This window comes from Drosophila tropicalis, unplaced genomic scaffold, assembly GCF_018151085.1.
Source record: "Drosophila tropicalis isolate 14030-0801.00 unplaced genomic scaffold, ASM1815108v1 contig_1033, whole genome shotgun sequence".
Taxonomy (NCBI): Eukaryota; Metazoa; Arthropoda; class Insecta; order Diptera; family Drosophilidae; genus Drosophila; species Drosophila tropicalis.
The window spans coordinates 246,584-318,672 of record NW_027172394.1 but is presented as its reverse complement, the minus strand read 5'-3'; the positions used below and the strand labels follow the sequence as shown (position 1 = coordinate 318,672).

Genomic DNA, 72,089 nt, shown 5'->3' with positions numbered 1-72,089 from the left:
ACCTGGACAGAAGACTAACTTGGCGCAAGCACATCGAAGCAAAAAAGCCACAGCTTAAACTGAATGCCAGTAGCTTACATTGGATCATCAATGCTCGGTCCCCTCTAGGTCTGGAGGTCCTCCTATACAACTTCAGACTGAAACCCATCTGGACTTACGGTGCTGTACTATAGGGAAATGCAAGTATCAGCAATGTCGACATTATACAAAGGGCGCAGTCGAAGATTTTAAGATAAATCACGGGAGCTCGGTGGTACATACGGAACGACAACATTCAAAATGACCTAAATATACCTAACCTAAAATCTGAAATAGGTAGTCAACAAACCAAACCAGCTGCGGCAACACTACATTGGTTGCCCTGTACTGCCCACCACGCTTCTCAATCTCTGAAAAGGAATTTACCGATTTCTTTAACACACTCGGAGATCGCTTCATTGCAGCAGGGGACTATAACGCCAAACATACGCACTGGGGATCTCGCCTGGTAAATCCTGAAGGCAAGCAGTTGTACAACACAATAGACAACCCTCTCAATAAGATGGATTGCGTCTCACCGAGTAGGCCTACTTATTGGCCCACAGATCCAAAGAAAGTGCCTGACTTGATTGATTTCGCAGTAACCAAGAGGAATCCACGTAATCGGATCACTGCGGATACACTGCTAGATTTAACTTCCGATCACTCTCCAGTACTATTCACACTATTAACAAGACCTCAAGTACTTGATCGCCCATATAGGCTTACAAACAACAAAACAAATTGGCTTAAATTTAAAATGTACATGAGTGCCCACATTGACTGTTCGCCGAAACTGGATGCTGCAGAGGACATTGATATGTGCGTCTCTGCACTTGAGTCTATGATGGCAGCTGCAGCAAGAGTATCTACTCCACCTGCCTCTTCTTACACTAAACCTGTTGACAGGCCTACGAACCGGCGGATAGAACAATTAGTAACGGAAAAACGACGTCTAAGAAGAGAATGGCAGATTACTCGCTCACCAGCAGCAAAACTTCGCCTAAGGCATGCTAATCGCAACCGATCCAAGGCGTTAAGACAAGAGGAAAGCTGGGCTCAAAGAAAATACATAGAAAAACTCAGCCCAACCAGCACTAAAAATCCTCTGTGGAAAGCCCACCCAACTTTAAGCGCTCCTGCAGAGACAATTTCACCGATAAGGAGTCCAACCGGTGGATGGGCCCGCAGTGACGAAGAGAGGGCATCCGTATTTGCCACACATCTTAAAATGGATTTCCAGCCAAATCCAACATCAAACTCATCTGTACTTCCCCCTTCGAGCACACTAACGGATAGTGAGTACTCGGAGCTCCAATCGGACGAGATCACTGCAGTTATTAAAATCCACATAAAGCCAAAAAAAGCCCATGGCCATGACCTAATCACACCGAAAATTATCCTGGAACTCCCTATCATTGTCATACAATACATCTGCAAACTGTTCAACACTATAATAAGAATTGGCTACTTCCCAAAAACATGGAAAAGGGGCACTATCATCATGATTCCTAAAGTGGGAAAGGACAAAACCCAGCCATCATCCTATAGGCCAATTAGTTTGCTGCCATGTCTTTCGAAGCTTTTTGAAAAGGTCCTGCAGATCCGACTAAACTCATTTCTGGCATCGGAGAACACAATCCCTTCACACCAGTTCGGCTTCCGCGAAAAAACATGGTACAATTGAACAAGTCAATCGCATAACATCCGAAATACGAACAGCATTCGAACTAAAAGAATACTGTGCGGCTGTCTTTCTCGACGTTGCCCAGGCTTTCGATAGAGTTTGGCTGGAGGGTCTGATGTTCAAAATCCGGCAAAAACTGCCACAGTACACCCACAAACTCATGGAATCTTACCTTTACAATAGGCAATTCGCTGTAAGATGTAATGGCTCCGTCTCGGCTGATTTTGAAATCAAAGCTGGTGTACCGCAAGGCAGTGTACTCGGCCCATTGCTCTACCTACTGTACACTGCAGACTTACCAACGAGTTTAGGACTTACAACGTCCACTTTTGCCGATGACACGGCAATCCTCAGCAGATCAAAATGCCCAATACAAACCTCTGCAAAATTAGAGGAACACCTCAAGGTGGTAGAGGAATGGCTAGCAACTTGGCGTATCCGGGTCAACGAGCAGAAATGCAAACATGTTACATTTACGCTTAACAGAAGAAACTGTCCAGCTCTAATGCTAAACAACGTACCAGTTCCTCAAGCCGTGGATGTCACTTACCTTGGCATCCACCTAGACAGAAGACTAACATGGCGCAAGCACATCGAAGCAAAAAAGTCACAGCTTAAACTGAAAGCAACTAGCCTACATTGGATCATCAATGCTCGGTCCCCTCTACGTCTGGAATATAAAGTCCTCCGTACTGAAACCCTTCTGGACTTACGGAGCCGTACTATGGGGGAAGGCAAGTACCAGCAATATTATACAAAGAGCGCAGTCGAAAATTTTAAGATCAATCACGGGGGCCCCGTGGTACATACTGAACGACAACATTCAAAATGATTTAAATATACCTAGCGTAAAATCTGAAATAGGTAGTCAACAACTAAAGTATTCTGCGAAACTGGATGCACACCCAAATGTTCTTGCCAATTCCCTTATGCGAACTAATAATAGAACACCTGCAATATCCCCAGGATTTATCTTAAGTACTAGATTAAGAAAAACATCTCAAACTTGTTGTTAGGCTCTAATTTAAGAGTAGATTCAACAAGTATACATTAAACGTTAAAAAAAACCAGAGGGCCGGGGTTAACTTCGACCGTTCAAAGTTTGTATACCCTTGCAACTTTTTTGGTAACTCTTTCCTTACCTATTAGCCATCAATGTGGAAGAACGTTTTATTTAAAAAGGCTTATGTTTGCGAAAGAATGGCCTACAATCATAGGAAATAACGACGATATTGATCAAAGTCACTGTTTTCCATTGATCGTTCCTATGGGAGCTATATGATATAGTCACCCGATCTTAATGAAATTCGACACAGTCATTAACAGATATATTAAATTAAGAAATGTTTAATTTGAAAACAATCACGCTAAAAGTAACGAAGTAATTTACAAAAGTCACTGTTTTCGACCGAACTATCGAACTATATGGGAGCTATATGGGCGTGTCAAAATTTTAAATAGCCAGTTTCTTTGCGTCTATCAAACTAGTCTGCATACCAAATTTGATGTCTCTAGCTATTATACTTTTTAAGAAAAACAGTTTTATGTGATTCCTGGGGGCGTAAGGGGGGCGTGGGCCGAAATTCCAATTAACTCTATATATGTACATAATACACGAGTATACATACCAAATTTGGTGGCTCTAGCTCTTATAGTCTCCGAGATCTGCGTGTTCATACGGACGGACGGACAGACGGACATGGCTAGATCGACTCGGCTGTTCATCCTGATCTAGAATATTATATATATTCTTTATAGGGTCGCAGAAGCTTCTATCTGCCTGTTACATACATTTTGGCGACTTTAATATACCATTTCACCCTATGGGTGTATGGTATAAAAATAGAAAGAAACAAAAAGATCCTCCAAGCTTTTGGTTTAGAGCTCTATTGTAGAATTAAACCAACTTCGTTACGAATTCCGATTTCCAATTCGTCCATGGGACCAATTCTTGCCCTAAAGAGTAAGACCTTTTTTTCTGCTAGATGCACCATTCTAGGACCTTTCGTTACGGGCCCCACGTTGGGCACCAAATATGTAATAGACCCTTTACCCCCTTTAGGACGACAACATCTCAAATTAAAATTGCGACATCCCGCCTTATATATGTATTAGCTAAAGAGAACTACACATATATATCAATAAAATAAAGTAGCAGTTTAACACTCCTGGTTTGCACCCTGTAACTGTCGACATCGGTCAGCAAAACACAAAGGTTAGTGACACTGCGATCCTTTTGCTCAATAAGATGGAGGCAGAACGGATAAACCTACTCCCTCTGTTCCACCAAGACTATACCACGATTTCCAACTAGAGTTAACCGAACCACTTGAATTATATTAAGAACGCGTGTGATAGACTTTAGGGAAGGTGTTTAGTATGCATAAGATCTTTCGTTGTGTTGTTGTGGCTGTTGAAAATAGGAAGGTTTATATATTCCAAATGGAGCTAAAGCATCGAGTTACATTGAACCATTTAGCCAAAAAACAACAAAAAACCAGAAGGCCTGGGCTAACTTCGACCGTGTCAAAGTTTGTATACCCTTGCAACTTTTTTTGGCAACTCTTTCCTTAACTATTAGCCATCAAAGTGGAAGAACGTTTTATCTAAAAAGGCTTATGTTTGCGAAAGAATCGCCTAAAATCATAGGAAATAACGAAGATATTGATCATAGTCACTGTTTTTCACCGATCGTTCCTATGGGACCTATATGATATAGTCACCCGATCTTTATCAAATTTGGCACAATCATTAACAGATATATTAAACTAACAACTGTTTAATTTGAAAGCAATCGCGTTAAAAGTAACGAAGTTATTTACAAAAGTCACTGTTTTCGACCGATCGTTCCTATGGGAGCTATATGATATAGATAGTCACCCGATCTTGATCAAATTTGGCACAGTCATTAACAGATATATTAAATTAAGAAATGTTTAATTTGAAAGCAATCGCGTTAAAAGTAACGAAGTAATTTACAAAAGTCACTGTTTTCGACAGATCGTTCCTATGGGAGCTATATGATATAGTCATCCGATCCTGATCAAATTCGGCACAGTCGTTTATAAGCGTAATAAACTCTCTAATATTAAGTTTCACGATAATAACACAGAAAATAACGAAGTTATTGAGAAAAGTCACTGTTCGTGACTTTGTGGTTTTGTATGGGAGCTATATGATATAGTGGTCCGATCCGACTGAATCCAAGATATACAACCCCTGCAGTATGTAGACCGACATCAAATTTAGTATGTAGACTAGCTTAATAGACGCGCAGATATTGGCTATTTAAACATTTTGCCACGCCCACTCCCGCCCCCGTAAATTAAACAAAACTGATTTTATCAAAAACTAACAAAACTAAAGTCACCAAATTTGGTATGTATACTGGCATAGTATGCGCAGAGAATTTAGATATTTCCACATTTTGCCACGCCCACTTCCGCCTCCATAATTTAGAAAAAAACGATTTCCTCCTTTAGTTTTTTGACTATCGCATTCAAATTCGGCAGACTAATTATTCTTATCTATTTCTATCAAACTACCAAATTTTATTGAAATCGGACTAGAAACATGCAAAATATGAGTATGAACGTATTTTACTAAGCGGTCCACATGGCCAGAATTGGCCGTTGGCTAGTGGCGGCGCTAGAGTGCTCATGTGTTCGTAGAGTGAGCGAGATAGCACATAGTATAAGACATGTAAAAACAATTTAATAGACAAACATTTGGTTTTCGAAATTTGAAATATTTGTTTTACCTGGTGTATGGTATACCCAAGTCGACGAGTCGACTTACTTGCTTCATTTTATTCTATCTTTGTCATAACAATCCGAATGTGATTACACGATAGAGAAGCTGAGCACAAGCACAAAGCAGAGAGAAAAACAAAGCCACTATCACTGATGGAATGATGGGGGCGATAAGGGGAGCAACTGCAGAAGCAATGAGTGAAAAAATAAAAAACCAGAGGGGCCGGGGCTAACTTCGACCGCGTCGAAGTTTGTATACCCTTGCAACTTTTTTGGTAACTCTTTTCTTACCTATTAGCCATCAAACGTTCTTCCGTTTTATATAAAAAGGCTTATGTGGTAGTTTTTGAGACCTTTGTGTTGTTATATAAAAATTTTTGATCAGGCTTTAGGTCATTTTTTTCCAAATAAAAATTAAACATTGTTTTTGAGTTTATTTTTATTTATTTTCCGATATATTTCGGTTGCGGAGCGGCAACCGTCTTCAGGGCAACTACAATAAAATACAAGAAACATTTAACAATTATGTGACATTCAACAAAATTTTTTTTTTTTTTTTGTAACATACATTACTTAACACGTCAGCACCGTTTGACGTGAAGTTACGAACTAATTCTTGTCAAGTAAATGTCTGTATATGTGAGCGCAGTTGTCAGTATCAGTCTTAAAGTTAAGTCGTGTGGCGTTCGGTGTATTGATGATATGTAGCATCTCCATGGTGAATCTTTTGTTATAGTGCCGCTCTTCATCTAATATTGTCGTCTCTTTGAAATTCGGTGCATGGCCACTAGTTGCACAGTGTGTCATTAGTGCTGTTTTTGGTGTGTCTGTGTAATGCCTCATTTTATAGTCCGATTTGTGTTGGGAAATCCTAGTTTTTAATTTTGATTTTGTCGTCCCTATGTATATCTTATTGCACGGTATGTTTCCTTGTCCATTGCATGGGATTTTGTATGTCACATTGCTTCTATTAGTCATCTCTATTTTAGATTTTGTTTTGTTGAATACATGTTTGAGGGTATTGTCCGGTTTATGTGCTATTTATACCATACACCCATAGGGTGAAATGGTATATTAAAGTCGCCAAAATGTATGTAACAGGCAGAAGGAAGCTTCTCCGACCCTATAAAGTATCTATATTCTTGATCAGGATCAACAGCCGAGTCGGTCTGGCCATGTCCGTCCGTCCGTCCGTCCGTCCGTCCCCTACGCCCATGAACACACAAATCTCGGAGACTATAAGAGCTAGAGCCACCAAATTTGGTATGTATACTCGTGTAGTATGCACATGTAAAAGATTAATTGGAATTTTGGCCACGCCCCCTTATGCCCCCAGGAATCACATAAAACTGTTTTCCTTAAAAAGTATGACAGCTAGAGACATCAAATTTGGTTTGAATGCCCGTTTAGTTTGTGCGCAGAAATTAACTGTTCAAACTTTTGCCATGCCCCCTTACGCCCCCAGGAATCACACAAAACTGTTTTCTCAAAAAGTATAATAGCTAGCGACATCAAATTTAGTATGTAGACTAGCTTAATAGACGCGCAGCTATTGGCTATTTAAACATTTTCCAACGCCCACTTCCGCCCCCGCAAATTAAACAAAACTGATTTTATCAAAAACTAACAAAGCTAAAGTCACCAAATTTAGTATGTATACTGGCATAGTATGCGCGGAGAATTTATATATTTTCACATTTTGCCACGCCCACTTCCACCTCCATAATTTAGAAAAAACCGATTTCCTCCTGTAGTTTTTTTGACTATCGCATTTAAATTTGGCAGACTAATTTATCTTATCTATTTCTACCAAACTACCAAATTTTATTGAAATCGGACTAGAAACATGTAAAATATGCGTATGAACGTATTTTACTACGCGGTCCACAAGGCCAGAATTGGACGTTGGCTAGTGGCGGCGCTAGAGTGCTCGTGTGTTTGTAGAGTGAGCGAGATAGCACATAGTATAAGACATGTAAAAACAATTTAATAGACATATGTACATTTGGTTTTCGAAATTTAAAAAATTTGTTTCACCTGGTGTATGGTATACCCGAGTCGACGAGTCGACTTACTTGCTTCATTTTATTCTATCTTTGTCATAACAATCCGAATGTGATAGTCTTTCCGATAATTTGGGTACATAAGTGACCGATATATATGTTTTTTCATTCTTAGTTTTGTCAATGGTGGATTTATGTTTTTTAAATAATGTCCTGATTACGTTATCCGGAAAATCGTTGTCCTTTAAAATATTTATTATTTCCATCTTCGTTTCTTCATGGTATATTTTATCCGAAATGTTCAGCATCCATTGGATACAGCTCGTTGCTGTATTTATTATCATCGTCTTGGGGTGTTTTGAATTGAAATTGATGATTCGTCCTGATGCTGTTGGCTTCCTGTACCATTTTAGTTTTAATTCGTTTCCTCGTCTGATGACCAAAGAGTCCAAATACGCCAGTTTTCCATTGTCTTCCAGCTCCATAGTGAATTTTATATTCCTGTCAAATGAATTTAGGGTGTCCAGTGTTTTATCGATGTCATCTTGGTGTATAATTGAAAAAATATCGTCTACATATTTCGTCAATAATCTTGGTGGTCTGGTTAGTTTATCCATTGTAGTGTCCAGAAGATTTTCCATAACGATGTCCGCAATCACAGGTGAGGCCGGAGATCCCATCGGCATTCCTTTTAATTGTATAAATGTTTGGTCCTTGTAGGTAAAATATCTATTCTGTTGGATGCAGAATTTTACTATTTCCATAAATAAAGCTTTTGGTATCTTTGTGTATTCCTGTATTTTAGTCCATTTGTTCCTGATTGTGTCTAATGCTAAATCCGTTGGTATGCTTGGAAATAATGATACCACATCAAACGAAATTAATTGTTCATCGTTACAAATGTATGTGTTATTTATGCGTTGTTTGAATTCAGTTGCGTTTTTTATGTTATATTTCGAGTCCAATGTTATATTCCTTAAAATTTGTATAATGTATTTACAAAGTCCATAGGATGGTGAGCCAATTGATGAACAAATTGGTCTCAATGGTGTTCCTTCTTTGTGTATTTTTGGTAGTCTATATATTCTTGGATAGATCGCCGTAGTTGTCGTCATTCTGTTCTTTTCAATCTTTGAGATAACCCCCATCTTATGTAGTTTGTCCACCAGATTGTTGTTCTTTGTCTGTAATCGTGTTGTTGGGTCTTTCCTGAGGATTCTATAGGTGTTTAGATCCGACAAAATGTCCATCATTCTATGGTCATAATAATTTAACTGCCGCCGTGTACAGACGTGTTTTTTAATGCACTCCGCAAAAATTGAGTGTAAAAAAGACCGCGTTTGCAAAAATTTGTGTAGGGCTCTCAGTCGCCCCAGAGACGCCTATTTACAATCATATTGCTATTAGATTGCTCTAATAGCAATAAATACTAAGTTGCAACAACAAAGTGCGTATTTTTTACAAAAGCCATGTCCACCAATTCGGGCCCAAGCTCTCTCGATCCCCAACAGCAACAGCTCCAAGAACTAATTGTACAACAACAACGTGAGCGTCGACTCTCGGTCCAACGCAACAACGCGTACTTTTCGGTGGTGTCGCTGACCCCACCTAACGCTAACGTAAGCAATAACACCGAAAGTGCCAGCCACTCAGCAATCAAAAGCAACTTACCGTGGAGAGAGCAGTGTGCTTCTCCATCAATAACGATAACTGGGTCACCGATTGCATCGACCAGCACCGTCAGCTCGTTGACAGCAACTACTGCAACGTCTGCCGAAGTATTGACCTGCCTCAAGCCGTCAACGACAAGTCGCCCTGAGTCAGCCACAATAGTAAACCCAACGACTTCTGTCCAAACTGGAATGGATAGATATATTAAAATAACTAAGCGGAAGCTAAGCCCGCAAAAGAAAAAAGTGGCAACACGCCGAAAATAACCAAACCAAATGAACGAGTAGCTCCCCTTAACGGGAATCGTTTTAAAATTCTTGCCGATCAGCAATATGATCAAGCCGGCGCTGCAGATAAAGTTAAATCGGCTAGACCACCCCCCTTATACATCCGTGGAGCCAACTGCAGCGCCCTGATTTCGAAGCTAGTAGAAACAGTAGGGGCAAATAACTTTGTTGTAACCCCTCTCAATAGGGGTAACATTAAAGAAATTAAATGTCAAACCCAAACTGAGGACAATTTCCGCATCATCGAAAAGTACCTCCGTAATGCTAACAACTTCTATACCTACCAACTAAAAAGCAGTAAAGGGCTCCAGGTTGTGTTGAAGGGGATTGAGCCATCGGTCCCTACTTAAGAAATAGCAGACGCGTTGGTCGAAAAAGGGTTTGCGGTCAAATCCGTTGTCAACATCATCAACAGGAACAAAGTCGCACAGCCGCTCTTTAAAATCGAGCTCCAACCAGATGCAAAGCGGTCGAAGCCAAATGAAGTGCACCCAATCTACAACCTACAGCTCCTATTGCACAGAAGAATCACCGTAGAGGAGCCCCATAAGAGACACCAACCACCGCAGTGTAAAAACTGCCAGGAATACAACCACACCTCTAACAACTGCAATCTCAGGTCAGTGTGTGTTGGCTGTGGCGAACATCATAAAGATGGCATTTGCACCAAGGACAGATTATGCAGCAACTGTGGAGGGAACCACACGGCCAACTACAGAGGATGTCCTGTCTTCAAGGATCTTAAATCTCACCTAAACGGGCGCAAACCCCCAGCTGGACCAAAAATCACCGTCAACGCCTCTAAAACTACACCGGAGGTATTCTTCGCCAAGGCTGCTAGATCATCTAACATGCCTGCTACATACAGTCCTAGTGTATCCTTCGCTAGTGTGCTCCGAACTGGACAGACGGAGCCCGTAAAAGACCCCGTCACTCCACCATCTACAGAATCCGCAACCTAGCGCACCAGAGCTTGGACAGCAAACTCCAAGTGGCTTAGAAGCCCTATTGATCTCACTCAATCAAAACATGACCACTTTTATGACGTTCATGCAAAGCTGTATGCAAGAACTGATGCGGAATCAAAACCTTCTTATCCAGAAGCTTATCGAGAATAAATAATGGCTTCCCTACGTTTATGTCTTTGGAATGCAAACGGCATCTCCAAGCACAAAAATGAACTGCAACTATTCCTAGACTCAAGTGAAATCGACGTTTTGCTGATTTCGGAAACACATTTAACATCAAAAAATAATTTTCAAATACCAAAATATACCTTCTATGCAACGAACCATCCAGACGGAAAAGCTCATGGCGGGACTGGTATCCTAATCAAAAACCGTATAAAACACTCGTTCCTCAACAGATTTGAAACACAGCACCTACAAGCAACTGCTATAACCGTCCAAACCAGCTGCGGCAACACTACATTGGTTGCCCTGTACTGCCCACCACGCTTCTCAATCTCTGAAAAGGAATTTACCGATTTCTTTAACACACTCGGAGAAAGCTTTATTGCAGCAGGGGACTATAACGCCAAACATACGCACTGAGGGATCTCGCCTGGCAAATCCTAAAGGCAAGCAGTTGTACAACACAATAGTCAACCCTCTCAATAAGATGGATTGCGTCTCACCGAGTAGGCCTACTTATTGGCCCACAGATCCACAGAAAGTGCCTGACTTGATTGATTTCGCAGTAACCACCGTGGAATCCTCACGTAATCGGATCACTGCGGATACACTGCTAGATTTAACTTCCGATCACTCTCCAGTACTATTCACACTATTAACAAGACCTCAAGTACTTGATCGCCCATATAGGCTTACAAACAACAAAACAAATTGGCTTAAATTTAAAATGTACATGAGTGCCCACATTGACTGTTCGCCGAAACTGGATGCTGCAGAGGACATTGATATGTGCGTCTCTGCACTTGAGTCTATAATGGCAGCTGCAGCAAGAGTATCTACTCCACCTGCCTCTTCTTACACTAAACCTGTTGACAGGCCTACGAACTGGCGGATAGAACAATTAGTAACGGAAAAACGACGTCTAAGAAGAGAATGACAGATTACTCGATCACCAGCAGCAAAACTTCGCCTAAGGCATGCTAATTGCAACCTCTCCAAGGCGTTAAGACAAGAGGAAAGCTGGGCTCAAAGAAAATACATAGAAAAACTCAGCCCAACCAGCACTAAACATCCTCTGTGGAAAGCCCACCCAACTTTAAGCGCTCCTGCAGAGACAATTTCACCGATAAGGAGTCCAACTGGTGGATGAACCCGCAGTGACGAAGAGAAGGCATCCGTATTTGCCACACATCTTAAAATGGATTTCCAGCCAAATCCAACATCAAACTCATCTGTACTTCCCCCTTCGAGCACACTAACGGATAGTGAGTACTCGGAACTCAAATCGGACGAGATCACTGCAGTTATTAAAAACCACATAAAGCCAAAAAAAGCCCCTGGCCATGACCTAATCACACCGAAAATGATCCTGGAACTCCCTATCATTGTCATACAATACATCTGCAAACTGTTCAACGCTATAATAAGAATTGGCTACTTCCCAAAAACATGGAAAAGGTCCACTATCATCATGATTCCTAAAGTGGGAAAGGACAAAACCCAGCCATCATCCTATAGGCCAATTAGTTTGCTGCCATGTCTTTCGAAGCTTTTTGAAAAGGTCCTGCAGATCCGACTAAATTCATTTCTGGCATCGGAGAACACAATCCCTTCACACCAGTTCGGCTTCCGCGAAAAAACATGGTACAATTGAACAAGTCAATCGCATAACATCCGAAATACGAACAGCATTCGAACTAAAAGAATACTGTGCGGCTGTCTTTCTCGACGTTGCCCAGGCTTTCGATAGAGTTTGGCTGGAGGGTCTGATGTTCAAAATCCGGCAAAAACTGCCACAGTACACCCACAAACTCATGAAATCTTACCTTTACAATAGGCAATTCGCTGTAAGATGTAATGGCTCCGTCTCGGCTGATTTTGAAATCAAAGCTGGTGTACCGCAAGGCAGTGTACTCGGCCCATTGCTCTACCTACTGTACACTGCAGACTTACCAACGAGTTTAGGACTTACAACGTCCACTTTTGCCGATGGCACGGCAATCCTCAGCAGATCAAAATGCCCAAAACAAACCTCTGCAAAATTAGAGGAACACCTCAAGGTGGTAGAGGAATGGCTAGCAACTTGGCGTATCCGGGTCAACGAGCAGAAATGCAAACATGTTACATTTACGCTTAACAGAAGAAACTGTCCAGCTCTAATGCTAAACAACGTACCAGTTCCTCAAGCCGTGGATGTCACTTACCTTGGCATCCACCTAGACAGAAGACTAACTTGGCGCAAGCACATCGAAGCAAAAAAGTCACAGCTTAAACTGAAAGCAACTAGCCTACATTGGATCATCAATGCTCGGTCCCCTCTACGTCTGGAATATAAAGTCCTCCGTACTGAAACCCTTCTGGACTTACGGAGCCGTACTATGGGGGAAGGCAAGTACCAGCAATGTCGATATTATACAAAGAGCGCAGTCGAAAATTTTAAGATCAATCACGGGGGCCCCGTGGTATATACGGAACGACAACATTCAAAATGATCTAAATATACCTAGCGTAAAATCTGAAATAGGTAGTCAACAACTAAAGTATTCTGCGAAACTGGATGCACACCCAAATGTTCTTGCCAATTCCCTTACGCGAACTAATAATAGAACTCGTCTTAAAAGAAATGACAGACCAACCCAAATACAAGTGATTCGGGCCGCCTGCAATTTCCCCAGGATTTATCTTAAGTACTAGATTAAGAAAAATATCTCAAACTTGTTGTTAGGCTCTAATTTAAGAGTAGATTCAACAAATATATATGAAACGTTAACAAAAATAAAAAATTCTATGGTCATAATCAATCTTTTTCATTGCCACCGTTTTATTTCCTTTGTCAGATGTTAATATCAAAATATCGTCATGTTGTTTAAGAAATTTGTATGTCCGTTGAGTTATATTTAATATTGCACGATCTGTTGCATTTATGTATTTCATCGCTCTGTGCTCTTTAACCATTAAAGAGAATGCAGTACGCGCTGCCTCTTGTTTCTCTTTTTCCTTAATTGTCTGAACTATTTCTTCTCCATCGGCAATGTATTTAATGAGAGGGAGCTTCGCGTGTTCTATGGGAAGAGCAAACTTTGGACCCTTTGAAAGTAATGATTTTATATCCGGCGGGAATTCCAATTCTGTCTCATTTACAAACCAATCGTCAGTTCTGTTGTTGTTCAAGAGAGCAAAGTTCCGTTTGTTGTTTAGTTTCTCATGTTTCATTTCATGATGTTCTCGCAATGTTTTTGTTAGTCTTTTTACTGCGTTTTGTTCTCTCTCTGTTTTCCAAGAGTTTTTGTTGTCTCAGCTAATTTGTTGTTGATTCTTATGAGAGTGTTATGTTTATGTTTTATAAGAAGGTTTAATATTTTTGTGTGAAAGAAATATGTATATCTGTCCAATGTTTTGTTAATGGCTGGAAATGTGTTATTGTCAAACTTAAAAATATTATCACATCGTGTGGTATTTTTGATAAAATTGGGAATTAATTTAGATTTTCTACATTTTAACAGAAATTTTAAACTACTTTTCAGTCTTACTAATTTCTTGGAGGTAGTCTGATGTCTATTAACTGTTGTTTTTGTGTTGCTGTAGTTAAGTTTTATTTCCGCAAATCCAATGGTTTGGGTTGCGATCGGCGGGCCATCCGTTGTTGTCATTGTGGTAGTTTTTGCGACCTTTGTGTTGTTATATAAAAATTTTTGATCAGGCTTTAGGCCATTTTTTCCAAATAAAAAGTAAACATTGTTTTTGAGTTTATTTTTATTTATTTTCCGATATATTTCGGTTGCGCAGCGGCAACCGTCTTCAGGGCAACTACAATAAAATACAAGAAACATTTAACAATTATGTGACATTCAACAAAATTTTTTTTTTTTTTTTTGTAACATACATTATTTAACACGTCAGCACCGTTTGACGTGGAGTTAAGAACTAATTCTTGTCAAGTAAATGTCTGTATATGTGAGCGCAGTTGTCAGTATCAGTCTTAAAGTTAAGTCGTGTGGCGTTCGGTGTATTGATGATATGTAGCATCTCCATGGTGAACCTTTTGTTATAGTGCCGCTCTTCATCTAATATTGTCGTCTCTTCGAAATTCGGTGCATGGCCACTAGTTGCACAGTGTGTCATTAGTGCTGTTTTTGGTGTGTCTGTGTAATGCCTCATTTTATAGTCCGATTTGTGTTGAGAAATCCTAGTTTTTAATTTTGATTTTGTCGTCCCTATGTATATCTTATTGCACGGTATGTTTCCTTGTCCATTGCATGGGATTTTGTATATCACATTGCTTCTATTAGTCATCTCTATTTTGGATTTTGATTTGTTGAATACATGTTTGAGGGTATTGTCCGGTTTATGTGCTATTTTTATTCTATCTTTGTCATAACAATCCGAATGTGATTACACGATAGAGAAGCTGAGCACAAGCACAAAGCAGAGAGAAAAACAAAGCCACTATCACTGATGGAATGATGGGGGCGATAAGGGGAGCAACTGCAGAAGCAATGTGTGAAAAAAATAAAAAACCAGAGGGCCGGGGCTAACTTCGACCGCGTCGAAGTTTGTATACCCTTGCAACTTTTTTGGTAACTCTTTTCTTACCTATTAGCCATCAAACGTTCTTCCGTTTTATATAAAAAAGGCTTATGTGGTAGTTTTTGAGACCTTTGTGTTTTATAAAAATTTTTGATCAGGCTTTAGGTCATTTTTTCCAAATAAAAATTAAACATTGTTTTTGAGTTTATTTTTATTTATTTTCCGATATATTTCGGTTGCGGAGCGGCAACCGTCTTCAGGGCAACTACAATAAAATACAAGAAACATTTAACAATTATGTGACATTCAACAAAATTTTTTTTTTTTTTTTGTAACATACATTATTTAACACGTCAGCACCGTTTGACGTGGAGTTACGAACTAATTCTTGTCAAGTAAATGTCTGTATATGTGAGCGCAGTTGTCAGTATCAGTCTTAAAGTTAAGTCGTGTGGCGTTCGGTGTATTGATGATATGTAGCATCTCCATGGTGAACCTTTTGTTATAGTGCCGCTCTTCATCTAATATTGTCGTCTCTTCGAAATTCGGTGCATGGCCACTAGTTGCACAGTGTGTCATTAGTGCTGTTTTTGGTGTGTCTGTGTAATGCCTCATTTTATAGTCCGATTTGTGTTGGGAAATCCTAGTTTTTAATTTTGATTTTGTCGTCCCTATGTATATCTTATTGCACGGTATGTTTCCTTGTCCATTGCATGGGATTTTGTATATCACATTGCTTCTATTAGTCATCTCTATTTTGGATTTTGATTTGTTGAATACATGTTTGAGGGTATTGTCCGGTTTATGTGCTATTTTTATTCTATCTTTGTCATAACAATCCGAATGTGATTACACGATAGAGAAGCTGAGCACAAGCACAAAGCAGAGAGAAAAACAAAGCCACTATCACTGATGGAATGATGGGGGCGATAAGGGGAGCAACTGCAGAAGCAATGAGTGAAAAAAATAAAAAACCAGAGGGCCGGGGCTAACTTCGACCGCGTCGAAGTTTGTATACCCTTGCAACTTTTTTGGTAACTCTTTTCTTACCTATTAGCCATCAAACGTTCTTCCGTTTTATATAAAAAGGCTTATGTGGTAGTTTTTGAGACCTTTGTGTTGTTATATAAAAATTTTTGATCAGGCTTTAGGTCATTTTTTCCAAATAAAAATTAAACATTGTTTTTGAGTTTATTTTTATTTATTTTCCGATATATTTCGGTTGCGGAGCGGCAACCGTCTTCAGGGCAACTACAATAAAATACAAGAAACATTTAACAATTATGTGACATTCAACAAAATTTTTTTTTTTTTTTGTAACATACATTATTTAACACGTCAGCACCGTTTGACGTGGAGTTACGAACTAATTCTTGTCAAGTAAATGTCTGTATATGTGAGCGCAGTTGTCAGTATCAGTCTTAAAGTTAAGTCGTGTGGCGTTCGGTGTATTGATGATATGTAGCATCTCCATGGTGAACCTTTTGTTATAGTGCCGCTCTTCATCTAATATTGTCGTCTCTTCGAAATTCGGTGCATGGCCACTAGTTGCACAGTGTGTCATTAGTGCTGTTTTTGGTGTGTCTGTGTAATGCCTCATTTTATAGTCCGATTTGTGTTGGGAAATCCTAGTTTTTAATTTTGATTTTGTCGTCCCTATGTATATCTTATTGCACGGTATGTTTCCTTGTCCATTGCATGGGATTTTGTATATCACATTGCTTCTATTAGTCATCTCTATTTTGGATTTTGTTTTGTTGAATACATGTTTGAGGGTATTGTCCGGTTTATGTGCTATTTTTATTCTATCTTTGTCATAACAATCCGAATGTGATAGTCTTTCCGATAATTTGCGTACATAAGTGACCGATATATATGTTTTTTCATTCTTAGTTTTGTCAATGGTGGATTTATGTTTTTTAAATAATGTCCTGATTACGTTATCCGGAAAATCGTTGTCCTTTAAAATATTTATTATTTCCATCTTCGTTTCTTCATGGTATATTTTATCCGAAATGTTCAGCATCCATTGGATACAGCTCCTTGCTGTATTTATTATCATCGTCTTGGGGTGTTTTGAGTTGAAATTGATGATTCGTCCTGATGCTGTTGGCTTCCTGTACCATTTTAGTTTTAATTCGTTTCCTCGTCTGATGACCAAAGAGTCCAAATACGCCAGTTTTCCATTGTCTTCCAGCTCCATAGTGAATTTTATATTCCTGTCAAATGAATTTAGGGTGTCCAGTGTTTTATCGATGTCATCTTGGTGTATAATTGAAAAAATATCGTCTACATATTTCGTCAATAATCTTGGTGGTCTGGTTAGTTTATCCATTGTAGTGTCCAGAAGATTTTCCATAACGATGTCCGCAATCACAGGTGAGGCCGGAGATCCCATCGGCATTCCTTTTAATTGTATAAATGTTTGGTCCTTGTAGGTAAAATATCTATTCTATTGGATGCAGAATTTTACTATTTCCATAAATAAAGCTTTTGGTATCTGGTATTGGACTAAAATACAGGAATACACAATTTTAGTCCATTTGTTCCTGATTGTGTCTAATGCTAAATCCGTTGGTATGCTTGGAAATAATGATACCACGTCAAACGAAATTAATTGTTCATCGTTACAAATGTATGTGTTATTTATGCGTTGTTTGAATTCAGTTGCGTTTTTTATATGTTATATTTCGAGTCCAATGTTATATTCCTTAAAATTTTTATAATGTATTTACAAAGTCCATAGGATGGTGAGCCAATTGATGAACAAATTGGTCTCAATGGTGTTCCTTCTTTGTGTATTTTTGGTAGTCCATATATTCTTGGATAGATCGCCGTAGTTGTCGTCATTCTGTTCTTTTCAATCTTTGAGATAACCCCCATCTTATGTAGTTTGTCCACCAGATTGTTGTTCTTTGTCTGTAATCGTGTTGTTGGGTCTTTCCTGAGGATTCTATAGGTGCTTAGATCCGACAAAATGTCCATCATTCTATGGTCATAATAATTTAACTGCCGCCGTGTACAGACGTGTTTTTTAATGCACTCCGCAAAAATTGAGTGTAAAAAAGACCGCGTTTGCAAAAATTTGTGTAGGGCTCTCAGTCGCCCCAGAGACGCCTATTTACAATCATATTGCTATTAGATTGCTCTAATAGCAATAAATACTAAGTTGCAACAACAAAGTGCGTATTTTTTACAAAAGCCATGTCCACCAATTCGGGCCCAAGCTCTCTCGATCCCCAACAGCAACAGCTACAAGAACTAATTGTACAACAACAACGTGAGCGTCGACTCTCGGTCCAACGCAACAACGCGTACTTTTCGGTGGTGTCGCTGACCCCACCTAATGCTAACGTAAGCAATAACACCGAAAGTGCCAGCCACTCAGCAATCAAAAGCAACTTACCGTGGAGAGAGCAGTGTGCTTCTAACAACTGGGTCACCGATTGCACCGACCAGCACCGTCAGCTCGTTGACAGCAACTACTGCAACGTCTGCCGAAGTATTGACCTGCCTCAAGCCGTCAACGACAAGTCGCCCTGAGTCAGCCACAATAGTAAACCCAACGACTTCTGTCCAAACTGGAATGGATAGATATATTAAAATAACTAAGCTTAAGCTAAGCCCGCAAAAGAAAAAAAGTGGCAACACGTCGAAAATAACCAAACCAAATGAACGAGTAGCACCCCTTAACGGGAATCGTTTTAAAATTCTTGCCGATGAGCAAGATGATCAAGCCGGCGCTGTAGATAAAGTTAAATCGGCTAGACCACCCCCCTTATACATCCGTGGAGCCAACTGCAGCGCCCTGATTTCGAAGCTAGTAGAAACAGTAGGGGCAAATAACTTTGTTGTAACCCCTCTCAATAGGGGTAACATTAAAGAAATTAAATGTCAAACCCAAACTGAGGACAATTTCCGCATCATCGAAAAGTACCTCCGTAATGCTAACAACTTTTATACCTACCAACTAAAAAGCAGTAAAGGGCTCCAGGTTGTGTTGAAGGGGATTGAGCCTTCGGTCCCTACTCAAGAAATAGCAGACGCGTTGGTCGAAAAAGGGTTTGCGGTCAAATCCGTTGTCAACATCATCAACAGGAACAAAGTCGCACAGCCGCTCTTTAAAATCGAGCTCCAACCAGATGCAAAGCGGTCGAAGCCAAATGAAGTGCACCCAATCTACAACCACACCTCTAACACCCGTCACTCCACCATCTACAGAATCCGCAACCTAGCGCACCAGAGCTTGGACAGCAAACTCCAAGTGGCTTAGAAGCCCTATTGATCTCACTCAATCAAAACATGACCACTTTTATGACGGTCATGCAAAGCTGTATGCAGGAACTGATGCGGAATCAAAACCTGCTTATCCAGAAGCTTATCGAGAATAAATAATGGCTTCCCTACGTCTATGTCTTTGGAATGCAAACGGCATCTCCAAGCACAAAAATGAACTGCAACTATTCCTAGACTCAAGTGAAATCGACGTTTTGCTGATTTCGGAAACACATTTAACATCAAAAAATAATTTTCAAATACCAAAATATACCTTCTATGCAACAAACCATCCAGACGGAAAAGCTCATGGCGGGACTGGTATCCTAATCAAAAACCCTATAAAACACTCGTTCCTCAACAGATTTGAAACACAGCACCTACAAGCAACTGCTATAACCGTCCAAACCAGCTGCGGCAACACTACATTGGTTGCCCTGTACTGCCCACCACGCTTCTCAATCTCTGAAAAGGAATTCACCGATTTCTTTAACACTCGGAGATCGCTTCATTGCAGCAGGGGACTATAACGCCAAACATACGCACTGGAGATCTCGCCTGGTAAATCCTAAAGGCAAACAGTTGTACAACACAATAGTCAACCCTCTCAATAAGATGGATTGCGTCTCACCGAGTAGGCCTACTTATTGGACCACAGATCCACAGAAAGTGCCTGACTTGATTGATTTCGCAGTAACCAAGAGGATTCCACGTAATCGGATCACTGTGGATACACTGCTAGATTTAACTTCCGATCACTCTCCAGTACTATTCACACTATTAACAAGACCTCAAGTACTTGATCGCCCATATAGGCTTACAAACAACAAAACAAATTGGCTGAAATTTAAAATGTACATGAGTGCCGACATTGACTGTTCGCCGAAACTGGATGCTGCAGAGGACATTGATATGTGCGTCTCTGCACTTGAGTCTATGATGGCAGCTGCAGCAAGAGTATCTACTCCACCTGCCTCTTCTTACACTAAACCTGTTGACAGGCCTACGAACCGGCGGATAGAACAATTAGTAACGGAAAAACGACGTCTAAGAAGAGAATGGCAGATTACTCGCTCACCAGCAGCAAAACTTCGCCTAAGGCATGCTAATCGCAACCTCTCCAAGGCGTTAAGACAAGAGGAAAGCTGGGCTCAAAGAAAATACATAGAAAAGCTCAGCCCAACCAGCACTAAACATCCTCTGTGGAAAGCCCACCCAACTTTAAGCGCTCCTGCAGAGACAGTTTCACCGATAAGGAGTCCAACTGGTGGATGGGCCCGCAGTGACGAAGAGAGGGCATCCGTATTTGCCACACATCTTAAAATGGATTTCCAGCCAAATCCAACATCAAACTCATCTGTACTTCCCCCTTCGAGCACACTAACGGATAGTGAGTACTCGGAACTCCAATCGGACGAGATCACTGCAGTTATTAAAAACCACATAAAGCCAAAAAAAGCCCCTGGCCATGACCTAATCACACCGAAAATGATCCTGGAACTCCCTATCATTGCCATACAATACATCTGCAAACTGTTCAACGCTATAATAAGAATTGGCTACTTCCCAAAAACATGGAAAAGGTCCACTATCATCATGATTCCTAAAGTGGGAAAGGACAAAACCCAGCCATCATCCTATAGGCCAATTAGTTTGCTGCCATGTCTTTCGAAGCTTTTTGAAAAGGTCCTGCAGATCCGACTAAACTCATTTCTGGCATCGGAGAACACAATCCCTTCACACCAGTTCGGCTTCCGCGAAAAACATGGTACAATTGAACAAGTCAATCGCATAACATCCGAAATACGAACAGCATTCGAACTAAAAGAATACTGTGCGGCTGTCTTTCTCGACGTTGCCCAGGCTTTCGATAGAGTTTGGCTGGAGGGTCTGATGTTCAAAATCCGGCAAAAACTGCCACAGTACACCCACAAACTCATGGAATCTTACCTTTACAATAGGCAATTCGCTGTAAGATGTAATGGCTCCGTCTCGGCTGATTTTGAAATCAAAGCTGGTGTACCGCAAGGCAGTGTACTCGGCCCATTGCTCTACCTACTGTACACTGCAGACTTACCAACGAGTTTAGGACTTACAACGTCCACTTTTGCCGATGACATGGCAATCCTCAGCAGATCAAAATGCCCAATACAAACCTCTGCAAAATTAGAGGAACACCTCAAGGTGGTAGAGGAATGGCTAGCAACTTGGCGTATCCGGGTCAACGAGCAGAAATGCAAACATGTTACATTTACGCTTAACAGAAGAAACTGTCCAGCTCTAATGCTAAGCAACGTACCAGTTCCTCAAGCCGTGGATGTCACTTACCTTGGCATCCACCTAGACAGAAGACTAACTTGGCGCAAGCACATCGAAGCAAAAAAGTCACAGCTTAAACTGAAAGCAACTAGCCTACATTGGATCATCAATGCTCGGTCCCCTCTACGTCTGGAATATAAAGTCCTCCGTACTGAAACCCTTCTGGACTTACGGAGCCGTACTATGGGGGAAGGCAAGTACCAGCAATGTCGATATTATACAAAGAGCGCAGTCGAATATTTTAAGATCAATCACGGGGGCCCCGTGGTATATACGGAACGACAACATTCAAAATGATCTAAATATACCTAGCGTAAAATCTGAAATAGGTAGTCAACAACTAAAGTATTCTGCGAAACTGGATGCACACCCAAATGTTCTTGCCAATTCCCTTACGCGAACTAATAATAGAACTCGTCTTAAAAGAAATGACAGACCAACCCAAATACAAGTGATTCGGGCCGCCTGCAATATCCTCAGGATTTATCTTAAGTACTAGATTAAGAAAAATATCTCAAACTTGTTGTTAGGCTCTAATTTAAGAGTAGATTCAACAAATATATATTAAACTTTAAAAAAAAAAAAATTCTATGGTCATAATCAATCTTTTTCATTGCCACCGTTTTATTTCCTTTGTCAGATGTTAATATCAAAATATCGTCATGTTGTTTAAGAAATTTGTATGTCCGTTGAGTTATATTTAATATTGCACGATCTGTTGCATTTATGTATTTCATCGCTCTGTGCTCTTTAACCATTAAAGAGAATGCAGTACGCGCTGCCTCTTGTTTCTCTTTTTCCTTAATTGTCTGAACTATTTCTTCTCCATCGGCAATGTATTTAATGAGAGGGAGCTTCGCGTGTTCTATTGGAAGAGCAAACTTTGGACCCTTTGAAAGTAATGATTTTATATCCGGCGGGAATTCCAATTCTGTCTCATTTACAAACCAATCGTCAGTTCTGTTGTTGTTCAAGAGAGCAAAGTTCCGTTTGTTGTTTAGTTTCTCATGTTTCATTTCATGATGTTCTCGCAATGTTTTTGTTAGTCTTTTTACTGCGTTTTGTTCTCTCTCCAAAAATGCGCTCATGCTCTGTTCGTCCAGCTGTTTTCCAAGAGTTTTTGTTGTCTCAGCTAATTTGTTGTTGATTCTTATGAGAGTGTTATGTTTATGTTTTATAAGAAGGTTTAATATTTTTGTGTGAAAGAAATATGTATATCTGTCCAATGTTTTGTTAATGTCTGGAAATATGTTATTGTCAAACTTAAAAATATTATCACATCGTGTGGTATTTTTGATAAAATTGGGAATTAATTTAGATTTTATACATTTTAACAGAAATTTTAAACTACTTTTCAGTCTTACTAATTTCTTGGAGGTAGTCTGATGTCTATTAACTGTTGTTTTTGTGTTGCTGTAGTTAAGTTTTATTTCCGCAAATCCAATGGTTTGGGTTGCGATCGGCGGGCCATCCGTTGTTGTCATTGTGGTAGTTTTTGCGACCTTTGTTGTTGTTATTTAAAAATTTTTGATTAGGCTTTAGGTCATTTTTTCCAAATAAAAATTAAACATTGTTTTTGAGTTTATTTTTATTTATTTTCCGATATATTTCGGTTGCGGAGCGGCAACCGTCTTCAGGGCAACTACAATAAAATACAAGAAACATTTAGCAATTATGTGACATTCAACAAAATTTTTTTTTTTTTTTGTAACATACATTATTTAACACGTCAGCACCGTTTGGAAGGAAGTTCAATTGCAGCTCGTATGGCAACAATATTGCCAGGCATTTGCAATATTAATCAATGATTCCACTCCTCCTGTGAGTTCACTCCACCTAACTTCAACATTGCTTTCATCGTCATCCCGTACGTATAGTCAAAAGGTGCATTAGATGCCTTTTCCACTGACTTTAGCCAGCAATTGAGCAGATACTCCATATACAAACGCACATTGACCATAAATTCAATCGAACGTGTTTGTGTGTGTGTTCATGAGTCTGATTGTGTTTTTGATTGACCAGAAATTGTTCATTCTATGCAGAGGCCCTTGAGGTACATATACGGACACAGCAAAGCCGACACGAGGTGTGACTTCTCTCCAAATGCTCTTAAACAGAAAATTTCCACGATTTCCAGCAATGTACTTTTCGTTTGCCTTGCCAATTTCCTTTTTTTGTTGTGCATTTTAAGCATGTTATTAAGTTACAAGCAATTAAAATTACTCGCGTAATCAGAGCGAAAAAGATAAATTCGCGTTATAATACAGATACCTTTGTATGTATGTATTTATGCTATTTTTTTCGTTTTGTCTTCGTCCATTCCCCCTGGTCTCGCCGTCGTCCCTAGTCCTTGGCACGCATGCGGAGAAGAAGAAATGGGATTTAACATCGTTCTCCGGCGTATTCGCGCGTAATCAGGCTGCCGCACTGGGGGCTAATTAATTTCGCCACTTTACTCCGTTACGAGAGTCTCCAGAGATGCGGCAACGGCGAGAGAAAGAAGGTTTTAGCTCTGGGTTTCGTTTCTCCTGCCGCCACCAACTTTGCTTTGTATTGCTGTATGTGCTGCTTTGATTTTATTTTTTCTCTTATTTTTTTCCTCATTCTTTTTGTAGACTGCAGGCACCACCCTAAAGCCCTATACCTCTTTTGTATACCCTATTACACTCGCTTTGTGTTTTCTAATTTGTTTTTGATACCCTTAAAAATAAGTGTACATAGGGTTCTTGCGGGCACCTGTTGTTCGGTATTAAATATTTATAGACGGCTGTCTAACTAATACTCTACTCTACTGTTCCCAGAAATGCTGCGAGCGTTATAAATACTTTGAGAATGTACTTTGGACGCCCGGAACACATAATAAAACTGTTGATGGAGAATGTGCGAAATTTGCCTACTCCAAAGGGCAAGCTAGAACCGCTGAACGAGTTTGCATTTGCGGTGAAAAATATGTGCGCTACCATTAGGGCAAGCAAGCTAGATGCGCACCTGAACAACCCTACGTTATTACAAAGCTTATCGAGAAGACGGGACCTGATATGATGCTTAACTGGGCCGTACATTCAAAATCCATATCCTACCCGAACATACAGCACCTAGCGGATTGGTTTTTTGAGATGGCGGAAGCGGCGAGTCGCGTATCTACGCCCAACATATTACTAGAAAGCGACAAGAAGAGAATCAACAGAGGAGTGATGCATACACATACCGCAGCGCCTACAGATAACCATAAAAACACAGTCTGCATATCGCATATGCAAAGGACACCACAAACTCGTGTCTTGCGAAAAGTTGTTGCGGATGTCAGTCGAAGGCAGGTGGAACGCGATAAATAACCATCACCATGCTCATTGCCTCAAAAACCACAAAGGAATCGCGTAGCTTGCGACATAAATGGCTGCAAAGCAAAACACAATCGTGAATTTGGGGTTTGTATGGGAGCTATATGATATAGTGGTCCGATCCGGCTGAATCCGAGATATACAACCCCTGCAGTATATACAAGCCTACGTGCAAAATTTCACCTCTGTAGCTCTTACGGTCTAGGAGGAGTTTGCGTTGATCCAGACGGACGGACGGACGGACATGGCTATTTGAACTCGTCTCGTCGTGCTGATCAAGAATATATATACTTTGTATGGTCGGAGATGCTTCGTTTCATGCGTTGCACACTTCTGACCAAAATTAATATACCCTTTTTGCCAGGGTATAAAAAAAATTATGAAACAGTGTTGCCGTGGTGCAACAAAAAAGTAGTGTCAAAACCAAAGTGCTGCTAAGTCATACTTTGCGTACAGATAAAACAAGAAAAGGTGTCAAAATTAGTAATAAGTATATAGATGCATACAAATCCGATTATATACGTTGCAAGTGTTGCATTTTGGATCTTGTTACTAATGATTACTTTACTATTTAATATTCATGATTTTCTAACTTTACTGTAATTAAACTTTTCACATTAGTAAAAAAAAAAAAAAAAAATGTACATTTATGTGGAGTGATTACGCTAATATCCTCACAAATTCCTTTCTATAGAAATATTTGCTCCATTGATAATGTATTAAATGCTAATGCTCACCCGAATAAATTCAGTTCATCAGATAAATTTTTTAAAAATATAAAGAAAATTGGTTTTAGATACACTTACAGCTTGTTAATTTTTCCCACGCAGAAAGATCTTTCGTTGTATTCCAAATGGAGCTAAAGCATCGAGTTACATTGTGAATTTACGTGCATACTCAAATTCTGAAAAATGAAAATTATTAACTAACGAAAATATACACTGTCATTGAATTCCATTTCCCTCAACATTGAACCATTTAGCCAAAAAACAACAAAAAACCAGAAGGCCGGGGCTAACTTTGACGCGGTCGAAGTTTGTATACCCTTGCAACTTTTTTGGCAACTCTTTCCTTAACTATTAGCCATCAAGAACGTTTATCTAAAAAGGCTTATGCTTGCGAAAAAAAGGCCTACAGTCATAGGAAATCACGAAGATATTGATCATAGTCACTGTTTTTCACCTTTTTTCTGCTAGCCGCACCATTCTAGGACCTTTCGTTACGGGCCCCACGTTGGGCACCAAATATGTAATAGACCCTGACACATTCGGTCTTTTCTGACGAAAGCTCAATGTGGTCTGACGTTATTCGACCCCCTTTACCCCCTTTAGGACGACAACATCTGAAATTAAAATTGCGACATCCCGCCTTATATATGTATTAGCTAGAGAGAACTACACATATATATCAATAAAATAAAGTAGCAGTTTAACAGCAAAACACAAAGTTTAGTGACACTGCGATCCTTTTGCTCAATAAGATGGAGGCAGAACGGATAAACCTACTCCCGCTGTTCCACCAGGACTATACCTCGATTTCCAACTAGAGTTAACCGAACCACTTGAATTATATTGAGAACGCTTGTGATAGACTTTAGAGAAGGTGTTTAGTATGCGTATGACTGTGAAAAGAAAATTGGTTTTAGATACACTTACAGCTTGTTAATTTTTCCCACGCAGAAAGATCTTTCGTTTTATTCCAAATGGAGCTAAAGCATCGAGTTACATTGTGAATTTACGTGCATACTCAAATTCTGAAAAATGCAAATTATTAACTAACGAAAATATACACTGCCATTGAATTCCATTTCCTTTAACATTGAACCATTTAGCCAACAAACAACAAAAAAAAAGGAAATTCAATGTAAACTTAACTTAAAATTGATTCTAAGCTACTGTGGAGCCTTATGTTGACTCATTTCATTTAATCCTGATTATTTCGTCCGTTCCGAAGACAAATAAAAAATCTCTGTAGGCAAATTCCAAGCCTTAGTTATACTTGAAAATAATTCCAAAATGCTACATCACGTTCTTGAGTGAGGTTAGGTTACGCTTGTAGAAAGGTTAGATTTTACTACATCCTTTTACTGGTCATCCTTCATGCTTTAGGTTAGGTTAAAATTGGGAAAAAGGTTAGGTTTCGTACATCCTTCTAATTTTATAATCCTCCACGTGTTCGGTTTGTAGATCTAGGTTAAATGGGAGGCAGGATGAGCGAATAGTGCGATGTTTACAATTATAAATGTCTCAACCTTTACTTTGCTTCGCTAACGCTATATCGATAATAACATTGTATAAGAAACAAAACCATTTTTGGAATTTATCTTTTACTACCCTTACTGCCATCCGAGGCAAAAGTTAAATATATTTAACTCTCGGATTTTCGCAATCGATCATCGGTTCAAGCCTTTGACTGCCGCAAACAGTTCACTCACAAAAATTTTGAGACTGCTGGGGGCAAGTCTGCCGAAGACAGGTGTCTCAAAGAAAATGTCAAGTAAGGCGAATCTCTTTGAAAAATTGCCAATACTTGATCGGATCTGTTTCCGATGCTGTTGAAGAGAAAATGCATAAGTTAAATATACAATAATTCGAGAATTATTGCAATGAAATTAACTTACATAAATCTCTTGAACACATACACACGCTTATAATTTGTTTTTCGCACACGCATAAGGGTTTTGATTTTTGGTTTAAAACTTTGGACAAATACGACCGATCAGTTGGAATTCACTTGGAGGAATAAATTTCTTTTGCCTTATTTTTCTTATTGTTTTATCCAAACTCCATTTATAGAAAAATAATGTAAAGCAATGTAAAATAAACCGATCAGCTGTGTGGCGTTGCCACTTACCCAAATTTCGATTCTAACCGCTTAAGTAAATATCGATAACAACACCAAAAATACTAAATAGTCGAAATCAGTTGAATTTTAAGATAACTGAAATTCTTGTACATTACACCACTGTTTAATTCGAAGTTTATTCAACGTCACGAATTCAACAGAAATGTGAAAGTCTGTGATATTACAATATCTATTGACGAATATCCTTTGCATAGAAAGTTCCTACTAATTTCCCTTGTAAATCTTCTAGAATATAGTATGAATTCCATTGTTTTCCACGAACACGAGCTTTAAGAAACGCCGGACAAAGTTTCGCATTAATTTCTTTACTAAAATTTCTCTGAACAAAATTTTTCTAAAAACTTCCTGACCAACTTTAAAACAGATAGGTCTTGTTCTCAAATTATATTGCTGGGCTTGTTGTTCATATGCACTTTTCAAGTTCTCTCGTAACTTGGATCGTAATAATTTAAGCTGATCATCTCGATCGAGCTGTACTACTGGTTCATCTAACATTGTTAAATTCCTTAGCAGTTTATATTGACTAAGCGGAAGCTAAGCCCGCAATAGAAAAAAAAGTGTCAATACGCCGAAAATAACCAAACCAAATGAACGAGTAGCACTCCTAAGCGGGAATCGTTTTAAACCTCTTGCCGATCAGCAAGACGATCAAGCTGGCGATGTAGATAAAGTTAAATCGGCTAGACAGGAAAAAAGTCGCACAGCCGCTCTTTAAAATCTAGCTCCAACCAGATGCAAAGCGCTCGAAGACAAATGAAGTGACCTAAACAACAACCTTCAGATACAATTGCATCCAATTGAGATACCAACCACCGCAGTGTAAAAACGTCCAGGAATACAACCACACCTCTAACAATTGCAATCTAAGGTCAGTGTGTGTTAGCTGCGGCGAACATCATAAAGATGAGATTTGCACCAAGGACAGAAACAATGTCGCACTAAGGGAACAACACGGCCAACTACAGAGGATGTCCTGTCTTCAAGGATCTTAAACCTAAACGGGCGCAAACCCCCAGTTGGACCAAAAATCACCGTCAACGCCTCTAAAACTACACCGGAGGTATTCTTCGCCAAGGCTGTTAGATCATCTAACATGCCTGCTACATACAGTCCTAGGGTATCCTTCGCTAGTGTGCTCCGAACTGGACAGACGGAGCCCGTCACTCCACCATCTACAGAATCCGCAACCTAACGCACCACAACTTGGCCAGCAAACTCCAAGTGGCTTAGAGGCCCTTTTGATCTCACTGAATCAAAACATGGCCTCTTTTATGACGTTCATGCAAAACTGTATGCAGGAATTGATGCGGAATCAAAACCTGCTTATCCAGAAGCTTATCGAGAATAAATAATGGCTTCCCTACGTCTATGTATTTGGAATGCTAACGGCATCTCCAAGCACAAAAACGATCTGCATTTAACATCAAGAAATAATTTTCAAATACCAAAATATACCTTCTACGCAACAAACCATCCAGACGGAAAAGCTCATGACGGGACTGGTATCCTAATCAAAAACCGTATAAAACACCGTATTGGTGTTCTCGCTTGGTGAATCCTAAAGGCAAGCAGTTGTACAACACAGTAGTCAATAAGATGGATTGCGTCTCACCGGTTAGGCCTACTTATTGGCCTACAGATCCACGGAAAGTGCCTGACTTGATTGATTTCGCAATAACCAAGAGCATTCCGCGTAATCGGATCACTGCGGATACACTGCTAGATTTAACCTCCGATCACTCTCCAGTGCTATTCACACTATTAACAAGACCTCAAGTTCTTGATTGCCCATATAGGCTTACAAACAACAAAACAAATTGTCTTAAATTTAAAATGTACATGAGTGCCCACATTGACTGTTCGCCGAAACTGGATGCTGCAGAGGACATTGACATGTGCGTCTCTGCACTTGAGTCGAAGATGGAAGCTGCAGCAAGAGTGTCTACTCCACATGCCCCTACTTACACTAGACCCGTTGACAGGCCTACGAACCGGCGGATAGAACAATTAGTAACGGAAACACGACGTCTAAGAAGAGAATGGCAGTTTTCTCGATCACCAGCAGCAAAATTTCGCCTAAGGCAATCGCAACCTCTCCAAGGAGTTAAGACAAGACAAACTCATTTGTACTGACTTTGAAATCAAAGCTGGTGTACCGCAAGGCAGTGTACTCGACCCATTGCTCTACCTGCTGTACACTGCAGACTTACCAACGAGTTTAGGACTTACAACGTCCACTTTTGCCGATGACACGACAATCCTCAGCAGATAAAAATTCCCAATACAAGCCTGTGCAAAATTAGAGGAACACCTCAGGCTGGTAGAGGAATGGCTAGCAACCTGGCGTAGCCGGGTCAACGAGCAGAAATGCAAACATGTCACATTTACGCTTAAATGAAGAAACTGTCCAGCACTAATGCTAAACAACTTACCAATTACTCCTTTAGTTTTTGACACTCTTCATCCTTAAAACAGTCTGAAGATAAATCAATTTCTGGCCCAAATGAGCCTAATTGCGCGATCGACAATGCAACTGTATCGCCCATCTCGCTAGACGCCCTTTAGGATTGGACTGCTGCATCAACCAAGATAGATCTGTAACAACCTCAAAATCTTGAAGTTCTAGATAACAACGATAGCGTTCTACACCCCAAACTACGGCTAAGCATTCACGTTACGTAACACTGTAATTTCTTTGTGCCGCGTTTAGCTTTTTGGACATATTGGCTATGGGTTTTTCTTCACCTTCCAAATCCAATTGCACTAAAACTGCACCAACACCAACATCGCTTGCATCACATTAAAGCAGGGCCCGGCACAAAGAGAGCGCTAGAAAAATGTAGTTGTATGTGTGCACTTGCTTGTCTGCGTGTGTGGCTTTACACTGCGCAAAATGAAAGTTGACAAAATTTTGCCTCAAATCAAGAAAACGAGTACAGCAGCTAAACTGATGCAAGAGAAAGATAGAAAAACAAAGTAGCGATCAATTTTTTCATGTGTCATCTCTCAACAAAGCGACATAGATCTGCTTGCTTCGAAATGCTGAGGAAAACTAAATCCACCCTCATGCTCTTGATTTTTTTGTGTGAGGACTTCGGCAGCCGTTCGGTTACACGCATACGACGAGCCGAACGTGTTCGTCCCCCGGGGGGATATGAGTGCCTGGCTCTGCATTAAAGAAAAAACTTTTTACTAAAGCAAAACCGGAGCAGTCGTCAGTTGGCTTTCAGATCATCAAAAGCTTTCTGCGCACTATCTGTCCAATACAAATTCGTTTTCTTTCCTTTCAAATCTGTAATCGGCGCTGCAATTTCTGAAAAGTTTGCAATGAATCGTCGATACCATCCTGCTAATCCTAAAAATCAACGCGTTTGTTTTCGTCGATACCATCCTGCTAATCCTAAAAATCAACGCGTTTGTTTTAGGGACTTTGGTGTAGGCCATTGCAAAATCGACTCAATCTTGCTTGGATCAGTTGAAATTCCGCCTCTGCCAATTATGTACCCTAAATGTTTAACTTCGGTCACACAAAACTGACTCTTCTTGAGATTTAACATTAATAAACTTCGTCCATTAATCTGCACATAGTTTGCGACCATTGCACAATACGAATGGCATTACTCGAAATTGGTACAAAGGCCTTCCTGGAATAGTAAATGCTGTAATTCCACGAGATTTTTCTGATAATTCCACTTGCCAATACGCATCTTTAAGATCGATTTTAGTAATGATTTCGGCACGAGGAAGCCGTGCGAAAATTCCATCAATACTTGGCAACGGATATGCATCCTTTGTCGCACACGCATTTATTTTTCTAGCATCTGGACATAATCTCACTTTCTCAGGTTTAACTACTAATCTCATCGAAGAACTCCACGGACTATTTGACAACTCTATAACTCCTAATTCTATCATTCGATTAACTTCGCTATACTTTAATTTTTCCACTGCTGGGGATACAGGGTAAAACCTTTGCTTAATTGGTTTTGCCGATCCTACATCTATATGATGTTTAATCAACGTTGTTCGACCAAGCCCTTTCCTTTCAAATGACGGAAATAATGAAATAATGGCTTGAAGTTATCTCTTTTGGCCGTCAGATAAAAGGTATGATTGTTCCTCCTTACTATCTAGAATTCTGAATTCGCTTTCGTAATCTAAAGCTGATAACAACCCTGGCACTAATTGAAACGCTTTCCAAAAAATCTATTCCCAATATCATCCTTTTCTGAATGGATGGTATGATGAATAACTTTATCGGTCCAGTTCCGGTTTCATAGGTAATATCCAGCGTAATGAAACCGATGACTGGTTGATCTTGTCCATCCGCTGTTTTAACTTTGGGAAGAAATACGGATACTTTGACCAATCTTCTGACGCCAAAGTCGACCCCACGCAACTTATGTTCACGCCGGTATCTAAAAGACCTTGTTCACGAAAATTTAAAAATGATACTTCCGCATACAATCTTCCATCCGACTTTTCATGAATCATTTTGTCTAACTACTTTCCAAAAAGTTCGCAATCGCATAGTAGATCTCTTTGGTCGTGACCGGGTTGAAATAGGGTTGCGTCCAAAAAATTCTACTACGCAATTAGAGAACTTTTGCGGCCATCCGAGTTTTCACAGATGGACCCTTCACTAAGTTTTCCGCTTTTTTGGCGATACAAATTTTACATTGGGGCTTATATACGTTTTACGAGCCACACCCGTAATAAAATATAGTGCGAGGATCTAAGCAGTTGTCTCAGCCATGACCCTCTGCATCACAATTCCAACACCGAAATACTTTAACTGGGGCTTGCACTGCTTCAACATTGTACACATTTAAAGCCATCTTTTCGGAGAGTTCGAACTTTTCTGGCTCTTCTACTTCTGCAATGTTGCGTTTAGCATACTGAAATTTGGCTGAAATTTTATTTGCTCTCCTAGAGACTACATCCCCTAATAAATTTTCTCGCATTTGCGCTAGTTTTCAAAGATGAAGAAAAGAGAGCTTTAGCTTTGCCTAAAGCCTCTGCAATTCCCAGTTCTCCGATCCTTCGGTCTATTATGGACTCTATTTGACTGCTAATTCTATCATAATCAATTTCTAGCGTCTAAGCTTCTATGAGGTATATTCAACCCATTTCCTTGAGGGTCTTCCTCTTTGTTTTCTTTCCGTTGAGGGCGGGCCTCCTGCAGACATCTCTATATTTGCAGTTACTTGATTAGCTTGTTCACCCCCACTAAAATTTCTTCGAGAGCGGCATTTGGGCCTTTCGGCACCGCTCCTGTTGTGATTGCACCTAAGTTCGGACGTTCGGATTCTATTTCTGCAAATGGCACGTTTTGCACTTCCAAATCTGCTCTACGTATCGACGCATTACAAACTTGACATACATTAAACTGATCAATCCATTCTGATATAAAATTTTATTGAAATAGATGATGGCATGAAGTTTTCACCACCAACCCATACTGCTTTTTGACAAATTGAGCATAACGCATCTGAGATCTCATGAGCTATGTTTTCTTCACTCCTAGTGAGAACCATTTTGACAAATTTCTAGTTCAATTTTAATATTTATGTAATAATATTTCGTGATAATTGATATTTTATCTTAAATCATATCGTTCCCTTAATGTGAATTTGAAGTCACTATCTAATTTTAATACTAGTGAGTCCCAAAATAAATTTAGGAAAATAAAAAAAAAAGATTAACGAATACACTAGGTTGCTCCTGGCATATAATTTTAGATGCATCACTCTCTTAACTGGTCAGGATTTAGCTTAGACAAAAAACCTGAATTTCCCAGCATAATTTATGACTGCAATATTTAAGTTATAAATTCCATTTGCACCTGGTGCTTTCGAAAGAGAGAAAAGATTGGTTTAGTTATTCCTTTTTATAAAATGCCAATATTAATTCACCCCTGAATTGATTGGACTTTATAGCTGCTTCGCAATAATAAAGAATTCCGAAAATCCACTCCGTTGATCGAATCTTTTAGCAAATACATAAAAGGAAAAGAAAATGAAGCAAGTAAGTCGACTCGTCGACTTGGGTATACCAATCACCAGGTGAAACAAAGCTTTCAAATTTCGCAAACCAAATGTATGTCTATTAAATTGTTTTTACATGTTTTATAGTATGTGCTATCTCGCTCACTCTACGAACACACGAGCACTATAGCGCCGCCACTAGCCAACGGCCAATTCTGGCCCTGTGGACCGCTCAGTAAAATACGTTCATACGCATATTTTACATGTTTCTAGTCCGATTTCAAAAAAATTTGGTAGTTTGATAGAAATAGATAAGAATAATTAGTCTGCCGAATTTGAATGCGATAGTCAAAAAAATACAGGAGAAAATCGGTTTTTTCTTAATTATGGAGGCGAAAGTGGGCGTGGCAAAATATGAAAATATATATACTCTGCGCGCATACTAAGCCAGTATACATAATAAATTTGGTGACTAGCTTTGTTTGTTTTTGATAAAATCAGTTTTGTTTAATTTGCGGGGGCGGAAGTGGGCGTGTCAAAATTTTAAATAGCCAGTTTCTGCGCGTCTATCAAACTAGTCTGCATACCAAATTTGATGTCTCTAGCTATTATACTTTTTAAGAAAAACAGTTTTATGTGATTCCTGGGGGGCGTAAGGGGGCGTGGGCCGAAATTCCAATTAAATCTCTATATGTACAAAAACAATATACATACCAAATTTGGTGGCTCTAGCTCTTATAGTCTCCGAGATCTGCGTGTTCATACGGACGGATGGACAGACGGACATGGCTATATCGACTCGGCTGTTCATCCTGATCTAGAATATTATATATATTCTTTATAGGGTCGCAGAAGCTTCTATCTGCCTGTTACATACATTTTGGCGACTTTAATATACCATTTCACCCTATGGGTGTATGGTATAAAAATAGAAAGAAACAAAAAGATCCTCCAAGCTTTTGGTTTAGAGCTCTATTGTAGAATTAAACCAACTTCGTTACGAATTCCGATTTCCAATTCGTCCATGGGACCAATTCTTGCCCTAAAGAGTAAGACCTTTTTTCTGCTAGATGCACCATTCTAGGACCTTTCGTTACGGGCCCCACGTTGGGCACCAAATATGACATTCGGTCTTTTCTAACCAAAGCTTAATGTTAATAGACCCCTTTACCCCCTTTAGGACGACAACATCTCAAATTAAAATTGCGACATCCCGCCTTATATATGTATTAGCTAAAGAGAACTACACATATATATCAATAAAATAAAGTAGCAGTTTAACACTCCTGGTTTGCACCCTGTAACTGTCGACATCGGTCAGCAAAACACAAAGGTTAGTGACACTGCGATCCTTTTGCTCAATAAGATGGAGGCAGAACGGATAAACCTACTCCCTCTGTTCCACCAAGACTATACCACGATTTCCAACTAGAGTTAACCGAACCACTTGAATTATATTAAGAACGCGTGTGATAGACTTTAGGGAAGGTGTTTAGTATGCATAAGATCTTTCGTTGTGTTGTTGTGGCTGTTGAAAATAGGAAGGTTTATATATTCCAAATGGAGCTAAAGCATCGAGTTACATTGAACCATTTAGCCAAAAAACAACAAAAAACCAGAAGGCCTGGGCTAACTTCGACCGTGTCAAAGTTTGTATACCCTTGCAACTTTTTTGGCAACTCTTTCCTTAACTATTAGCCATCAAAGTGGAAGAACGTTTTATCTAAAAAGGCTTATGTTTGCGAAAGAATCGCCTAAAATCATAGGAAATAACGAAGATATTGATCATAGTCACTGTTTTTCACCGATCGTTCCTATGGGACCTATATGATATAGTCACCCGATCTTTATCAAATTTGGCACAATCATTAACAGATATATTAAACTAACAACTGTTTAATTTGAAAGCAATCGCGTTAAAAGTAACGAAGTTATTTACAAAAGTCACTGTTTTCGACCGATCGTTCCTATGGGAGCTATATGATATAGATAGTCACCCGATCTTGATCAAATTTGGCACAGTCATTAACAGATATATTAAATTAAGAAATGTTTAATTTGAAAGCAATCGCGTTAAAAGTAACGAAGTAATTTACAAAAGTCACTGTTTTCGACAGATCGTTCCTATGGGAGCTATATGATATAGTCACCCAATCTTGATCAAATTTGGCACAGTAGTTTATAGGCGTAATAAACTCTCTAATATTATAGTTTCACTATAATAGCAGAGAAAATAACGAAGTTATTGGGAAAAGTCACGTTCGTGACTTTGGCGTTTGTATGGGACCTATATGATATAGTGGTCCGATCCGGCTGAATCCGAGATATACAACCCCTGCAGTATATACACGCCTACGTGCAGCTCTGTAGCTACTACGGTGTAGGAGGAGTTTGCATTGATCGAGACGGACGGACGGACATGGCTATTTGAACTCGTCTCGTCGTGCTGATCAAGAATATATATACTTTGTATGGTCGGAGATGCTTCGTTCTATGCGTTGCACACTTCTGACCAAAATTAATATACCCTTTTTGCAAGGGTATAACAAGCCGATCAGCTGTGTGGCATTGCCACTTTGTTCACTCTTTTTCAGCTGGTTACATAAATTTTGATTCTCACCACTTTAGTAAACATCGATAACAACACCAAAAATACTAAAAAGTCGAAATCAGTTGAATTTTAAAATAACTGAAATTCCTGTATATTACAGGTTGATAAAATAAACCCGAGGCTCGTTGGTAAGACACCAATTGTTGATAGATGTATTCTTTGTTCCAACGAAGAAAATATCAGCGATTGGGCTGGGGTACAAAAAACAATTGTCCCAAAGAAAACGAAAATCCAGGCTGCGTGAGCCAAAGTTGCTTGGACGACGCCACGCGCCCAAAAAATAAATTTTAACTGAAATATAACGGGGCTTAAAATTCTAATATTTTCGCTAAATTTAATGTTATTTCACCTTGTTCCTTCGAATATTCACTAATATATTTATTCACTTTAGCCAAATATGTATATTACTGCCCTGTGCAGTCACTGTACTTTTTTAATGATGATGTAATATGCAGGTGTTTCAAATATATATATAGATATATATCCGCCACTCCATCCACTCACACCACTCAATTTCCCACGCCAATCACCCACATAACTTGACCCCCCTTTAGTCTAGAAAACAGCGGATGTTTACTGCAACCGAGACTAAACAAAAATCCTATAAACAAATGTCCCCAAAAAATCTTCCAAGCGTGAGAACGCTTAGTAAGCAAAAATCAATAAGCCAATCAAAATCCAGATCCCTTGTCACCGGTCAAAGCTCCCCATACTAATATCAAAAGCTTTTTAACCGAACTTTAATTATATCTGTATGAATAATCATAAGTTAGTTCTTAAGACGCTTTGTTTCAATAAAAATCGTTTTTGAGTCTTACCAACCATATTTTTTATACCCTTGCAAAAAGGGTATATTAATTTTGGTCAGAAGTGTGCAACGCATAGAACGAAGCATCTCCGACCATACAAAGTATATATATTCTTGATCAGCACGACGAGACGAGTTCAACTAGCCATGTCCGTCCGTCCGTCCGTCTGGATCAACGCAAACTCCTCCTAGACCGTAAGAGCTACAGAGCTGAAATTTTGCACGTAGGCTTGTATATACTGCAGGCGTTGTATATCTCGGATTCAGCCGGATCGGACCACTATATCATATAGCTCCCATACAAACCCCAAAGTCACGAACAGTGACTTTTCTCAATAACTTCGTTATTTTCTATGCTATTAGCGTGAAACTTAATATTAGAGAGTTTACTACGCCTATAAGCGACTATGCCAAATTTGATCAAGATCCGGTGACTATATTATATAGCTCCCATACAAACGGCCAAGTCACAAACAGTGACTTTCTCAATAACTTCGTTATTTTCTGAGCTATTGTCATGAAACTTAATATTAGAGAGTTTACTACGCCTATAAGCGACTATGCCAAATTTGATCAAGATCGGTTACTATATCATATAGCTCCCATAGGAACGATTGGTGGAAAACAGTGACTTTTGTAAATAACTTCGTTACTTTTAACGCGATTGCTTTTAAATTAAACATTTCTTAATTTAATATATATGTTAATGACTGTGCCGAATTTGATAAAGATCGGGTGACTATATCATAGAGCTCCCATAGGAACGATCGGTGGAAAACAGTGACTTTGATCAATATCTTCGTTATTTCCTATGATTGTAGGCCTTTCTTTCTCAAGCTTAAGCCTTTTTAGATAAAACGTTCTTCCACATTGATGGCTAATAGGTAAGGATAGAGTTACCAAAAAAGTTGCAAGGGTATACAAACTTTGACGCGGTCGAAGTTAGCCCCGGCCCTCTGGTTTTATTTATTTATTTATATATTTTATTTACGTCAACTAACACAGCAGTCGACGAAAAAGCTTAAGCAAAAGACAGGTAGTAATTAAATGAAGAAGGTAGCTTAGCTTTATACACAACTATACATCCCCGACCCGGTGGAGGTGTTTTATTTGCACAAGGTGCCAGCTATGCCCCGATTCACAGCCAATGTGGCCAGGGATGAGTTGCAGCCAATCCAAATCCAGAATATTTTCATAGGTTTCGCTGTTGATGACTAAAAAGTATAGCGCGAAGAGAAGTGACAGAAAGATGAGGAGAGATAAGGTGAGGAAGTGAAGGAAGATTAATAAGAAGTCTGTCAGAATAAGAAGGTAGGCGAAGACACGGGTCCCAATTTAGACCGCGTAGCGCAAACTTAAGGAATTGCTTCTGTACCGATTCAATACTACGCTGGTGAACATCATATTGCGGGTTCCACACTGGCGAGCAATATTCTAGAGTAGGGCGAACTAACGAAGTGTATAAAACCTTTGTTACATAGGGATCATCAAATTCACCTTTTGGGTTCTGCAAATAAGATACGACTTTAACCAACCCAATAATTTTGTTGAAAACCCCATGATGTTAAGTTTCGCGAGAAGCATAGAATGATCAAGCGTATCATAAGCCTTACTGAAGTCAGTATAAATAACATCAGTTTGACACTTTTTACGGAAGCCATGGTGTACAAGGGTAGTCAATTCTAAAAGGTTGGTAAGCGACGAACGACCTTTCATGAAACCATGCTGACAAGGAGAAATAGTGGATCTGGATAGATGTTGAAGGGAAGACGAAATAATTTTCTCAAACAGTTTAGGTATTGCCGAAAGTTTGGCAATGCCACGGTAGTTACAAACATCCGATTTGCTACCCTTTTTAAAAAGCGGAATAATAAAAGACTCCTTCCAAATATCAGGAAATCTACAAGTCTCACTCGATATAAAGAATAACCGAGCTTAAGGCTTAGATAGGGAAATCGAACACATTTTAAGGATGCAACTAGGTATATTATCAGGCCCGGGAACGAAGGAAGACTAGATGACAAGCTAGAGAGAATACAGTCTTCAGTAGTACTGGGAAAAAACATACAATTTAAATGTGGGATTGAAAAGGGATAGGGTGTGGGATCCGAAACAGTAGTAGAATATGTCGACTGAAAAAATTTAGCAAACAGATCTGCAATATCTGAATCATTATTAGCAGACTGGTCGTTAAGTCTGAAGGTGGAAGGTAGTGCATTAGAGCGTCTTTTGGAATTGACAAAGTTGTAAAATCTTTTGGGGTTCTTATAAAATTCAGCCTTACAGCGAACGAGATAATTGTTGTAGCATTGAGTATTTAAAAGACAATTGAGATTTGGCTATACAATAATTTGCATAGTCAAGTCGCGAACCAGTTTTTTTAAATCTTTTAAAATATCTCGATTTAATGTTACGAAGATTAGAGAGCCTACGTGTGAAATAGACTGGCGAGCTGGAGACGGTAGAGACATTCACATAAGGAATGCATTTATCAATTAGAGAATTAAGAGCAGAATAGAAAAACTTCACTGCACAATCTATATCGCAGCACTCAAATAGAAACGACGAACGAGAAAATAAGACTGTTAAGAAGATTGAAATTTGTTTTACGAAAACATCTACGACGAGAATTTGAGATGTTTTTAAATAAATTAGTAACGGAATTGTAAGAAATAGTAACTTCAATGGTAGGATGATAAGGATCTTCAGGTTTCACTAGTGGCTGTGTTTGCGATACAGCACTAACAGTGGGATCAGAGACAAAAACAAGATCAAGGATTCTTTTAGAACAGTTAAGGAAAGAATTCAACTGATATAGTGGACATTCAAGTAGGCTATCAAGAAAAACATGTTGAGATGAAGGAATAAAGAAAGATAGATTATCATCAACAAGCCAAGAAATATTAGGCAAGTTAAAATCACCTAAAACTATAAGAACATCACGATCTTTAAGACGACCAAAAATAGTTCGTAAAGCATCAGCATGGTGCACGTAGATCATGATATCAGAAGCTGGAGGTATATATGAACAAGAGATATATAGGCTAAAGTTAAAACATGTAACTTCGACGCAAATAAACTCAACACCTAAGGGGAGATCAATCGGCAGCACACTTGAAGACAGATTCGAGTTTACAGCAATGAGTACTCCACCGACACGACGACCAACACGATCAAGCCTATAAGAAATAAAGTTATTAGAAAGAATTTCATTATCTAAAACAGAGGAGTTAAGCCAAGTTTCAGAGAAAGCTAATATGTCAGCCGAAAAGGTTTGGCTATCACAGAACAGGTTCGACCGCTTGGTAAGAAGTCCTCTTACATTTTGATAATGAATGCATATACTAGACGTTATTAGTTTTTTGAAGCAGAAGATAAAGTAGGAAGGTGGACAGGCAACGGACGAGAGCCCTTATTGGGCGCAAACTCGTGTACAACTAGGCCCTCTGGCCAAAAATTAGGGTCAACCATAGCTGAGAAGTACTCATTTGGTACTGTAATTTTAAAAGAGGAGATTTCGCGAGGACTAGAAAATTTAAACTTTTGGAGCAAGCCTAGAGATAAATAATTGTTTACGATGAGGCACTACAGTTAGTTCCGCACTTGATTGAGAGCCGGCATGATCCTGTGATTGATCAGAGTTCCCGTGAGGAATAAAATCGGAGAGGAAGTAATAGAGAGAGCTGGCGACTGCTTACGAGGCAACTCAAGGGTACATTTCTTGTGCAATTTCTCAGAAGGTGGAACAAATTTGAATTGCGACAGCTGTTTGGCCAGTTTGTTTAAAGAAAGAAACCTTAAACGAAGATCCCTATACATACGGCTAAAATCAAGCTGCTGGCTGGCACAAGATGGGCAAGTCTAGCGCATTAAGCCAAGCTCAGGCTTAGACACAGACAAACCAGAAAATTTGTCGTAGTTGCGGCCATTGAGACCAGCACATTTTAAGTGAATAAGATTATCGCAGAGCCAACAAGATATTGCTCTATACTGATCATCAAAACGATCAGAATGTTTGCAATTAGGTAGACAACAAGCCATTGAAAAGCCGAAAGAAAGGCAAAAAAAATTATATATATATAAGAATATATAGAAAAATTAAATTCACAGCACAAAGATAATTATTGATAAATAATCAATAATTACAAATAAAACAAAGAGACAGCTAGAGTGCACAGCACAACAGAGAGTGCAAGAACAGGAGAGAAGCTGAGCACAAGCACAAAGCAGAGAGAACAACAAAGCCACTAGCACTGATGGTATGATGGGGGCGATGAGGGGAGCAACTGCAGAAGCAATGACGAAAGAAAAAAAAAAAAAAAAAAATATGTAAATGCACCAAACACTTCAAGCGAACAACACCAGCGAAAGTGTAAACAAACTAAGCACAATTAAAAATTGAGAAAAAACAATAAATATTAATAAAAACTCAGGAGCTATGCAAAAACACGACCGTCACGTCAGAGAGCAGAAAGCTTATTGAATAATAAAAGAATTGGATTTATAACTGGCGCAGTCGGTAAGATAAAACGAAATTATTTAGTGCGTGCAAAACTTTGTGTATAAGCGACCGTTACGGATATCGAATCTAAGGTTGCGTAATAAGCAAAACTTTTTTTTGTATCATTATATAAATAATTGTGCGTAACTTGTGTCAAGCCACCGCTACAGATATCAAATCTAAGGTTGGTCCGTGATCAAGCCTTTTTGTGCTAAAAACAAGTAAAGGAGCTGTAAGCAACTAAAGCCCTGCTTAGACAGTTGCCCAATTTCGATGGTAACGCTTTGACCATGAGCACGTTCATACGGAGAGTTGACTACATTCTACAACTGTACCCGACGAGGGACATCCGTCAACATAGCTTGATGTATGGTACTATAGAGATGCAGGTCACTGGAGATGAACAACGGATATCACAACTAGCGCACGCCAACAATTGGAGCGAGTTGCGGGCCGCCCTCATCAGCGAATATAAGGTGCAAACGCCCAATGAAGAGTTACTACGACGGCTATACCATACTTCCTTTTGAGGAAACCTTCGTAAGTTTATTGAAGATTTAGAACATAAGTCTTTTATTATAATTAATTAGTTAGAATTAGAAGGCGATGCCGCCAATACCATTTTATACACAAATGCCATGAACAACACAGTCAAAGAAGTCATTATTAAAAGATTACCAGACAAGCTTTATATGACATTAGCGAAGTTTGATATTTTAACAGTGTCTAATTTGAAACAAGTAGCCCAGAGAGAGGGTCAATATGAAAACAGCTCCACCCCGAAACCCAAAACTAACAATCAAAGTAATTCAGGAAATTCGAATTACAAATCAAACCAAAACAATTCAGGGCAGAACTATTATAAGCAAAACCACCAATACAATAATTCAAATCATACCAATTCAGAAGAATTTCAACAAAATCTTAATCAGGGAAGACGAGAAAATTCCCTTAATTATCAGATTCAGAATCAACCTAAGAATTAAAACCCTGTGGTAAATCAACCCAAAGCAAAGAGAGAGTACCAGTGGTCAGAGTAAAATGGAATGGTCCGAAAATTTTCATCAATCAGCCTCGGATCAGATAGCTCAGACAGAACAGTTGGATCAAATATATCAACCGAATACCTTCAATAAAATCCCTATGTCCAACTAAAAATCAATAACATTCCCTTAAAGTGCGTTATAGATACAGGCTCTTCAATAAATATTATCAACGAAAATTATTTCAACTTTCCAGAAACATCAGAAAATTTAAATGTTCAAACAATAAAAGGAATAATTGAAAGCATGTCAGGCCGTTATTAATTACGTTATCAAATCACAAATTCTATTTCAAATACACCAATAAAGAAGAAAAAGAAGAATCAATACCTTATCCTTCCCCAGAGTTCGAATATAAAGCATTCGCACATGAAATAAATTACGGTATCGAGGAAAGAAACGAATTTAGACTTGATCCTTTAAATTCAGAAGAAATAGAAAGGTTAAAGAAAATATTGCATGAATTTAGCGATACCCAGTATAGGAAAGGTGAAAATTTGACCTTTACCAGTACAATAAAACACAACATCAGAACTGAATACGAAGACCCAATTTACAAACACCCATACAAATACCCACAAATCTTTGACGAAGAAGTCAACAAACAAATTAATGAAATGATAGAACAGGGAATCATTCGGAAATCGAAATCGCCCTATTGTTCACCAATTTGGATCGTACCTAAAAAAGAGGTCGCATCCAAGGAACAAAAGTTCCGCATAGTCTAAATCGTAGTCTAAATGAGATTACTGTCGATGACAAGTTCCCAATACCAGTAATGGATGAAATATTAGACAAACTTGGAAAATGTCAATATTTTACAACCATTGACCTCGACAAGCGATTCCATCAAATCCAAATGGACCCTAAATCAATCGAAAAAAACCGCATTTTCAACTAAACATGGTCATTACGAGTACACACGAATGCCATTTGGGCTAAAAAATGCACCAGCAACATTCCAAAGATGTATAAACAATTTATTAGAAGATTTAATCTATAAAGATTGTTTAGTATTCTTAGACAATATTATTGTTTATTCCACCTAATGATAGAAGAACATTTGGCATCACTAAAAAAGGTCTTTGCTAAATTGCGTAATGCTAATCTAAAATCTACAATTAGATAAATGCGAGTTCTTGAAAAAGGAAACAGAATTTTTAGGTCACGTCATAACTACAGAAGGAATCAAACCAAACCCAGACAAAGTCAAAGCTATTCTAAAATTTCCAATCCCGAAAACCCCGAAAGAAATAAAATCATTCTTAGGCTTATGCGGATTCTTCCGTAAATTCATTCCAAATTTTGCACACATTGCAAAGCCTTTAACCCTTGGATTAACGAAAGGAGCTAAGATTAACATAAACGACCCACATCCTATTTCATCCTTTGAAAAATTAAAATGCCTCCTTATGAACGATCCCATACTTGAATATCCCGATTTAAAAAAACCATTTTTTCTAGCCGCTGATGCTAGCAATATAGCTTTAGGTGCTTTCCTCTCACAAGACCATAGACCTATTTCTTATGGTAGTAGAACACTGAATCAACATGAACTTAATTATTCAGCCATAGAAAAGGAACTACTATCTTTCGTATGGGCAAACAAATATTTTAGGTATTTTCGGTAGACATTTTGAAATCCTAAGTGATCATCAACCCCTTGTCTGGTTGGACAATATGAAAGAACCTAAGATGAAATTACAGAGATGGAAAATAAAATTGAACGAATTTGATTATATAAAATAAAATACTTACCAGGAAAAGAGAATTTTGTGTCAGACGCCCTTTCCAGAATAAAAATAGATGAAAATCTTTTAGGTGAAGAAATAAGTAGTTCTAGAGCTACAGTATATAGTGCTCAAGAAGATAACGAAAACCTAATAGCCATTTCAGAAAAACCCCTAAATTTCTACAATCGTCAAATATAATTAAATAAATGCAACGAAAATAAAGTCAACGTTACTCACTATTTTCACAAAACGAAGATAGAAATATCATATGTAGAAATGACCAATCAGTTTGCTAAAGAAATTATTAAGGAATATTTATGCTCAAAAAATAACGCACTTTATATTCAAAACGACACAGATTTTCAAATACTTCAAGAAGCTTATCTTGAAATAATTAGACCAGACAGCCAAACAAAAACATTGAGAACCACTTACAAATTAAAAGACATTCCCAATTATGCAGAATTCAAAGAAATTATTCTTAAAAACCATAAATCATTACTTAGCAGTAAAGACGACTAATTTCCAACTAAATCTAATTAAAATAATGAAATAAATAGTTTTACGTTAAAATAAACTAAAATACTACAAATAAATATATTAAATAAAACAAATTCCTACAAATATGCGGGCTCAAAATAGGCATGACTCAACCTACAAAGAAGGCATTGCTCAACTTATAAAGAATAAAAAAGTAGTGAGTGAGAAAGAGACAAACATACACAAAACGACGAAACAGTGGAATTAAACGACGAGAAAAAAAACAGCGCGAAAACCAATAAGAATTAGCATTAAACGACGAAAATGTGGCGGCTTACGACGAAAAAGCGGCAAATAAACGGTCAAAAATTTTCAACGAACGACGAGAAAGTGTTTGAATACGACGATCGGCGGCCAACGACGGAAAAGCGGCAAAGAAACGACGAAAAAGGCGGCAAAGAAACGACGAAAAAGTTTTCAACGAACGACGAGAAAGTGTTTGAATACGACGATAACTGTGGTGACGTGGCAAACGACGTATATATACATATACATACATATACATATACATATATGTGGGGTTTTATTTACGATATAATTATAGTCTAGGGGGTTTACATGATAATACGACTTCATAGAGATTACACTATGCTAAATGACAATCGACGTTTGGCTCGGCTCGACTTTGGCGTCCGTCTATGACGCTTCGACTTTTCACGCCCGACTTTGGCGATCGACTTTTAGTGTCCGACTTTGACACACGACTTATAGCACCCGTCTATGGTACTCGACTTTTAGTGTCCGGCCTTGACACTCGACTTATAGTACCCGTCTATGGTACTCGACTTGACCTTGCATCCGACTATGACGCAAGACCTCAAAACACGTCCGTCTTATTCAACGCGCAAAAACCAACTCTCTCGTCGTCATCTCTCATTCGTTCGTCATCCCTCTTGATCGTCTCTTCTTACACGCTCACGTTCTCTCTTTGATCGTCGTCTCGTCTCTCGTCTTCGTGTACAGTGGGATTGATGCACATCGCAAATCCACATCCCACATTCGGCCATTCTGATTACGCATTCGACCCGAATGCTGGGTCATCTTCCTCGTCGTCTCGGTTTAGGCTCCAGGGCTTCATGTACTCTGCACATGTTGACGTCACTTTAGGCCCTTCGCACTTGCCAACTTTTTCGACATCGTATGCGTTATTGTGCTTCACCTTCTTAATCTGATAGGGTCCAAAATATTTCGGTTTTAATTTGAGACTACTCCCGAATTGCGTCCTCTTAATTGCAACCAGGTCGCCAACATCATAAGATCGAGCTTGCTTACGACGTAGGTTGTAGTACTTCTTATTTTCGTCTTGGATCTTGGAGATGTGTGCCTTCGCCTTGGCACGGAGCTCGCTTCTTTCGTCTGTAAATATTGCCTTCATTTCTTGGTTGATAAGATCTCTCAGTTTATGGTCATCGTTGGTCCTCATCTTTACGCCAGTTAGTAACTCAAATGGAGAAGTGTCAATACTTCTGGTGTACGTCGAATTGATAGCCTGCTGAACTTTGCTAACATGTCGATACCACTTCGTCGGATCATCAACGCTTAACTTCGACAGAACAGGAATGATAATCGCATTTAAACGTTCGACTTGGCCATTTACTCTCGGAAGTGCTGTAGTCGTCTTAACGTGTTTGATACCTTCGTTGTCGCAGTACTTCAGAAAATCTTGGGATGTAAAGGCGGAACCCCGATCCGAGATAATAAACGTAGGGTTGCCAAAAATCGTGCTTTGCATCGTCAGCTTCGTAATAACTTCATTGCTAGTCGTCGATTTGGTTGGGTATAACCAGCAGAACTTCGTAAGTGCATCTATGACCGCCAGGATATGCTTATAGTCCTTGTGAGTAGACTCGAGAGGACCCAGAAAATCAATATGGTAAGTTAAAAGTGGAATATCATCTTTCTGAAGCGGATGCAACAAGCCTTCTTGCTTGCCAACTTTACGGCTACTGATGATACAAGGAATACAGCATTCGATATATTTTTGGATTTTTTCCTCGAGATGCGATATGAAGTATTCTCTGCAAATCAAGTCTTTCGTCTTTTTTGCCCCGAAATGTCCTTTGTTATGGGCTTGACCAATAATCTGCTTCTGCATCGCGTTTGGGGCAACAATTAGCTCCACGTCATTGACCAATTTGTACAGGATATCGGCTTTCAGATAATAATCATCATAAGTTTTCGAATTGTCTTTCAGAACTTCTATAATGGCTCTTATTTTCTCATCTTGTGATTGCGCCTTCTTCATGCCAACGCTGATTCCATAGTCGTTAATTTGCAAAATTGGATTTCTGCTAAGCGCGTCGACATGTCTCATACGGTTACCTGAACGGTGTAAAACGTCAAAATCGTATTCTTGAAGAAAAAGTACCCAACGAGCTACCCTGGTACAAAGGCTCTTCTTCTCCAGCGTCTTTGTAAATGCGTCGCAATCCGTGATTAGCTTAAAATGCATGCCCAACAGATAAACTCTAAACTTTTCTAACGCTGTTATGACTGCGAGAATCTCTAATTCATAGCTGCTATACTTTCGCTGTGCGTCTGTGGTTTTTCGACTCATGTAGTATACGGGATGGAGTTCACCGTCGTCTGGACATCTTTGTAGTAAAACTGCTCCAAAACCTTCGATAGATGCATCAGTATGGACTTCCGATTCGTACGACTGGTTGTAGATGCTTAAGACTGGATTCTCAGTTAGTAACTTCTTAAGGATCTGTACTGCATTTTCTTCTTCAGGACCACAGACAAATTTTGATGTATTCTTGGTCAATTCGGTCAGAGGTTTCGCTATACATGCATAGTTTGGAATAAACTTTCTAAAATATCCCGTCAAACCTAAGAAACTTTGAACTTGCTTTACGGTTTGAGGCATTTTAAACTTCGCAACAGCCTCAATTTTATCTGGAGATGGATATATCTTCTTATTCTCGACAATGTGCCCCAAAAATTGTATTCTTTTCTTTAAAAAATGGCACTTCTTCAGGTTTAGCTCTAAACCATACTCTTCGCAGGTTACGATTACCTCTTTTAGATTCTTAACAGCTTCAACTTCATCTCTGGCCAAAATGATAACATCGTCAACGTATGGCAGCGCAATGCCTCTCTTGGATAAATGCCGAAATATTGCATTTACATGTCTTTGGAATACTCCAGGCGAATTAGTAAATCCAAACGGAACCCTCTTGAATTGGTACTGACCACAGTGGGTCACAAACGACGTATACTTTCGACTAGATTCTGCAACTGCCACATGAAAGAATCCGTTCTTCAAATCAATGGTACTAAAAATCGTAGCGTCTTGCAAACGATCCAACTGATCCTCGATGAGCGGCAATGGATAATGGTCACGCACACATACCTTGTTTATTTTGCGAAAATCGACACAGAGCCTGTATGAATCGTCATGCTTCTTTACAAGTACCACCGGACTTGTGTATTCGGACGTTGACTCTTCAATTATGCCTTCAGCCAACCATTCTTCGACTTTCTCGTTCACGAACTCTGCCTCTTTGAATGCAAGTCTACGGGGTCGCGCAAATATCGGACTGTCATCGTTTAAAATTATTCGCATTTCAACATTGGTCGTCTTTATTGCTACCGGTTGATAATTAGATATCAAATCGAATACCTCTTTTTTAGCACTTGTGCTTGCACATTCGTCTATATCAAGTTCATCTTTATTATTCGCGACATCAATTTTTAGAATTTTTATTTCATCACTTTCTTTTTCGAATTTTTCTACTCTTACACCATTTCGACTAAATATAATGTCAGCTTGCAAACATAATTCCTCGCCTATGATCATTTCGACATCTAACAATCTAATCGGAACTACATGAAAATCTAACACGAACGTATGGTCGTCAATCAAAATGGAATTCACAAAGTGTCCAATTGGTTTTATCTTATTTGATTCTCCGCCACAGAATCCAATTAGAAACCCGTCAAAACTACTCAACTCGCGTTGTTTCAAACGTTTATACAAATCTTCGCGAATGATACAAAATTTACTTCCGGTGTCGAACAATGCTTTACACTCAATGTTGTCAATTTTAATAACTTTACAGGTTATTTCTTCTTTCGACTTAAAACTTCTTGTGTTTGGTTCAAATTGACTGTTCATATCTCTTTTATTACAATTTTTAGCTATATGACCAAATCCATTACATTTGTAGCACTTTCTGCCTTTCTCTTTATCATCACAATTTTTCGAGTAATGTCCTTTATTTCCACAATTGTAACACACGACATCGTTTTTAACATCTTTATTATTTCTTTTCATCATTTTGTCTTTCACTTTTGCACTGTTCTCGTCGTTTTTGTATTTACCATTGTCTTTCTTACTTTCTTTTTCACTCATTGTTTTATACTGCTTTAATTTCTCTTTAAACTCATTAAAATTTTTCGCTCCATATAAAATCGACTTATTCTCACTTTTTTCATCAATGCCGTCAATTAAATATTCTATTAATGAATCGTCTTTTACTTGTCCACGTGAAGCTACATCTTTCATTCTGTAAAAGTACTCAAAAACACACTCATTGTTTTTACGCTTCATTTTCATCAGTTGCTCATGTACGTCTTTACTACTCACGCACGATTTGAATTCACTCAAAAGTGCTTTTTCGAGAGAGTTCCACGAATTTATTCCTCTCTCACTCAAGACAAACAGTTTCGCGATGCCTTTTAACGCCTTCTTCGCGAACAGAAACTTTTGGAAATCGTTTCAACACATCAACGTTGCTTGCTCATTGAATTCGTTAATCCAAACTTCTACTGCAATAGTATTAGTGCCGTCAAAAATACGAATGTTCTCTTCCACGTCGCGAAAACTAATGGCAAAACGCGGCGTCATCATTCTATCTCTCTCTTCGTTTATTCTTCTGTACTCATCGTTGTCGTTCTCGCTTGCTCTCTCGTGCGGCCTGTTCCTCCAATTTTTTTCTGTTGCTACGTTCCTCTCTGTAGCTACCGATTCATGATCTGTCTCGTCGTTTATTTCATCATCTACTTCGTCGTCTGATTCGTCTTCGTCTTGTGATGCCAACAAATTGTTCAGCTTCAAATTCATGAAAATATGCAATGCAAGGTCGTCGACACTGTACTTGATTCCCAATACATTGCAAATCGAAACAAGATCACCGTTCGTCAAATTTCGTCGTACATATTCCGCCTTTGCTTCGTACTTTGCGTTCGTTTCATCGTAATCGAAACCAGAAAATTCTCGAATTCTTTTGCGGTTATTTCTATCTCCCTCGCTCTCATAGATAAATTTATGCAATGCTCTGATATTGTCTGCTTTACCCGTTTTCAGAGTATCACTTATTAAATCATTTAAACACGACAAAGTTAATTTTTTAATTTCACCACTAGCAGAGCAGGACCGACTTAATACGACACGATTGTTCGAGAAAAAAAAAATCACTTATTTTTTTTTTCACTCTTCTCCCGCACGAACGCACAAAAAATGTATGTGAGGTAGTCTCTTGTATCCCGCACTCTTTCTATCACGACAAAATATGTGAGGAAACTCTTTTGTAACCACTCTAACTTGAATCTATCCCGGATGAGCACCCAAAATATGTGGGGTTTTATTTACGATATAATTATAGTCTAGGGGGTTTACATGATAATACGACTTCATAGAGATTACACTATGCTAAATGACAATCGACATTTGGCTCGGCTCGACTTTGGCGTCCGTCTATGACGCTTCGACTTTTCACGCCCGACTTTGGCGATCGACTTTTAGTGTCCGACTTTGACACACGACTTATAGCACCCATATACATATACATATACATATACATATACATATACATATACATATACATATACATATACATATACATATACATATACATATACATATACATATACATATACATATACATATACATATACATATACATATACATATACATATACATATACATATACATATACATATACATATACATATACATATACATATACATATACATATACATATACATATACATATACATATACATATACATATACATATACATATACATATACATATACATATACATATACATATACATATACATATACATATACATATACATATACATATACATATACATATACATATACATATACATATACATATACATATACATATACATATACATATACATATACATATACATATACATATACATATACATATACATATACATATACATATACATATACATATACATATACATATACATATACATATACATATACATATACATATACATATACATATACATATACATATACATATACATATACATATACATATACATATACATATACATATACATATACATATACATATACATATACATATACATATACATATACATATACATATACATATACATATACATATACATATACATATACATATACATATACATATACATATACATATACATATACATATACATATACATATACATATACATATACATATACATATACATATACATATACATATACATATACATATACATATACATATACATATACATATACATATACATATACATATACATATACATATACATATACATATACATATACATATACATATACATATACATATACATATACATATACATATACATATACATATACATATACATATACATATACATATACATATACATATACATATACATATACATATACATATACATATACATATACATATACATATACATATACATATACATATACATATACATATACATATACATATACATATACATATACATATACATATACATATACATATACATATACATATACATATACATATACATATACATATACATATACATATACATATACATATACATATACATATACATATACATATACATATACATATACATATACATATACATATACATATACATATACATATACATATACATACACAGAGAATGATCAAAACTGAGATGACGACGATGAGTGCGAAAGAGGTGGCGATGTAGGCAATATGCAAGACGAAGACGAAATGTTGTCAGTAGTGAGCGACGAAATGAATTTTAGAACAGCTGCAACAAACGAAAATATGCGAAACAAAGCGAATAGGGCAGTCGTGGCCAACATGCCACCACCGAGGTTCGCTTTGAGTTTTCGAGACGTTGAGGACTCTTTGCGACCTTTCCATGGCGATGAAACTTTATCAGTTGAAGTATGGGTTGAGGATTTCGAAGACATGGCTGACTTGATGCAATGGGATAGTTTACAAAAATTTGTTTTTGCTAAAAGAGCTATTAATGGACTTGCTAAAATGTTTATTCTGAGTGAACGTTGACATTGACTCAAATGCATCGAAAAGTACAAAGTGCGAAGTGAACGAACTTATCAAAAACTATAAGCCGCAAAAATTAAAATCGAAAAATGTTGAAATTTGTATTGTTTTAAAAGACTATAGTCCAATTTATTCGAGACCACGCAGATTCGCTTTTGCTGAACGGTGCATAATCGATGACCAAGTCGATCAGTGGTTGAAAGACGAAATAATAGAACAATCCGAGTCTGAATTCAGCAGTCCGGTCGTATTAGTAAAAAAAACGCGATGGCACTCCACGTCTGTGCATTGACTATAGAAGAATAAACAAGGTAATAGTAAAAGACCATTTTTCATTACCTCTGATTGAAGATAAATTGGATCGGCTACAAGGAGCAACGGTTTTCAGCACAATCGATTTAAAGAATGGATTTTTCCATGTAAATGTTGAAAAAGAGTCGAAGATTCACCTCATTCGTTACACACAACGGACTGTATCAGTTTTTAAAAGTTCCTTTTGGATTAACGAACTCCCCTGGGGTATTTCAGAGACACGTTAATGCCATTTTTTCGTGATTTAACCCGTGCTGGTACGGCTATCCCATACGTCGACGACATTATAATCCCGGGTAAAACTAAAGAAACGATGTGAAGAATATGGTTTAGACATTAACTTAAAGAAATGTTGCTTTTTGAAGAGAGAAATAGAATTTTTGGGGCATACTATAAAGAATCAGAAGATATGTATCTCAGACGCAAAGACCAAAGCGGTAAAAAAATTTCCTATGCCGATGAATCAAAGGCAGCTCCAAAGTTTTCTTGGCATGGTTGGTTATTTTCGCAAGTTCATTGCAGATTTTTTGATTATAGCCAAGCCTCTTACTGATTTATTAAAAAACGATGCAATTTTTAGATTCAACGAGAGTCAGATAAAATCTTTTAATTTGCTAAAAGAATTGATAACACAGAAACCTGTTTTGCAAATATTTAACCCCAAGTTTGAAACAGAAGTACATACAGACGCATCGATTGATGGCTTCGGAGCAATTTTATTACAAAAGTTACCTGATGATAAAGAATTGCACCCTGTATACTACATGAGCAAAAAGACGACTGAAGCGGAAAGAAAATTCACTAGCTACGAATTAGAGATTTTGGCGGTAGTTGAAGCATTTCGTAAGTTCCGAGTTTACCTTCTAGGTATGCATTTTAAAGTCATAAGCGATTGTAATGCGTTTGCAAAGACGATGGATAAAAAAGATGTGTGCACTAGAGTCGCACGATGGATTCTTGAGATCCAAGAATTTGATTTTGATGTTGAGCACCGTGCAGGAAATCGTATACGTCATGCGGATGCGCTTAGTCGCTACCCTGTTATGATTAGAAGAAGATTACATACACAGTAAATTAAAGAATGTCCAAGCACAAGACGACCAATTGAAGGCTATAATCGATATCTTTGCTCAGAAAACTTCTCATAACAACTATTTTATGAAAGCTGGCATACTTTATAAGTTGGTTGATGATGAAGAACTAATTGTAGTTCCCTCTACTCTGCAACGGGAAATTATTAAACATGCTCACGAAAGAGGTCACTTTTCTGTGAAAAAGACGAAGGAAATAATTGCAAAGGAGTATTATATCCCAAAATTAGATGAGAAAATACAACACCAAATAAGATGCTGCATTCCATGTATAACACTTAATCGAAAGCTTGGTAAAAAGAAGGAGAACTGCATCCACTGCCGAAAGAAGAACTGCCCTTTCAGACGTTCCACATCGATTTTCTTGGACCCTTAGAGTCAACTCACAAGCAGTATAAGCACATTCTTGCAGTTATCGATGGTTTTACAAAATTTTGCTGGTTGTACCCGACGAAAACGACATCTACGAAGGAAGTAATCACAAGACTACAACAATAAAGTTTAATTTTTGGAAATCCAGTTCAAATTATTTCTGACAGAGGTTCTGCGTTTACTTCTGACGAGTTTAAAGAGTATTGCAAGGCAGAAAATATCGAACTTCACGCAGTTACGACTGGTCTTCAACAAGCGAACGGACAAGTCGAACGCCTTAACGCTGTTATTATATCCGTGTTGTTGGTATAAGTTTGTCGGCAAAGTGCAACAAACGATTAACTCAACGTACAGCAGAAGCACACATTCAACGCCGTTCGAACTACTGATTGGTACAAAGATGCACACAAAAGACGACCTTAAGCTGAAAGAAATAATTCACGATGAGATGATTCAGATTTTTAACGACAACAGAGATGGTCTACGGAATATAGCGATGCAAGATGAAAATAAGAAGACCTACAACTTACGTCGCAGACTTGCTTCCATATACTCCAACTTGGAGGAGTTTTGAAGCTGAAGCCCAAATATTTAGGTCCGTACCGCATTACCATGGTAAACGCCAGAGATACATACGACGTCCTCAAAGCCGTGGGTTCTTTGTGACATAGACGACCAGGATGCATTCGAGGCGAATGCGTACTAGGATGGCCGAGTTGTGGGATTGGGTCTGGCAACTCTGCTGAGCGAGGCGAATTGAGCAAATAAATAGTTTTACGTTAAAATAAACTAAAATACTACAAATAAATATATTAAATAAAACAAATTCCTACATTAAGAAATGTCACTGTTGGTGACTTTGCCGTTTGTGTGGGAGCTATACGATATAGTGGTTTGATCCGGCTGAATCCGAGATATACAAGCCTACATGCATTTTAACTCTGTAGCTTTTAGGGTCTAGGAGATTGTTCCAGACGGACGAAGAGAAGGACAGACGGACGGACAGACATGACTATATGAACTCGTCTCGTCGTGCTGATCAAGAATATATATACCTTATATGGTCGGAAATTTTTCCTCCTAAGCGTTGCACACTTCGGACCAAAATTAATATACCCTTTTCGCAAGGGTATAAAGAGCGAAAAAAAAAAAAAAACAACGCAAAGTAAAATTTTGAGCTACATTTTGAAAAAAACAATTTTTAAAATCATTTCAATACATTTGGTGAATTGTATATTAAAGTAAACGGACAATTTATTATGTATTCAGAATACTTATTCGTTAAATTTGTATATTTTTTTTAGCACATTATTGAATCTTATGTTGAAAAACGTCAGGGTAATACTTATGGCCCACCAAATCAACGCTCGATGACAATTTTTATAGATGACATAAATATGCCTGTTATAAACGAGTGGGGAGATCAAATCACAAATGAAATAGTCCGCCAGTTGATCGAGCAACGAGGTTTTTACTCATTGGAAAGACCAGGGGATTTTTCAACAATTATGAATATACAAATGCTCTCCGCAATGATTCACCCTGGTGGAGGTCGAAATGACATACCCAATCGCCTTAAACGTCATTTATGCATTTTTAATTGTACACTGCCAAGCAACAGTTCTTTGGACCAAATTTTTAGAAGTATAAGCTCAGAATACTTTTCTGAGGAGAGATTTGATGAAGAAATAGTGCAGATTATACCTTTATTAGTTCCTTTGACACGTACATTTTGGCAAAACGTAAAAATGAAAATGTTACCCACTCCAGCCAATTTTCACTATGTGTTTAATTTGCGTGACCTCAGTCGAATTTGGGAAGGTATTTTAAAGGTACAGCGAGATGAATGTAAAACAATTGAACAAATATTTAAATTATGGTGTCATGAGTGTATCAGAGTTATATCGGACCGATTCACTTCGGAAAAAGACAAAACATGGTTTCTGGATCGCATGCGCATTGATGCCGAATTATACTTAGGTGAAAACTTTGATCATTATCCTGATGAACAATCGTTTTGGGTGGATTTTCTAAGAGATGCGCCTGAAAATCAGGAAGATGAGGAAGAGGAAGATTTATTATTCACGCCACCTAAAGTGTATGAGGAAATTCCAAGGTAAGTAATAACTACGTAAAAATAGGCTTTAATTAATTAGTCAAATTTATTTTAGTTTCGAAGTTGTAAAGGAAAGAGTTACATTCTTTATGGCCCAATTTAATGAATTGATTAGAGGATATCGAATGGATTTAGTTTTTTTCGTGGATGCTTTAAAACACCTGATGATTGTATCTCGTATTATTGGAAATCCAAGAGGAAACGCATTACTTGTTGGAGTCGGAGGTTCTGGGAAACAAAGTCTAACGCGACTGGCATCTTTTATTGCCGGTTATAAGTTTTTCCAAATAACATTGACCCGATCTTACAATATTGGTAATCTTACAGAGGATCTTAAATTCCTATACCGTACCGCTGGACTCGAGGGAAGTGGAATGACATTTATATTTACAGATAATGAGATAAAAGAAGAGTCTTTTCTGGAATTCATTAACAATATACTGAGCTCTGGTGAAATCGCAAATCTATTTGGGAAAGACGAAATAGACGAAATGTATACTGAACTTATTCCCGTTATGAAAAAACTGCAGCCCCGTCGTCCTCCAACTCAAGACAATTTATATGATTTTTTTATATCTCGTGCTCGATTTAATTTACATGTAGCTTTATGCTTTTCTCCAGTAAGTAAATTAAACTATAAATCCAGTGCCATAACAAAGATTTAACTAAATTTTTTGAACCACATAAAGTATATGTAATTTTAATATAATTTAAATGTCCGTCCATGTTATTTTGTTTTTATTCCTTTAATTTATGTTTTGTTTGATTGCCTATGAACAATTCGAATCAAACTATTTTCTCCGGAATAGTTATTAAAATTCGTTTTTTCGGCCAGCTCATCCTTTTTTTTTTGGACTGTATGAAATAGCATATAAAAGAAAATTTTGAATTTGGCCAACTCATCCTTTTTTTTTTTTTGACTGAATACGATATAGGATATAAAAAGAAAAAACAATTTTTATAACATATTGTAAAGCTAGTTTATTATTGTTGTAGCAAATTTTATTTTATTTTATTCTTTTCTTTTTTAATATTTTTACCATTCGTTCGTTAATTAATTTTATTTTTGTTTAGGTTGGTGAAAAATTCCGCATGCGTTCCCTAAAGTTTCAGGACTAATATCTGGATGTGTCATAGATTGGTTTCAAAAGTGGCCAGAGGATGCCCGTATTGCGGTGTCTCGACATTATCTGGGTGAGTTCGAAATAGTTTGCAGTGACAAAGTTAAAGAACAAATAATTGACATCATGAGCTGGATACACGAGACTGTGCAGGATTTGTGCTATATATACTATGATCGTTTTAGACGGGTCACATTTGTGACTCCAAAATCGTTAATTTCATTTTTAGAAAGCTATAAAATACTGTACAAAGAAAAACAAATGCATATTGTTGTAATGTCAGAGCGCATGAGTTCCGGATTAGATAAGCTTGATGAAGCTGGTGCATCAGTTGCCATTCTTAAAAAGGATTTAGTTGAAATGAACAAAGTTATAGCTATTGCTTCTGGAGAAGCTGAAGACGTTTTAGCCACGGTTGAGCAGTCTAAAGCAGCTGCCGAAATTGTTAAAGTAGAAGTCGCCGAGAAAAAAGGTCAAGCCGAAGTTCTTGTGAAGAATATTTCAGCTGTAAAGGAGGTTGCTGAAGCTAAATTAGAAAAAGCTCTCCCTGCTTTGGAGGAGGCAGAAGCCGCACTAAAAACCATAAAAGCTGCAGATATAGCCACCGTTCGTAAACTTGGAAAACCACCATATCTAATAACACTTATCATGGATTGCGTTTGCATATTATTCCGAAGAAAAATTAAACCTATTCGTCCAGATATAGAAAAGACTTTTATTCAGAGTTCATGGGATGAATCACTTAAAGTAATGTCAGACACAAATTTCTTACGGAAAATTGTGGAATACCCAACCGACTTAATTAATGCTGAAATGGTAGACCTCATGGTTCCCTATTTTCAATATCCGTAAGTATATAACTCATTAATATTATAATATATAACAGCTGTGTAGATTTCATCTATACTAAAGGTTGATAGTTTCAACTGTATGAAATACTGATATAAATATTATTATTTAACAGAGCTGTGCATAAATACATTACCATTACTTTTAATTTGCATTAAAAAATATCAAATAGGTGTAGGATTGAAATATTCCTGGTTATTTAGTTCAATATTATTTGAGGATGTGATTTCCTTATTTAAACTTTATTATTTATTAACAATGTTTCTTTGTGTTAAGAATACATATATTTATTAATTATTATAATGGCCTTAGCGACAAATTTGGGTGTGCGATGTGATCGAGGCGAGAGTACGATTGCGAGTGCTTTTCGATCGACGCTTCTGCTTTATTTTCATGAGTGAGTCGACCAGATAGGTACGGCCGCTGCGTGTCGTTCTGTCTCGCTCACTCGGTACCAAACGATTGCAATGATTATGCCTGCCTGACACTTCATTTCCTACAATCGGCTGTCCTGACAAGTCATTCGACCCGAATGATCCTAGCCAAGGTTTCTTGAACTGTTGAGGTCTTACAAGGTCCTTCACCGTCGCCAACCTTCTCAACGTCGTATCGACCGTGCCTATTCACCTTCATGACTTTATATGGTCCTAAGTATTTACCTCTCAACTATAGCCCTGTCCCATTCTGCGTACGTTTAATCGCCACTAACTCGTTTAAATTGTATTTTCTTTCACATTTCCTGTTTTTGTCGAATGTTCGTTTCATTTCCTGCTGTATTTCATCGATATTTTTCCAAGCCCCCCGCTCTAATCTCATCACGACCACAGTTTAATTCTTCTATTAACGAATCGGTTATCAGCTTTCTCATTTTGGGATCATCAGGACTACGCATCTCTATTCCTGTCAAAATCTTAAAAGGTGTAACTCTTGTACTTCTTGGAGCAGTATTATTAACAAATTATCTTATGCATCTTTTCTACTTGGCCGTTGCCACGGGTACACCTGTTGCTATCAGTAAATGCTGTATATCCTGTCTTACAATATTCCTTAATATTCCTTATGGCCTGCCTTTCTAGAGAACTAAGTATTTCCTCGACTCCTGTTCCACGAGTCGGATACAACCATACAAACTTAGAGAACCCATCAACAATAACAAGTATATGATTATACCGCTTTGTTGTGACCTCCATCGGGCCAACGTCATCAATGTGATATGTCTTCAATGGCTGATCTCCTTTACTTATTGGCATCAAATATCCCTCCTTTTTACCGGTCTTGGCATTAACAATAAGACATTCGACGCAACACTCAACAACACGGACTACCTTCTGTTTTAATTTTGGAATATAATACGATTTTTCTACGATATCCTGAGTTTTTCTAGCTCCAAAATGTCCTTGTTTGTGTGCAATCTATATTATTTCCTTTTCCATCTGCGAGGGAACGACAATAAGTTCTCGATTGGGGTCCTTTAACAATATTTCGTTTTCAATGTAAAAATCTTCATATCCTTTCTCTTGAACTAAGCTCCTAATCAATTTAGTCCAATCATCTGACAACTGTGCTTCCCTTAATTTATGGGTTATAGTGTCAGTTAGCAGAAAAACAAGATAAACTGCTCAAGGCATCCACATACCGCATCTTTGAACCTGAACGATGTTCAATCTGATAATCGAAATCTTGTAGGTACATTGCCCAACGTGCTACACGCAACGGAACCTCTTTCTTTTTCATTGTCATCGTGAACGCATTACAATCTGTGACAATCTTAAATCTCAATCCTAACACATATATACGCCACTTTATTAATGCTCCAATAACTGCTAAAACCTCAAGTTCATATGAATCATACTTCTCTTCGCAAGGTTTAGTTTTCCGACTCATATATTGTACCGGATGGAATAAACCATCTTCTGAATCTTTCTCTAAAAGCGCAGCTCCGAAACCGTGTTTCGAGGCATCAGTGTGAATTTCAGTCTCTAGCTTAGGATTGTATAGCTTTAAAACAGGACCTTTGATCAATGCTAACTTCAATTGCTCAAACGCTACCATTTGCAATTCTTTAAACTCAAACTTGTTGTCCTTTCTCAAAATGTCAGTCAAGGGCTTAGCTGTTACTGCGTATCCTTCGATAAATTTACGGAAATACGATGTTAACCCTTAAAATCGTTGAACTGACTTCTGATCATGTGGGATCGGGAATCTTGAAACGGCATCGGTCTTCTCCTTACTTGGCTTAATACTTACATTTTCAACTATATAGCCCAAAAAATTTACTTTACTCTGCAGTATCTGACATTTCTCCCAGTTTATTCTCAACCCATTTTCCGCAGCTATCTTCAACACCCTTTTAAGTTTAATTAGACCATCCTTCACGCTAACACTTGGTATAATTATATCGTCCATATACACCACTGCATCTCCATTCTTTACTGATTCTCTCATTACTGCCATTATAAATCTGGTAAAAACTGCTGGAGAGTTGGAAATTCCGAATGGTACGTATAGGAATTCATACTGACCATTCTGAGTTACGAATGCTGTGAACTTCTGAGATTTATCCTCAACAGGAACATGGGAAAACACGTTCGTTAGATCTAAAGTAGTGTAAACCAACGCACTTTGAAGTTTTTCTAATACGGTGTCCATTTGTGGCATAGGAAAATTATCTCGGACCACTTTCTCATTTAGCTTTCTGTAATCGCAGCACAGACGCTTTTTCCCATTCTTCTTTGTTACAAGTACAACAGGCGAAGCATATTCGGAAAAACTTGGCATTATTATCTTCTCCTCCAACCATTCTTGTACTGTACTATCAACGATTTTCTGATCAGACTCTGCTAGACGCCTTGGATGCTGATAAACTGGCAACTCATCTGTTAGTACAATCTTCATTTCTATAGGAGTGTTTGTATTTCTAATAGGTTTATTCTGTTCTGCACTGTGCATACACATACTTTCAAATTCCTTAAACAACTCAGCACAAGATTTATTCGCGTTACACAGTGATTCTTTTCTGTTGATGCTCACAAACTTTGTACCTTTCTTGGTAACAACTAAATCGTCGTGATCTAATATGGTTCTACCCAAAATTGCCTCATATGCCATGTCTTCATCAGGAACGATATGAAACTCGACTTCCATCTCAATGCCATCTATCTTGACAGTTATGCTAAAACTACCAAAGGTCATCACATGACTTTCACCAATGCCTGTAAGGGTCTTCGAAAATACAGTTAATGACTTAATTCCGAGTTTAACAAATACGCTTTTACGTATCAGACTCAAATTTGCTCCTGTATCAATTAGACCGTTGAACTTAATCGATTTATTAGTTACTTCTTTCAACTCCAAACCCGAATCAGTAAATTTACCTGATGTTTTTATTAATTTATCATCTACAACATTGGTGCTTTCAACTTTGGTGGTATCTTTATCTTTACATTCAAACGAACAATGGCCTGTTTTGCCACATTTAAAACAAGTAAACGTTTTCTTGTTGCAGTCTCTCATCATGTGTGAAGGATCACCACACTTAAAACATTTGCGATCACCTTTTGCTATCGAATTTTTCTCTATATTATCTCTACCTTGCTTGTGCACAGATGACTCGAATGTTGTTTTCTTTGACGACTTTCTAGGATCATAGGATTTTTAGTAGGTCTCTATTTGAACTTTCAACGCATCCACTGTTCTGGCCTGATACAATAATGCCTTATTTGCTCTCATGTCTGGTATACCTTCTACGAAATCCTCGATTAAACTTTCGTCATCCAAATCGATTGGCTTTGCGATTTCCAATTAACGAATACAAAAACTCATACAAGTTCTCACCTTTCTTTAACTGTCGATTGCCCAGTCTTCTATGAACTTCTGCTGATGAAACCTTTACTCTAAATTCGTTTTTCAAAGCTACTTTCAGGGACTCCTAACTACAAATATCTCTCTTACTACGTACGGTTAAAGCGCATTCTTCTAGCTCCCTAATCCATTGTACGACATCAATCGAACCTAAACCGCCAAACTCTGAAACGCTTCCCTCCACATCTTTTAGTGTGAATCATGACCTTTGCCCATCTGTGTTCGGGACTTCTCGAATTGTTCTAGCCGAGGCGAAATCTGCTTCCTGCCCGTCATTCTCAATTTCTATTAGATCGTAATGAGCGAGTAGACGCGTTTGCAATTTTGCTTTAAGGCCTGTAGTCTCTTATCCTAACCCTCTCAAATTAGTGCGCAACTTCTCAATACGAAACGTTAGAATCTCACCTCGATCCATTTCACTCAATTACAGTTATATTGCTTAACAAGATTGGGATATTAATATATAGTTAGTATCAATCAATCAAATTTGTTAGGTTATGGTTTAATTCAGACGATTCTTAGAAATGTGCTCTCTGCAGCTCGCATCAATTTCGTCAATATTTTTGCCACCGGTCTGGTTTCGCTGTGCAAGCAAATTAACTCACACTCAAGACAATAATTAAACAGCTCACCTAACTATAGTCGTCCTGCTCTATGGAGCCACTCAATATCTCTGTAGCAACTGTTCGGTTCGCTCTCTGTTGCCACTCACTCTGTTGTCACTCGTCTGTTTTCCACTCGCTCTCGTGATCTCTCTTTGTCTGCTTCCACACCAATTGTCTCAACTTCGTGTCTGCTGCCTTCTCGTTTGGTCTTGTCGGCGTCGTCTGCTTTTGTAACGGTTTTTGTTGTCCGCTTTCTGTTCTCCTTTGGTTTTCCGTTACACAGTGAACACTAGTTATCACCAACTCCCCCCTCCCCCCCTCTCTCTCCTCCCTCCTTCTTTTCCCCCCCAAAATAAAATTTTTTTTTTAACTTCTTCCCCCCCTCCTTTTTCCTCCCCCTTCTTTTGTCTCCCACAGAGCCCACTATCATTAATTTCGTCCCCGCTTTCTGCTCTCCCCGTCTGTCTGCTTCCACAGTGAACACTGGTTATCATCAACTTCGTGTCCGCTGTCTGCTCTCTCCGTCTGTCCGCTTCCACAGTGAACACTGGTTATCATCAACTTCGTGTCCGCTGTCTGCTCTCTCCGTCTGTCCGCCAACTTCCACTAGTTTTTGAACTTGTAATGGTTGCGTCTTTTGAAATTCGTTCGCTAACAACCTTGACTTTGTATATATATTAATGCGTGCAATTTTAAAAATTTTCTGTTCATTTGCGAACTTCACACACACACACACGATTTTCACTAATTGTCTTGGGCCAGAAATCTCTTTTTCCCCCCTTTTTTTGGGTTTTAATTTTTTTTTTTTTTTTTTTTTTTTTTTTTTTTAGGGTTTTTTTTTCTTTTTTAAAATTTTTTTTTTTTTTAAAATTTTTTTTTTGTGTTAAGAATGCATATATTTATTTATTATTATAATGGCCTTATAGCGATAAGTTTGGGTGTGCGATGTGATCGAGGCGAGAGTACGATTGCGAGTGCTTTCCGATCGACGCTTCTGCTTTATTTTTCAATGAGTGAGTCGACCAGATAGGTACGGCCGCTGCGTGTCGTTCTGTCTCGCTCACCAGGTACCAAACGTTTGCAATGATTATGCCTGCCTGACACTTCATTTCCTACAATCGACTGTCCAGACAAGTCATTCGACCCGAATGATACTAGCCAAGGCTTCATGAGCTCAGCCACTGTTGAGGTCTTACAATCTTACAATCTTCACCATCGTCAACCTTCTCAACGTCGTATCGACCGTGCCTATTCACCTTGGTGACTTTATATGGTCCTAAGTATTTACCTCTTAACTTTAGACCTGTCCCATACTGTGTACGTTTAATCGCCACTAACTCGTTTAAATTGTATTTTCTTTCCCATTTCCTGGTTTTGTCAAACGTCCTTTTCATTTCCTGCTGTATTTCATCGATATTCTTTCGAGCATCCGCTCTAATCTCTTCACGACCACAGTCTAATCCTTCTATTAACGAATCGGTTATCAGCTTTCTCATTTTGGGATCATCAGGACTACGCATCTCTATTCCTGTCAAAATCTTAAAAGGTGTAACTCTTGTACTTCTTGGAGCAGTATTATTAAAAAGTTGTTGCACACGACTTACATACTAAATCCTTTTAAGAACATAAGTACTTCCTCGACTCCTCCACCATACAAACTTAGAGAACCCATCAACAATAACAAGTATATGATTGTAACGCTTTGTTGTGACCTCCATCGGGCCAACGTGATCAATGTGATATGTCATCAATGGCTGATCTCCTTTGCTTATTGGCATCAAATATCCTTCCTTTTTACCGGTTTTGGCATTAACAATAAGACATTCCACGCAACACTCAACAACACGGACTACCTTTTCTTTTAATTTTGGAATATAATACGATTTTTCTACGATATCCTGAGTCTTTCTAGCTCCAAAATGTCCTTGTTTGTGTGCAATCTGTATTATTTCCTTTTCCATCTGCGAGGGAAAGACAATAAGTTCTCGATTGGGGTCCTTTAACAATATTTCATTTTCGATGTAAAAATCTTCATATCCCTTCTCCTGAACTAAGCTCCTAATCAATTAAGTCCAATCATCTGCCAACTGTGCTTCCCTTAATTTATGGGTTATAGTGTCAGTTAGCAGAAAACAAGATAAACGGGTCAAGTCATCCACATGCCGCATCTTTGAACCTGAACGATGATCAATCTGATAATCGAAATCTTGTAGGTACATTGCTCAACGTGCTACACGCAATGGAACCTCTTTCTTTTTCATTGTCATCGTGAACGCATTACAATCTGTGACAATTTGAAATCTCAATCCTATCAGAATCAAACTTCTCTTCGCAAGGTTTAGTTTTCCGACTCATATATGTGGGAATGGGTCGAGAGACGAGAAGCGGTCGATTGTACTGAACCAGTTCAGAGGTGCATAATTTAAAGTTTATCAACGATATCGATGACAAACCATCGATATCAATTGAGAAAAGAGTTTTATGGCGTCAAGTTGTGTCGACCGGTTGTGTTCCTCGTGGCTGCTCGAATAAGAAGAGTGTAGTTATGTGGTAATTAAGTGATAAATGTATAAAGAAATAATGTTGAATAAAACTGATTGATTGTGAGAAAAAACGGCCTAGAAATTCGGGAGGAAAAAGTGGGATTGCACTAACAGTCCCACAAATTGGTGTCAGAAATGGGATTGCACTAACAGTCCCACAAATTGGTGTCAGAAGTGAGATATGTACATTTACATAGTGCATCGAACTTACGTGCAGTTAAAAGATGTTGTTAAATAAAGAACACTAATAATTAAAACAAATCGTTCGAAGCGAAAAATTCATTAAAATTGAGTCGCCAAAGACAGAAAGTTCGAAAAAAATGTACAAAGAGCGGTAAAAAAAAAACCACCCCAATTGATGAATGCTTGTATGTTAGAGAGAGACAGCGAAACGTCCAAGTTCAAGTGAGAGTGAAAAGTGTGGAGGTGCGAACAGTACAGAACCCTGAAGTTTGCGTGGCAAAGAGGCTGAAAACGCAAAGAGATTGACGATCGTTGGAATTTTGCACAAATTTACGTGGCAATGAGGCTGATATAGCGTAATTTTGGTAAATGTGTTGGAGTATCGTCGTGGGAACTATTCACTGAGATGGTAGATTTATGTGGCAAATGGCCTGGAACATAGAATCTATGTGGTGAGCAGCTGTACCTAGAGTGGGAAATTCTTGAGAATTGGCGGCAAGAGAAGCTACAACAATTGGCGGCAAGAGCGAGAAAGCATTAGACGCACAAGTTTGGCGGCGTCAGTGGAAAAATTTGTACAAGAGCGAGACATCGGCATTGGCGTCACGAGCGAGACATCGGCATTGGCGTCACGAGCGAGACATCGGCATTGGCGTCACGAGCGAGACAGCGTTAGTGAGAGCATTCGTGAAAGATCGGCATATCAGCAGAATTGGCGCGAATAAACGGCGTTGGTGAGTCAACACGAGCGAGCGAGAAGGCAACATAGTGGTGAGCCAGATGTTTATGTTAATTAACAGTATGTTAACAGAACGAAAAATGTTATAATTTAAATTGAGTTGATGCAATCATTAAATTAAATCAAGATAAATTTATGTCAAAATTATAAATAATAATTTAAAGATTGGCTTGAATAAAAGTAAAGTAAATTAATGTTGATTCAAAAGTAAAGTAAATAAATTTGGAATTCAAAAGTGAAGTAAATAAATTTGGAATTAAAAGAAAAGTAAATGTTAAAAGAGAAATAATTATATTTTGAAATTGCTAAAAGAAGAGAAAATTAAATTACTAACAATAGAGTAAGATTATACTTTTGTAAAATATATTGAAATTTCAGCTGTAACGAGTAAGCTACGACGAATACAAAATGAATAGAGACGAAGTATTAAGTTTAAATGTAAATGAGCTCAAAGCAAAGTTAGCCAGTTTGAATTTGGCAATAACTGGTAGAAAGCAATCGTTGCAAGATCGTCTTCTCGAACATTTCGGTTTGGTGGCTGACGAAGTCGAGGTTGAATCCGAAAGTGATGATGCTGGATCATTTCAGTCTACGGCACCAACTGTAGTTAGAAATAATTTTACTTTGCGCGACATTGAGGATTCTCTTTCTTCGTTCAATGGGTCAGGTCAACCGTCTATAGAAAATTGGTTACGGGATTTTGAAGATAATGCAGAAGCAGTTCAATGGAACTCTTTACAGAAATTTATCTATGCGAAGCAATTATTAAAAGGTGCAGCAAAAGTTTTTGTGCGTAGTGAGCGAGGAGTGACTGATTGGATATCATTAAAAAGAATTTTGTTAAGCGAGTTCGGCGCAGAAGTATCAGCAATTGAAGTACATAAATTGTTGCGAAATAGACGTAAACGCCCAAATGAAGATTTTCGTGAGTACCTTTATAGTCTGAGGGAAATAGGCAGTTCCATAAATTTAGATGAAGCTAGTCTTATAGAATATTTCATAGAAGGAATACCTGATTCAAAAGCTAACAAAAGTAACTTGTATCAGGCAAAGACAGTCATTCAGCTGAAGGAACAGATTACAATTTACGAAAAGGTTTACTTTGGTCACCCTCAAGTGGTAAATAGAAATAGAAATCATAATGAGAAGGATGATAAAAAAGCGGAAATATCTAAACAACCGAGAAAATGCTATAAGTGTGGCGAAGTATCTCATTTGATGAGTGAGTGTCCGAAGATTAAGTGCTTTAAATGCGATCAGATAGGGCATAAAGCATCAGTATGCCCGACACGTAAATTAGATACTAAAAAGGAATACAGTAGGGCTAGTACAATGTCAAAAGAAATCAATGTAAAAGGAAAAGCTATTTTCAAAACAATATCATGTGGAAACGTTGAGCTGTCTGCACTCATAGATACAGGATGTGATCTATGTTTAATAAGAGATGATATTATCAGAAAACTTCATGGTATAGAATTAAACGATGAACGAAACCGTTTATTGGGAGTGTGTAAAAGTGAGTTAAATACTATAGGTAGTTTTAAAGCGCAGGTGACTATTGATGGTCTTCAATGGCCCTTAACGTTCCACGTTTATAGAAAAGAGGATATTGACTACGAAGTAGTGATTGGAAACAACATTTTAGAATTAGCTAATTTGGTTATCACAAAAGGAAATGCTACTTTTAAGCCTAGAGAAGTAGAAGTGATGCCAAACACAGAAGCGAAAGAAACTGTACACAATGAAGAAGTGAAAACTCCGAAGGGTATGTTACAGGAATTTGAGAGTTTGTGTTTATTAGCTGAAGAAGAAAAGAGTGAAATAGATTTGTGCCATTTAACTAAATCGGACGTCAAAGAAGTCAAGCAGCTTATTCACAGTTATGTACCACAGTCTTCAAAGAAGAGTCCAGTCGAAATGAAAATATTATTAAGTGACGAATGCCCAGTATACGAACGGCCAAGGCGTTTATCTTTCGTTGATAAAGGTATCGTGGACTCAACAGTAGAAAAATGGTTAGCCGAGGGTATCATTCAACCAAGTACATCAGAATATGCGTCTGCTATAGTTCTTGTTCCAAAAAAGGATGGAGGAAAAAGACTTTGCTGTGATTATAGACGTTTGAATGCTAAGATTGTAAGAGAACATTTCCCAATGCCACTTATAGATGATGTAATTGAGAGATTGCAGGGTAATACAGTGTTTACAACCTTGGATCTTGAAAATGGATATTTTCATGTTCCTGTGGAGCCCAACTCAAGGAAGTATACTGCTTTTGTGACACATAGCGGTCAGTTCGAATTTTTGTATGTCCCATTTGGAATTTCGAATTCCCCTCATGTGTTTTCCCGCTACATCTTTGCAACATTTATTGATTTGATTAGAGATGGCACAGTCGTAACATATATGGATGATCTAATTATTCCTTCAAAGGATATTAAAGAAGGAATTTACAAGCTGAAATGTGTGTTAAAGAGGGCATCTGAGTTTGGTTTGCGCATTAAATGGCAGAAGTGTCAGTTCTTAAAAGAAAGTATAGAGTTTTTGGGATACATTGTCGAAAAGGGTTCTATAAGGCCTTCTAAAGCAAAAACACAGGCGGTGAAAAATTACCCAAAACCACAGAATTACAAGAGTGTACAAAGGTTTCTTGGGCTAACTTCATATTTTCGTCGTTTCATAGAGTCTTACGCATTGATAGCGAAACCACTGTCAGACTTGTTAAGAAAAGATGCAACGTTTGTGTTCGGTGACGATCATCAAATCGCATTTGAACAGCTAAAGGCAGCCTTGATTAGCGCACCAGTTTTACGATTGTATAACCCAAAGGCAGTAACTGAAGTACACACTGATGCATCCATGTTTGGTTACGGAGGAGTTCTTCTACAAAAAGATAGCGATGATCAGTTATTCCATCCAGTACAATATCTCAGCCGGAAAACCAAGCCTGCGGAAGAAAAATATCACTCATACGAATTGGAAGTGTTAGCAATAGTGGAGGCGTTGAAGAAGTGGCGCGTATATTTACTAGGAATAGAATTCAAAATCATAACAGATTGCAATGCTTTTGCAATGACAATGAAAAAAAGAGACATTCCAGTAAGAGTTTCGCGTTGGGCTTTATTTCTTCAAGAATTCAAGTATGAAATTGAACATAGAAGTGGCAGTAAAATGAAGCATGTAGATGCTCTAAGTCGTATGTCCTGTTTAATGTTAGAGGATTCAATGCATCACAGACTTAAAATAGCTCAAGCTAGTGATGATTGGATTAGGGCAGTGACAGCTGTTTTAGAGCATCAGACTTATGAAGATTTCTTTATAAAAAACGGTGTTTTGTACAAGGATCCCATTAAGGATTTAATTGTAGTCCCATCACTTATGGAAGAGGAATTAATTAAGATTGCACATAGAAAGGGTCATTTTTCGGCCAAAAGAACTCAAGAGGAAGTTGAGAGAAAGTTTTACATACCGAAGTTGTTCCAAAAGGCCTCTGAGATTGTAAAAAATTGTATCGAATGCATTGTTTCGGAAGGTAAAGCAGGCAAGAAAGAAGGTTTCTTAGCTCCAATAAATAAAGAAGTTAAACCTTTAGGGACTTATCATGTCGATCATGTAGGACCTATGGATCCGACAGCGAAGAGTTATAACTATCTATTTGTAGTTGTCGACGCGTTTTCGAAATTTGTGTGGCTCTATCCAACAAAAAATACGGCATCAGAAGCGGTAGTAGATAGACTCAGGCGTCAAGCATCAGTTTTTGGAAATCCAGGGCGTATTATATCAGATAGAGGTGCAGCATTTGTTTCTCACCAGTTCGGAGATTATTGTAAAGAGCAAAACATTCAGCATTTAATGATAGCTACCGGAGTACCTAGGGGAAATGGTCAAGTTGAACGTATCCATAAGATAATTATTCCTATGCTAACAAAACTTTGTTATGAAAAACCGACTATGTGGTATAGGTACGTTGAAAGAGTGCAGCAAGCAATCAATAGTACCCCTCCTAGAAGCACAAAAGTGTCGCCATTTAAATTATTAACCGGGGTTGAGATGAGGACTAATAGTTTCCCTGAGTTACAAGAACTTTTGGAAGAGGAAGCCATAGAAGAGCTAGAAATTGAACGCACTAACGTTCGTCAGGAAGCTCAGCATAATATTGAGAGAATCCAAGAGGAGAATCGTAAAAGTTATAACAAAAAACGCAAAAAGGTAGTTGAGTATAAAATCGATGATTTGGTAGCAATTAAGCGAACGCAATATGGTTCAGGATTAAAACTTAAGGCTAAATATTTTGGACCATATAGGGTGGTGAAAGTGTCCATCTGTGGCATAGGAAAAAATTATCTGGCCCCCCTTCCTTTTTTTGTTTTCTGTAATCGCAGCACAGACGCTTTTTCCCATTCTTCTTTGTTACAAGTACAACAGGCGAAGCATATTCGGAAAAACTTGGCCTTATTATCTTCTCCTCTAACCATTCTTGTACTATACTATCAACGATTTTCTGATCAGACTCTGCTAGACGCCTTGGATGCTGATAAACTGGCAACTCATCCGTTAGTACAATCTTCATTTCTATAGGAGTGTTTGTATTTCTAATAGGTTTATAGGTAACTATTAATCAACTTCTTGACTTCACTACCGATTTCTGCACTGATATGTGACAATTCACTCTTGATTTCCAATTTATTCTGTTCTGCACTGTGCATACACATACTTTCAAATTCCTCAAACAACTCAGCACAAGATTTATTCGCGTTACACAGTGATTCTTTTCTGTTGATGCTCACAAACTTTGTACCTTTCTTGGTAACAACCAAATCGACGTGATCTAATATGGTTCTACCCAAAATTGCCTCATATGCCATGTCTTCATCAGGAACGATATGAAACTCGACTTCCATCTCAATGCCATCTATCTTGACAGTTATGCTAAAACTACCGAAGGTCATCACATGACTTTCACCAATGCCTGTAAGGGTCTTCGAATATCCAGTTAATGACATAATTCCGAGTTTAACAAACACGCTTTTACGTATGAGACTCAAATTTGCTCCTGTATCAATTAGACCGTTGAACTTAATCGATTTATAAGTTACTTCTTTCAACTCCAAACCCGAATCAGTAAATTTACCTGATGCTTTTATTAATTTATCATCTACAACATTGGTGCTTTCAACTTTGGTGGTATCTTTATCTTTACATTCAAACGAACAATGGCCTGTTTTGCCACATTTAAAACAAGTAAACGTTTTCTTGTTGCAGTCTCTCATCATGTGTGAAGGATCACCACACTTAAAACATTTGCGATCACCTTTTGCTATCGAATTTTTCTCTCTATTATCTCTACCTTGCTTGTGCACAGATGACTCGAATGTTGTTTTCTTTGACGGCTTTCTAGGATCATAGGATTTTAAGTAGGTCTCTATTTGAACTTTCAACGCATCCACTGTTCTGGCCTGATATTTGCTCTCATGTATACCTTCTACGAAATACTCGATTAAACTTTCGTCATCCAAATCGATTGGCTTTGCGATTAACGAATACAAAAACTCATACAAGTTCTCACCTCTCTTTAACTGTCGATTGCCCAGTCTTCTATGAACTTCTGCTGACGAAACCTTTCGAAACCTTTCGTTTTTCAAAGCTACTTTCAGGGACTCCCAACTACAAATATCTCTCTTACTACGTATAAACGATAATGCAGCTCCCTTTAACAATAGTTTTGCACACACAAAAAGCTGTAACTGACTCCACTGTACGGTTAAAGCGCATTCTTCTAGCTCCCTAATCCATTGTACAACATCAATCGAACCTAAACCGCAAAACTCTGAAACGCTTCCCTCCACATCTTTTAGTGTGA

The 72,089-nt window shown here is 38.2% G+C and overlaps 1 long non-coding RNA gene across 1 annotated transcript; it reads left to right on the top strand.

The window, feature by feature from the left end:
* The first annotated feature begins 56,149 nt into the window (after nt 1-56,149).
* LOC137572026 (uncharacterized) lies at nt 56,150-58,292 on the top strand. The gene is made up of 3 exons (XR_011031516.1): nt 56,150-56,328; nt 56,384-56,948; nt 57,403-58,292. It is a non-coding gene; the product is annotated as an uncharacterized lncRNA (long non-coding RNA).
* The last annotated feature ends 13,797 nt before the right edge of the window (nt 58,293-72,089 follow it).